This window comes from the organism of the source record quoted next, unplaced genomic scaffold (genome assembly GCF_019419815.1).
Source record: "Pyrus x bretschneideri cultivar Hongxiangsu unplaced genomic scaffold, Pyrus_bretschneideri_v1 Contig45, whole genome shotgun sequence".
In the NCBI taxonomy this organism is placed as follows: Eukaryota; Viridiplantae; Streptophyta; class Magnoliopsida; order Rosales; family Rosaceae; genus Pyrus; species Pyrus x bretschneideri.
In genome coordinates, this window is record NW_025999779.1 from 933,258 (window position 1) to 1,005,346 (window position 72,089).

Consider the following 72,089-nt stretch of genomic DNA (forward strand, 5'->3'; position numbering starts at 1 on the left):
AAGGAAGCGAGAATGTAGTGGCTGACCATTTAAGCCGAATGATCCACGAGGATCATGAACATGCCGTACCTATCCCTGAAACTTTTCCCGATGAGCAGCTGCTATCCATTGAGGTAAGTGAACCATGGTATGCAGATTTAGTGAATTACTTGGTGGCTAAACAATTTCCAAATGAGCTCAATAGGCACCAACGTGACAAACTTAGGCATGATGCACGGTTTTATGTATGGGATGATCCGTACTTATGGAAATTTTGTCCCGATCAGATTATACGTCGTTGTGTGCATGATTCTGAATGTCATTCAATTTTGAGTTTTTGTCATACATATGCATGTGGAGGGCACTTTGGCACACAACGCACGGCCCTTAAAGTGTTACAATGTGGATTTTATTGGCCTAGTATTTTTAAGGATGCTAGAACGTTTTGCCTAACATGTGATAAATGCCAAAGAATGGGTGGTATTAATGCAAGAGACCAAATGCCGCAGGTTTCTATCCTAAATGTTGAAATTTTTGATGTTTGGGGTATTGACTTTATGGGTCCATTTCCATCATCTTATGGTTTCACTTATATCTTGCTAGCCGTTGATTATGTTTCTAAATGGGTGGAAGCAAAAGCCACCCGTACTAATGATTCTAAGGTGGTTGCAGATTTCGTGAAAACTAACATTTTTGCTAGGTTTGGAATGCCGAGAGTAATCATAAGTGATGGAGGGTCTGATTTTTGCAACCGGACCATTGAGGCATTATTGAGGAAATACAGTGTCAACCATAGGGTTTCTACACCTTACCATCCTCAAACAAATGGCCAAGCCGAGGTTTCCAACCGAGAGATCAAGCAAATCCTAGAAAAGACCGTTGGGCCAACAAGAAAGGATTGGAGTTTACGGTTAGATGATGCACTTTGGGCGTATCGTACGGCATACAAAACCCCCATTGGGATGTCCCCTTTTCGACTTGTCTATGGCAAGGCGTGCCATCTTCCCGTGGAGTTGGAGCATAAAGCTCTTTGGGCCGTCAAGAAATTCAACATGCACTTAGATGAAGCGGGAAGCCATAGGAAATTCCAATTGAATGAGCTTGATGAAATACGGCACGAGGCGTACGAGAATGCAAGCATTTACAAGCAAAAGACCAAAGCTTTCCATGACAACATGATCCGTGGGAAATCCTTCTCCATTGGGCAGAAAGTGCTATTGTTCAATTCCCGTTTACGTTTGTTTCCCGGTAAGTTACGTTCTAAGTGGATTGGACCGTTTGTTATTACTAATATTTTTGTTCATGGTGCAGTCCAAATCCAGAGCTTGAAAACGGGACAGGAATTTAAGGTGAACGGGCATCGTTTGAAGGCCTATTATGAGAACTTTGTGGAGCACACCGTGGATGACACCCCCTTGGGTACCGTGGGCTCCAATTTGGAGTAAATGGATTCTTCGTCCGGCTGCAAGACGTAAAAGAAAGCGCTACTTGGGAGGCAACCCAATACAGTGAATAAAGCTTGTTTATTGATTTCCGAGTGATTACAAAAAAAAAAAAAAAAAAAAAAAAAAAAAAAACATGGCAGAAAGATGGAGTCTTCACAAAGGTTGTGTACTTGAGGCCCCACTACGTGGCAACACTCTCGGAACAGGAGGTATCGGAACAGGAGGTATCAGAGCAGGAGGTATCGGAGTGGAAGGCATCGGAGCGGGAGGCACCGAAGATAGATCATTCAAGGCCCCAAACCTTGGTGGAACGCTGGATGACCCAGGAAAGAGGTGCCTCTGGAAGAAAGCTGCAAACCGTTGACGGTCATCAAGCTCATCAAGCTTCTTCTTCATGCCTGTTGAATAATTGTTGGCAAGCACGTGCAAACTTCGGTTCTCGTACTTAAGCTGTTTGATCTCCTGCTTAAGACTCTCCACCTCCGCCATCAAGGATTCAACCTGTCGGGAGCGAGCAAGAAGGCGTTGGCCCATGTTGGACACAGAGCTAGTGCACTGAACACTCAGAGCCAGGGATTCTTGAACGGCCAACTCATCGGACCGTCCTGAAAGCAGTTGACTGTCTTTGGGAGTGAGGAGGTTCCGAGCCACTATTGTAGCCGTTGTGGGATCCGTCATCACAGAGTCCTCATCTGTAAGAGGGCCATGGGAAGATAAGAAAGACGGGCACCATACCTTACCCTGACGAGACGCGACCGGATCACTGCTTAGACTCAAATCTAAGCAAAGGTTCAATGGGTTGGATGAGCTAGCCATTGTTCACGAAGTTAAAAGAGAAGGGGTGGACGGAATAGATTTTCAAAAGGGCCGGAGACGAGTTTCAAGAATGGAAAATCTTCAGAGTGTGTAAGTTGGCGGTGATCGATAGCTCTATAAAAAGCCAAGGCAACGTGTCCACCAATTCAAAAAGCCTCGGCTTTTCAGAAATCGCGTTCAACACGTGGAGGCCATCATCGCAACTACACGTCTTTAGCCGACAAGCGCAAAGTTCGGCGACGCTTTATCTGCTTTTCAGAAAACGCGTGCAGCTTTATCGAAGAGGCGTCTTCAAAGATCGAAGAGTCGTCACTATTCCAAAAAGCCGGATTTGCGGGATCAAAATGTTTGTCGACAACGGAAAAAGAACAGTATCACCACTTGCTATTGAATTCCCTATATATGTCGACCTTCATTTTTTTTGGCAAGACAGAACTGAAGAAAATGCCCAACTCTTTTTCACCTCTGAGGGCGCACTCCCAGCAAAGCCTTTCGAAATACTCCATTCTTTCTTCTTCCCCAAAGATGTTACCAGATGCCTGGAGTACAGATGACCCAGGAGGAAACAGCACCACAAATACATGTGCTGATTCATTCACCGCTTCTTCAAAAGCAAAGGTATCTCATATCATCAAGGGCAAAAGCAAAGGTATCTCATATCATGCTCTTTCCCTGTCTTTTCCTTTGTCCTTGATATTACTTGCATGGCAAAGTGAAAGAAGCAATCAGCCGGCACTTGGAGTCTATCTGGACTCTATTCCCTGGTTGCTTACCTAGCTTTGCTGAGCTATCCTCTAACCCTCTTCAATACGAATTGGAGAGATTGAACAAAGAAACAGATAAAAGGAGGAAGCTCAGACCTTCGGGGGAGACCAAAGGAAGCCTACTACCCAGTTCAAGAGTAGCACAAAGGAAAATCAACGATGGGAGTAGCGCAGTTTAAGAGTAAGCCTGTAGAATCACTCAAGATGAAGCCTCACTGCAATCACCAAGGAGAAGATGGAATTTACACTCCATAACCAGATTTGCATCTCTAAAACTCTTCTCTTTGTTAGATACATTCTGCCATGTTTAGTATGTTTAGTTGCTGTTTTAAATGTTTTCTTTTGTTTGGTGTGTTTTAAGCTTAAAACATTGAGGACAATGTTTGATTTAAGTGTGGGGGGGTAACTAAGTATGTTGATGCAAATTTGTTGGATTTTATCACCCATAACTTCAAGTGTTGTTCCTTGCTGTTTTAAAATGTTTTTAAACTGTTTTAGTGTGTTTTGACTTAAAAATTCGAAAATCCCATAAAAATTTGAAAAATTGTTTTGAAAAACCCAAAAAGAGTTGTTTTAAAGTTGTTTTTGTGTGTTTGTGTCGTAGGGTACCTTCCAACGCAATGATGAGGATTTGGTTTTTAATTGCATGATGGTTAAAGAAAGTTACAAACATGGAAGGACGTTTGATATACTCTTTGGTTTATGCTTGGTTGTCGTTATAGTTTACGAATTCACATGTAATCACAAATGATAAAAATTAGTTTTTGTAACATGCTTGAAGGAATGAACTTAAACAAACGCTACATCCCTGTGAGACTTGAGCTGAAACGTTATTTGGAGAGTTAACATCTGTGCATTAATGTTTTCTAAAGTCGTTGCATGATTTCATTATTCTTTGCTTGGTTACTACTTAGAAGGCGTTTCATCACTTAGTTCCAAATGCTAGAACTCATGCCCATTTCATTCAAAGCATGTCATTGATTTGCATAACACATATTCAAGATGAAGTTGTGTAGTGAACACCATAGCCAAATTGCCATATTTGCCTTTTCATTTGTTTTGTAGGATTTAACCCCGTTGAGTCTTGTGTAGCCTATGTTATTTGTTAACCCACATTCTCCTCGCCTAGCCTAGATTAGGACCATCCGTACCCTTGTTCTTGAAGCATAGTAAGCATGAATGAATTCCCTTTGATTAATGTGTTGCAGGAAATAAGTGTGGGGGAAGGATTATGGATGTGAGTTTTTGTGCCATAGGCACGGTTAAAAAAAAAAAAAAAAAAAAAAAAAAAAAAAAAAAAAAAGAAAAGAAAAAATGAAAAAGAGTTCCAAAGTATTGTTGAAGTAAGGGCCCAAAACAATGAATTAGGCCCTAAGAGTTGTTTGAATCTTCCCCATTTGTCTAAAAGTTGATTTCTGCATTCTAAGGGAATTCTAGGACTTAATTTCAATACTTTGCTTGCTATTGCTTAAAGAACTTTTTGTTTATCCCTACCTTTCGTTGTTAGCCAATACCCCAGGCCCCGTTACAACCCTTGACTTCTATCTTGAGTGTTGTGCATTTCAATTGTGGAGTTTGAATTTGGTATGAGCATATGGTGTCACTGGTTCTCGCATCTAAGTAGTAGCATTCCATTCATGAGATCATATCTAAACACGTTTAATTACTCCAGAAATTGTGATTCTTTGTTATAACATATGTGAGTACTAGTCTTTCATGTTTATATCAATCTTCTCACATATAACTAGTGTAGGGTGTGTAGTCAGAAAATCTGAGTGAAAATTGAGTGCATAACTAGTAAGGAATTGAGGGAGTTCTCTAAGGCATGTTACTACATTCAAAATATGTTTTAATTGATTAAATGCGAATTAGTGAATGGTGACTATGATTAAGTATGTGCTTAAGGGGAAGTAAGACTAAAAGCTATGTGAGTAATGATTTTTGACATGTCATGTTTCATTGGAAATCCCTGAGGCAAACGTTGGAAGGTTTAGGTTATGTTTTCTTTGTTTTGTTTCGTTTTGTTTACTTTAGTTGTTTTGTTTTGCTCGAGGACTAGCAAAAGTTAAGTGTGGGGGAATTTGATAGGAGCATATTTATGCGCCTTAGTTAGCTAGTTCTTATGCATTTTTGTTATGTTTTCTTCGTTAAAGTAGTCTTTTAAGCTACTTTCATGTGTTTTCAGGTTTAAAGGACATATTACATGAAATGATGCAATTTGGAGCTTTTGGAGCAAAACTGAGCTGGAATGTGGTGTATGCAAATGGAGCACGAGGAATGGACGTGGTTGAAGGTCAAAGGAGTTCAAGAAATGAAGAAATGAAAGTGAAGAGCAAAGAAGTCGGAATTGGCAACCAAAGTTTCTAAAGTTGGAAGTTTCTATTCTTGGAGGTTTCCATTGTCGTGAGTTTCTATTCTTGGCTTTGGGCTTTTAGATGACTTAAACCCTAACTCCTTGTGGACCCTAAGCCTATGCCGCACCTAAACCCTAATCTTAGCCCACTTAATCAGCCGCACCTTTTTCATAAACCCAAAACTAAACCCTAAGCCGTGGCCCCCCCATTTGATTATGCACCCTAATTCCTCTCCAAAACCGTGCAGCCACCATCACAGATTATTCCCCATTAATTCCCTCAATTTCCCATCAATCCGTGCATTTTATTCACACCCTAATTCCTCCTTATTAACCCTAACACTAATCAACCACCATCCCATTTTTAATTCTTATTCCCTAAGCCATTATCTCCCATTTCCTCTCCATAATCCGTGCAATTCCACTAACCCTAAATAAAATATTCTAAGCCATTCATTCCATTACCTTTCATCCCATTATTCCTTCCCACTAAACCATGCATCCACCATTCCATTTCCATCCGCACTATCCCATTTAATTTCCCACTAAACCGTGCATTTGATGCACCATAAGTCCCACCATCCACACCTTTTCCCTTCCACCAAATACCTTAAACAATCATCCATTCACATCTCTAATCCTCCTATAAATACCCATTCATTCCATTCACCAAATCATCTCATTTTCCATTGCAATACACAAACACTTCCCCTTCCATTTCTGTGCAGTTTTTCTCCTCCATTGCAGCCACTATCCAACCACTTCCCATCCCTCAAAAACACTTCATACAATCACACAACCTATCCTTAAACCTTGTGCTACAACAACGAGGAAGAGAAGAGTGCCTAAACGTTCATACAATTCAAGTTTTGAGTTGTTGGAATGTTTAGGTGTTTCTTTGATTTCAAAGTTTCATTTTAATTCTCTTTGTTTTGTACGTATAAGGAATGGAAGAGAAGAGTGCTTAAACGTTCATACAATTCAAGTTTTGAGTTGTTGGAATGTTTAGGTGTTTCTTTGATTTCAAAGTTATGAGGAACTAAACCCCCTTTAGCTAGGGGGTGATTCGAAACTATGTTTATATTTGCAATATGAATTGATTAACTTTCGTTGGAATTTCATAAGTTGTGGATTCAATTTGTTTAACCGTTTGATTGATAACTTATTTATGAATGTTTATTAAGAATGTGCGCTTAATTTTCATGCATAAATATGACGCTAGAATATAAGTGAATTTCACCTAATCGTTATGAACTTATATTCACAAGTAGTGGAGGTTGCTTATAAACAATTGCGTTAAATGAATTCTTGGCATGAGTTTCATGCTCATCATAGTAACGAATGCCTCGTCAACACTTATAGTTTTCATAATGCTTAATGATCTTTGATTGTATCTTTATTGTGCTGTTCACGTAAAGGACTTTTGGAGAATGTTGTGAATTGCGTTGCGCAAACCCATCCAATTCATTAACTTAAGGAAAACTTGACGGTTAATTTAAGCGGACCTAATTAATCCGGAGTGTTGAGTTTCATAATTTATCGAAAGACCAACTGAGAATCAATCTTGTATGCAAGTATAACATGTGTGGAGAAGAACCCCTTAGCTAGCCTTCATTCCATTCATTCCATCACAAATTCATATTTACATTCCGCTTAGTTTATTAACTTGTTTTGATATTTCAATTTTCGTCAAATCAAAACTTTTCCCCCCCCCCTTTACTTTCTTGTTCTTTAGTGCTTAGAATCTATTTAGTTTATGTTTTAAAGTATTTTGAATTAAGCCATAATCTTAAATTCGTCCAAAATTAGTTTTGAGTCTTTTGGTTTGTCTTAATGTTTTAAATTTTAGTTTTGCATTCTTTGAGTCTAGTTTAGTGTTTTATATTGTTTTTACGTTCTTAAGTCAATTTAGAAGGTTTTAGCAAGCCCTCCTAATCCCCGGTCTAGAACGATCCCTCACTTATCCATTCTACTACAATTGTCAAACGAGGGTTTAATTTGAGTGTCAAGTAAATCTCGCATCAACGCTTAAACAATGATGCAGATCAATCAAGCAGATAAGATTCGGAAAGAAAACTGCACATCTGTTGCCAGCAATGCTCATGGGGAGAAGTATAGGAAACCAAAGCCTACAAATCTGAAGCCTTTTAGGTTTAGAACTGATGTATGTGAAACCTGTTGCGACCAATTTCTTTTATAAGTATTAATAGCGTTGATGCTTAATATGATATATTTTGGGTTTTTTTTTAGGAAAGAGGGATGTTTAAGGAAGCAACTTTGGAGGAAAAAGCTCATGCACCATTGAAGGAGATCACATTAGTCATGACTCCAGGAGCAAAGTCAACAAGCAAACATCGGAATGTAATACAGGTATATTTGGGAGCTACAAGTGCTTTGTGTGTGGTTTGAATCTGAACATTTACATTGTGCATCACCGTCATATAGGCAAATTTGTTATATGTGATGATGTATTTATGCATGACTGAAATGGATGGTCTAATTTTATACAATTTATAATTTTGGGTTTATCTAATTTTCTGCTTTTTTTTTTTTGTGATTTATTTGATGAAAGTTTCAATCTTCAAGTACATTTTTCATATATGTACTCATCAAATTTCACGACTACTGATCCTCTGGTTTTTTGGGTTACAAATTAAATTTTGGGGTTGTTTAAATTTGTTTAATGTGGTCCAAGATTAATCGATTTGATGTTCTATGTTCTTTGTAGGCAAAACATTGGAGCAGTTGGTCATATTTAGAAGAGCAAACGAGGATGGAGTTCTTGGTGTTGCATGAAGTTGATGCGCATTAGATGGACATCCATCCCGTCTCCAATGGAAGAAATTTGATGTCACCATCTTCAGCTTTCCTCATGTAGGCCATTACTCTTGGCTAAGTGAAAAGTACTCGGACCTTATTGAGTAGCTCACTAATTATTCATTTCAATTAATTGCTGATTAGGATATTATGTGTAAATAGGATTGTAAATATGTTATACATATAATTTTCAATCCCACAGCAACGCGCGGGTACCATTGCTAGTAACAATCTATAATCCTAATATGACACAACAACGTGTGGTCTAATATCTAAGTGAATAGAGTGTTGGGTTTCTAGCTATACTTCCTGGGTTGGAAACTCCCCCCTATCCTTAATTATAATAGTTTTGAACCAACCACCACCGCGCCCCCCCCCTTCTTTTTTTTCCCCTTACTAATAATAATTCTTTTTTTTTAAAGGGCCCAACATGTGTATTGAAGTACAATCTTAATATCTTAAGCTTCCAGCATGCGTATAACCCTAATATCCTAATACAGTACACATAATCCTAAAATCTCTCTTCTTAGTTTGTCTCTCTGCCATTATTTCCTTGTTGCATGATATCTTGGATTATATTGGATGTGTCATTATTAAAAGTAGGGTGGATAACAGCTCAGCTGCTGTTGGTGTTTAGCTGTTGATTTCGGTCCTCCATCATCTATTGTTTTATCCATTGCTTTCGGCCCTTCTTCACTGTAAAGCTAAAGTTAGATAATAGATTAAGATTAGTGGGATTGGAGGTCATCATTATGTTGGCTTAGCTGCCATGGTTCATCATTATGTTGGCTTAGCTGCCATGGTCCTCCTTTCTTCTTCACGTTTTTCTTCTCCCATATATGTTGCATCGTGTAATGGTTTCAGATAAAAAATATACATCAAACATTCATCATGGTATCAGAGCGGGCATCATCCTAAGCCAGTTCTGTATATCGAACCTGCTGTGTTTATTTTTCAAAAACAATGGCAGATGGAAGTATCATTGCTTCTTTATCTGGAAGTGCTTCTGAAATGGATATCAATCCAAACCAAAGACTCAGTTCAGTATTATTGAATGAGTTTAATTATTTGCCATGGGCAAGGGCTGTTAGTCTTGCTCTCGGTGGAAGATCCAAACTCGGTTTCATCAATGGCAGTCAACCTGCACCAGATGCTTCTTCTCCAGAATATGGAAGGTGGCTATGTAAGGATCAACTGGTCATGTCATGGTTGTTAAATTCTATGGAAAGGAATATTGCTGAAATCTTCAGCTATTCCGAGTCGTCACTCATCCTTTGGACCACCGTGAAGGAGATGTATGGAAATCAAAACAATGCAGCTCGCATCTTTCAACTCAAGAAGGATATCTCCAACATACAGCAAGAAGGTAAAAGCTTTGTTCAACATCTTGGTTATTTGAGAAGCATATGGAATGAGTTAGATGTGTACAGACCTCACACAACTGATCTCTCTGTGCTCCTTAAAAGAACTGAAGAAGATAAAATTTTTCAATTATTGTCTAGCTTGAGCTCAGAATATGAGGATTTGAGAAGTCACATTCTCATGAACTCGGAGCTACCATCCTTCACTAGTATCTGTGCAACTATCCAACGTGAGGAAGTAAGGAGAAAAGTCATGAACAATGGTATAAAAACCAACGTGACAGAAGCTAGGGCTTACCTGACAAATGAAAAAAGATATAAAGGAAAAAACCCTCATTTAAAGTGCCTACATTGTGACAACATCGGGCATGTGAGAGACAAGTGCTGGATCCTACATCCAGAACTCAAACCTGACTTCATGAAGGATAAATCCGCACCAAAGACAAGTCGAGCACACCCTCGTGCCAACACTGCAACATCTTCATCTATCAACAATGTTGATACCTATCAATAGTTCACTGCAAATCCTGCCATCCTTTTAAATGAGTTCGCAGCGTATCTCCAACAAAAGAAGGGAAAAGAGGATGGATCGGTTGATCATGAAGATGGAAGTACTACTGCATTGATGGGCAAATTTGCAGGTTTTTTAGCTGATGCTGATTATGTACCTCAGACAGACTTGAAAGGTATCGTAACTGCTTTCCAAACTGCTCTTAAAATAAATGAGTTACATGATTTTTGGGTTGTAGATTCTGGTGCCACAGACCATATGACTAATCAAATGTCAAAGTTACATAGATTTGAGAAACTACATAATCCTTCACATGTATCTGTTGCTAATGGTGAAGGTGCTAGGATTGTAGGAAAGGGAAAAATCCACCTGATATCTGATCAAATAGAGTCTATGGCCCTATATGTCCCATCATTTCCATTTCAACTTCTCTTAGTGGGAAGAATCACAAATTCCTTAAATTGTTTGGCCATTTTTTCACCAAAAACTGTCATTTTTCAAGATTGTATAACCAAGAGGACGATTGGTGAGGGGTTTTACCTTGATGGTCTCTATTACATATCAAAAAGCTCTTCCTGTGGGTTCCATGCCAAGTCAAAGTCCATCCATACCTCCATTCAAGCTTCCACCTTGTGGCACCAACGACTAGCTCATCTATCTCAACCTATCTTATCCACCTTATTTCCTGACTTAGGCAAAGAATCAACCCACTGTGAAACTTGTCATTTGTCAAAGGCAACAAGACTACCTCTAGGGTCTTCGATGTCTAGAGTTTCTCATCTTTTTGAGCTTGTACACTCTGATATATGGGGACCAACAAATGAATCTTTTGATGGTTATAAATATTTCATAACTTTTGTTGATGATTATTCAAGAGCCACCTGGTTATATTCGTTAAAATCAAAAAGTGAGGTGATGGAAGTGTTTAAGGACTTTCACAACCTTGTCAAAAATCATTTTTCTTCTCAAATCAAAACCCTAAGGTCTGATAATGGCACAGAATACATGTCCCAAGTCATGACTCAATATTTGAGCAACAATGGCATCATACATCAAACTAGCTGTGTTGGCATACCCCAACAAAATGGTGTTGCCGAGAGAAAAAACCGAGATCTCCTTGAAAAAACTAGGGCATTGATGTTACAAATGAATGTACCAAAACGTTTTTGGTCTCAAAGCGTCATGACAGCAGCTTACCTGATCAACAGATTACCTAGTAGGGTTTTGGGGTTCAAATCCCCAATGGAGATAGTCAAGAACAGAAAGGCGGACTTGTCTCACCTTAAAGTCTTTGGATGCATCTGTTTTGTTCATGTTCAGTCATTACATTGAGACAAACTTGATCCTAGGGCAACTAAATGCATTTTCCTTGGCTACTCGTCCACACAAAAAGGGTATAAGTGTTATAATCCACAACTTAAGAGATTAATTGTTTCAAAGGATGTTCAATTTCATGAAACTAACTCTTATTACAGTAAGTCTCTGGATAGTACAAGTCAGGGGGAGATTATCTTGGACATGTTTCCACTGCCAAGGACTGAGATACTCAACAATGCGGGAGATCAAACTCACACAATGGATCTTGTGGCTCCAAATCAACCGGATTCATATGACGACAGCAACATGCCTGTAGAAGATGAAATTCTACGTAGTATTGGTCCTGAAGAACCTTCAGAAGAGTCTCTTCCTACCATACCTCGACGAAATCCAACTCGTGAAAGGCACCCACCAGCAAGACTGCAAGACTTTGTTACGTACAAGCTCAAGCACCCCTTATCCAACTACTGTTCTTATCAAAAGTTGTCACCTAATTACACTGCCTATTTGAGTAATATATCTGCGCATGAAGAGCCTCAATCATTTCAAGAAGCTAACCAATCCCAAGTGTGGCAGCAAGCAATGCAGGATGAACTGCATGCACTCGATCAACATAAAACCTGGAGCATTGTGCCACTGCCCAAAGGAAAGAAGATAGTAGGTTGCAGGTGGATATACAAGATTAAATTCAACTCGGATGGGTCTATTGAAAGACACAAGGCACGATTAGTGGCCTGTGGCTTCACTCAAACATTTGATGTGGATTACAAGGAAACCTTTGCCCCCGTTGCAAAGATGAACACATTGCGCGTACTCTTGTCTGTGGCTGTCAACAAAGGATGGCCTATGTATCAAATGGATGTAAAAAACGCCTTCTTACATGGTGAGCTTGAAGAAGACGTCTACATGAGATTACCACCGGGTCACTCTCAAAGTCATAAACAGGATGTTGTGTGTAAACTGCACAAATCAATTTATGGTCTTAAACAATCACCAAGAGCCTGGTATGCTAAGCTCAGTTCAGTCCTTATCAGTGTTGGTTTTGGAAGAAGCAATGCAGACTCCTCTTTATTTGTACGCTCAGGCACCGCTGGTACATTGGTTGTTCTTGTGTATGTTGATGACTTAATCATCACCGGAGATAACCCTGAAGAAATCAAAGAACTCAAGCACTCCCTTCAGCAATGCTTTGCAATAAAAGATCTTGGTGTTCTGAGATACTTCCTTGGCATCGAAATGGCTACATCTCACAAGGGCTTCTTCCTTAACCAGCGCAAATATGTTCTGGATCTCCTTAAGGAAGCAAACATGAGTGATGCTAAACCGGTCCCTACACCTCTTGACATTAAACTTAAGGTCAGCTTGGAGGGTCAATCTCTTCCAAACATAAGTTATTATCAGCGGTTGGTTGGTAAGTTGATATACCTAACCATCACAAGGCCCGACATTACCTATGCTGTCAGTATTGTTAGCCAATTTATGCACTCTCCCACGATGGAGCACTTTAACCTAGTCAAAAGGATACTTCGGTATCTAAAAGGTTCTGTGGGACGTGGTATAATCATGAAGAAAAATGCAAGCACTCAAATTACAGGTTATTGTGATGCAGATTGGGCTGGCAATTCCATTGATCGTAAGTCTACAACGGGATTTTGCACATTTGTGGGAGGCAACCTTGTCTCATGGAAAAGCAAAAAACAAACTGTCGTTGCAAGATCCAGTGCTGAGGCAGAATATCGGGCAATGGCATCTACTGCGTGTGAACTAATCTAGCTCAAAGGTTTACTGTGTGACTTAGGTGTTTTCAATCATCAATCCATGTCCCTTTTTCTGTGACAATCAGGCTGCAATGCACATTGCTTCCAACCCAGTTTTTCATGAGAGAACCAAGCACATTGAAGTTGATTGTCACTATGTTCGTACACAAGTTCAATCTCAGGTTATCCAAACGCATTTTGTAAGGAGCTCGGATCAACTTGCGGACCTATTCACAAAATCATTGGCCTCTCATCAGTTTCAGCTTCTTCTTGGCAAGCTTGGATCTATCAACCTTTTGGATCCAGCTTGAGGGGGAGTATTAGATGTGTCATTATTAAAAGTAGGGTGGATAACAGCTCAGCTGCTGTTGGTGTTTAGCTGTTGCTTTCGGTCCTCCATCATCTATTGTTTTATCCATTGCTTTCGGCCCTTCTTCACTGTAAAGCTAAAGTTAGATAAAAGATTAAGATTAGTGGGATTGGAGGTCATCATTATGTTGGCTTAGCTGCCATGGTTCATCATTATGTTGGCTTAGCTGCCATGGTCCTCCTTTCTTCTTCACGTTTTTCTTCTCCCATATATGTTGCATCGTGTAATGGTTTCAGATAAAAAATATACATCAAACATTCATCAGATTAGCAGTGTAATGTTCAGGTGAGAAGATCCCCCTTCCTCTACTGCTCTCCTTGCCATCTCTCCCAACTCTCTGGCTCTCTCTCTTCTTGCTTCGCTTTCTTCTCCGTCCATCAACTTCTCTACGGCCACCTTCACATTTTCCTTTTTCACAAACACCCCAATCTTCTCCTCCTCTCCCCACTTCATTGGGTTTTCAATCCCTACTCTCACTGCAATTTTCAGAATCTGTTCAACAAGTTTCTCATTGAGAAACTGATCTCCGAAAAGTGGCCATGTGATCAAGGGCAGGCCGGCGCATATCCCTTCCAATGCTGAATTCCATCCAGAGTGTGTTAATAACCCTCCAATGGCAGGGTGTGACAATATGAGTGTTTGCAGAGCCCAACCCCAAATCAACAGGCTCCTGTCTTTGGTCCTCTCCTCAAATCCGCTTTCTGTAATCCATGTCTTCAATTCCTCTGTTTGGTTGCAGCCCCTTACAACCCAAATGAAGGGCTTATTCGATGCCTCTAACCCCAACCCAAGTTCCATCAGTTGTTCAGACACAAGGTTACACAAACTTCCAAGGCAAGCATAAACTACAGAACCTGATTCACGACAATCAAGCCAATCCGAGCAGTGATGTGCATCAATTGCAGCCTTGTTACCTCTTTGTGCCTTATCCAAGTCATCTTTGTTGCACAGCGAAACGGGGCCAATGCACCAGACTTTATCCTTTCTTGCCTTTTTGTATGCTTTAACATATGCTGGTTCTAATTCCTCGAAACTATTCACGATCATCCCGTATGACGCCATCTCAGCTGCTACCATATGATCATTATATTCTTTCACGTTTTGTGTCACTGCCCCAGCTGGAAGCTGAGCTTTTGTCATCACTATTCGATCTGGCATCTCAGGCAGAACAATGTACTCCGAGTCAGAAGTTACATTTTCAAGAATATTGGATACGTTCAAATTATGAATGACCAAGAAAGACAAGCAACATGTTCCGCCGAAAGATAGCCTTGGAATGTGAAACTTGCTAGCAATGTGAATTGTCCATGGAAGACACATGTCAGAGATTATGCAATTTGGCTTGGGGGTCATCTCTTCGAACACTTGCTCCACTTGCGGTTGAAGCAGGGCAGTGGCAGCAAAGAAGGTCATTGCCAAGCCGTATGAAGGTAGCATGTCAACGTTCTCGCAACCTTCTGGCAATCCAGCTTCTTCAGACGGGAATTTCAGTTGAATTAACCGGATAAGAAGCCCGGAATCGATGGCGCGAGTAATAACTGTTTGATAACGGGCTGCGTTGCGAGGGGTAGTGAGTACGGTGATAATGATGCCTTGCTGAGCCAAAAGTCTAGCAATGTCGATCATCGGGATCATGTGGCCTTGAGCCATGAAAGGAAACAAAACAAAGTGAATCTGCTGGTTTTCTTTATGAGAATCCATGGAAATTGAACAAATAACAACGCTGGGAATTAAGGCGAGGTCGATGACTAGTAATACATAGAACATTACTGAGGTTTATCCGATCAGATTTTAATGGCTGAGACTTGATTAAAGTTTAGTGGACAACGATAGATTCTTTAGCTTTCACTGTCCTCCCATCCCTCTATCTGCAACTTATTTGGCATTTCTGGAGTTACGTGCATAACTTGCTTCTGAATTATTATTCTAGTTGAAATTGACCTTTAATGTATTTTTTTTATTTATAAATTAATCCCTTGAACCATTTCAAATCAATTAATTAACATCTTGCCATTAGATTACGGAATCAATTCCGTCAAATTCAAGGGCAAATTAATCATCTCATCATTAATTGTTACTTGTTAGCTATAACCACCAATAAAATTTCGACACATGAATACAAAATAATTCAAAAATATATAGCATAATGAGAAAACTTAAAAAACCAAACGTTTACAGAGCGGGCCATCTCGCATTGTCGTTACACATTATTTGTTTTCACATATCATAATTACATTATTGATTATAGTTGACAAGTAAGAATTGATAAAGGAAAGACTAATTTTCCTGTAAATTTGACGAAATAGTGGATGGAATCTACCGACAAGGGGTCAATTAACTTATTTCAAATAGTTCAAGGAGTTAATTTACCAAAAAAGAATTTAGGCGATCAATTTCAACTGGAATAATAATAGTTCAAGGGGTCAAATGACGGTTTACCCGCTAGAATGGGACACAGACACTTACATGAAATAGATTCTTGGTGCAGTAGCCCTTGGATATAATGGGACGATTTGTATTTTAAGATGCTCATCGGGTACCAAATAGAAGGAGGCCTCTCATGCGTGTGTGTGAGTAATACCATCGTGGCCATGTTTATAGGGTATCACCAATAGTGTAGACAAATTAATGAATAGGTAAACTCATTTTGATTGGCTTTGTGAACAAAGAATTTGATCCAACAATAGCCAAATGCCTCTCTCCATCAAAGTAATAATCAAAAGAAAGAATGACCAAGTCAATTGCTATCATGTGTAAGAAGCGGATGGATCTTGTGGATGTCTTGTTATTTGCTATCATTGACTTTGAAATATTCTAAAGCATAATATACATTACATACGCAATGACACTCAACCCTAGACTGGGTTTGGTTTCTATCAACCCTTTACGAAATGTGTGGTCATTTAAGTATTCAACAAGTCTTTTACAATTTACTTAAAAAGAATAAAATGATAAATGAAAGTTATCTATTTTCTGTCTTAATGAGAGTCGTGACCTAGGCAAGTTCCTAGGCAGGTCTGGACGGATTAGTAGGTGCCTAAGTAAGTCTACGCCCCCATTCTTAATTTTCAAATGCCTAGGGATTAATCCCAGCGATGCTAGCCGCCTAGCGCCTAGATGGGGCTTAGGCTGTGGTAGACGGGAATTTTTAGAACAATGAATGAAATATAGTGCCTTTACTAGAAAGAAAGAGACCAGTACGTAGGTCACTACAAACCAATGAAAAGGAAACAACGATGATATGAAAAATGTTGCCTTTAACTCGTCCAGTTCACTTGCCCACACATATGATTAAAGGATGGGTTTTTAAATACTAGTGAAGAAAGTTGAGGTTCTACAATAATGTCAACTGACAATATGTAGAGTAGCTTATCACTTATAAGCAAATGCAAGATCCCTTCCTTTCCCGATGCGAGCTCTTGCATGTGCTTATTAGTAATTGAGCTATTCTATATATAGCCAAATGATTTTATGATGAAACGCCAACTTTCTTCATGGTCAGAGTAGGTTGTTGCACGTGTGAAGCTCAATGGCCACGTATACTCCACGTCATCCATTTTGTGTGTTTTCACGTGTTTGACTTGAAAATTAACAACACTTGCGGGGGCATGTTGAGAGTATTGGGGAAACAAAGACCTTTGCATATGCTTATCAGTAGTTGGACTACTTCTCATATTGCCAATTGGTACTATGGTGGAACCCAACTTTCTTCTTAGTATCAGGGCAAGTTATCCCATGTATGAAGCCTAACGGCAATACGTTCTCCACGTCATCCTATTTGTGTTGTCCACATGTTTGGCCTAAAAATTCACCAAATATGATGTGGCATGTTGAGAGTTTGAATTCCACATCAGAAAAAGAGGGAACATTGCATATGCCTAAGTCATTTGGGTACTACTCATACTGCCAATAAGTTTTATGATGAAACCCCAACTTCCTTAAAAAAACTTAACCACTGTAGACACAAATAGGTTGATCAAAAACTCACTTTTTACTAATGGAACCTTAAATCGATTATTTGAAGGTTCAAATGAGTTACGACTTCATATTATTTTCTTTCTTCATTTTCAATATATCTGATAGGTCTCTATAAAAACGTGAATATATTTCGGTGGATACCTGCTGAAAAAGTTTCACCAGTTATCTTTTACGTACTCTTACGTTAGACGGAGAGTACTGAAAATATGCACAGCTTTTATGGCTGCCGCTGAAACCTTGTATTCTTTCGGGAGGCGCTTGATAAATCTTATATATCGTTTCGACAGATACCTGTTGAAACATTCTGTGAAGTGTATAGGATGTCGAGTGTGTGACGGTAATTTAGGTAAGGAAAGCAGGTGTATTAATTGTTTCTGAAGCATAAATCTGCAGAGAGAAAAAGAAAAGAAAACTAATTTTGCAACAAATGACGTGTTTACGGTACATGAGATAAGAAGCTCTTTCAGTTGAGACGGAGCAGCAAGTCTCTTATCTTCTTCTCTCCTTAGTTTGTCTGTCTGCCATTACTGCCTCGTTGCATGATATCTTGGATAAGCTGTGTAACGTTGACGTGAGACGATCCTCCTTCTACTGCTCTCTTTGCCATCTCTCCAAACTCTCTGGCTCTCTCTCTTCTCCCTTCACTTTCTTCTCCATCCATCACCTCCTCTATCGCTTTTGTTACATTTTCCCTTTTCACCAGCACGCCAATCTTCTCTTCCTCTCCCCACTTTACGGGATACTCCACCCCAACGCTCGCCGCAATTTTAAGAACCTGCACAACTAGTTTTTCATTAAGGAACTGGTCCCCAAACAGTGGCCATGTGATCAAGGGCAGCCCGGCACATATCCCTTCCAATGTCGAGTTCCATCCACAATGCGTTAAAAACCCCCCAACTGCACGGTGTGACAATATGAGTGTTTGCGGAGCCCATCCCCGAATAAAGAGGCTCCTTCCTTTCGTTCTTTCTTCGAATCCACTCTCGGAAATCCACTTCTCCAACGCTTCTGATTGACTGCATCCCCTTACAACCCAAATGAACGGTTTGTTCGATGCCTCTAAGGCCAGTCCAAGCTCTATCAATTGTTCACACACAAGATTGCATAAACTTCCAAGGCAAGCATAAACTACAGAACTTGGTTCCCAAGAATCAAGCCACTTCAAGCAGTGCTGTTCATCAATGGAGGCCTTGTTACCCCTCTGCACCTTGTCCAAGTCATCTTTGTTGCACAGTGAAGCTGGGCCAATGCACCAGACTTTTGCCGTCTTCTTGTACGCTTCAATATATGCTGGCTCCAACTCTTCGAAAGTATTCAGGATTATCCCAAATCTTTCCAATTCAGCTGCAGCAATTTTGTCAAAAAACCCGGACATACTTGGAGTCCCGCTTGGCAGCTGAGCTTTCGTGGCCTCAATTCGATCAGGCAAGTCAGGCACAACAAAGTACTCCGTTTCAGAGCTTAAATTCTCAAGAACTTTCGACGCCTGAATTTTGTTCATGCAAAGGAGACAAAATGTGCTGAATCCACAGAAAGATATCCTTGGAATGTTAAACTTGTGGGCAATTTTCACTGTCCACGGAAAACACATATCGGAGAATATGCAGCTTGGCTCGGGGGTTAGCTTTTCGAACAACTTCTCTGCTGGCTGTTGCAACAGACCCGTTGCAAAATAGAACTGCGCCGCCAATTCATACGAAGGAAGCAGGTCCATGTTCTCACACCCAGCAGGAAACCCCGCTTCTTCGCATGGAAATTCTAGTAGGGCTACCCTCATTTGGAGCCCCGACTGCAGAGCACGAGTCACAACGTCTTGAAATCGCGCAGCATTGTGCGGCGTAGTGACGATGGTGATGATGATGCCTCTTTGCGCCAAGATTCTGGCGATGTCGATCATCGGTATCATGTGGCCTTGGGCCATGAAAGGAAACATGACAAAGTGAAGCTGGGGCTCTCCGGACGCCATGGTATTGGGAAGAAAATTGGATAGACAGATTATCACATACGAAGCAGGAGGTTCTCTTGTTACTCAGGGATATAGCATCTCTCTCATGCTATCGGACAATGATGCAATTTGCTACTGCTGACGTGAGAGCTTACAAAACTTATTGGCGTCATTATCCAAACATTTCACTCTACTCAGTTATGTGGACTCTGTTAAACCACTTCACACAACTTGCTTTCTAGAGCTAGCTTATGGGACCAAATGGAGTCACGCGGGTGAATAAAACTGACAATTCAATATCAAAAGATGGAGAGGCAGGAAATATTACATATTACGACGCAAGCAGGACTCCGAACCAATCAGCACACTAATATTCAGAATTGCCTCAAAACAAGAAACCATGAAACATCTCAAACCACACCTCCTTTGTGTTCAAGTTACAAATCGTTTGCCTAAAACCTGTAAAACCAATAGTACGTGAAAACCACACGAATTTACAATCTCCGAGATGAAGTTTTGAGTGCAACCGAATAATGTTACATCTATAACACACAAAATACACAAGCGACCCGAGGTAAATGTTTGATTTACAAAGATACAACACAATTGACATGATTTACAACAATTCGAGAAATTTATGGCCCCGGTAACCCTACATATTGAAGGTCAATGCTGAATTTCACAATTCTCCTACGCTGCTTTGTTCTGCATCTTGCAATGGGAATTCCATTTCACAGTCATCAAAGATAGGGATATCTTTCCTTTCACACAGATGAAGATGATCAATTTAATTTCTCCTTTATAGCTTGCTACTTCATTCTAGACTGAAAAATCATGGCCCTTTCGTATTGAGTGACTTGAGTCCGTACGATCAACTCGAGCTGATTTCCATGAGGATGACTTTGAGAATTTTAATAATAAACCCAGAGCAGAAGAGCACGTAGCTCTCACGACTGCATCTGCTGACTTACTCATTTTTCCTACTAGCGTTTCGAATACCTAGATTTAGACATGAATTTTTGTGAGTATACCATGTTACTCTTAGTTATGGGCCATGACATAAAAAGATAGAACTCGTGTCTAAAAATTACCTGCGCATAATATTGATTCAAGATGTGCTGATCATTGGACAGAGATAGCATACAGCTGGAGAAGTATATAGCATTAGCCTGAATTATCGGCCATGGTGCATCGAAAGCCTGTGATATCAAGAATGTAAGTCAAGTCATTTGGGTACCCGTATTGTGAAAAGAAGAAAGGGGTGGTGTAACCATCTGAATTGCAAAGATTATACCCATAAAATCATAGGGCTTTCATACCATAGTTATGAGGCCTACCACTATTAATGATAGGAAAAACACTAAATTTACTAGCCATTTAGCATAGCAACCAAAAAAAGAAAAAAAAATTGTATTGAAAATGAAGGTTTTCCAGTCGGGAACCTGTATTGTAGATGCCATGTAAGTATCAAGTCTTAAGGGATGATGCTGAACAAATTGCTTTGTGAGGTCTCTGACAAAACCCTCGTAGTCAGTTCTGAAAAGAGAAAAGTTGGTGTGACTTCATCTATCGCCATATAAGGGCTACTGTCATAATCATCTCATAAATTCAGTCCTCTGATAATATGTCAAGACATACCGATGATCATGATTGAAAGAATGCATGTTGAACAAGGGAAGGAGTCCATCCATTTCCAGTAATGGGGCAATTTGTTTCAGAGTAGTCTGTTCACCAGTTCAGAAAAACAAGTTAAAATTGTCTCCATGCATCTTCATGCACACGAGAAGTAATAACGGTAAGCAATTACCCGGCAAGCCTGTCTCACACTAACGTCATCGTCATGCAAATGCAGAACCAAGCGTGGGATTACGGTATGTACCTGGACATAGTATTACATTTTATAACTATATGAGCTTTTAAATGAAAACCTCTGTCAAGTTTCCATGTTATTCAGATATAAAGAATTAAGTGGTAAAAAGTTCTGAACAAAACTGTGCAACAAGTTACTTTCTGAAATAAACAGCCAAAAGAACAAATGAGAATGATAATCTCAATAATTTCTACGCTCATACGTCAGTTCTTCAAAAAGAAAGAAAGTTCTTCCTAAGATCAGAACAAGTAATAGACCTGCTCGAGAAATGCCTCATGTTGTGGACCAATTCCATAGTTACTTAGTGCTCCAAAAGCAGCAAAAGCATCAGCTCGCATCTTCGTATTTGTACATATCTGTTCCATACATGTTGTAATTAGTCAATGTGTCAGCACAATAAAATGAAGTACGCTACAAGCAACATGTAAGATGCCATCTGATTTCCAAATAATGTCTGATATTACATGGATATCCTTTGGCTGACACTTTTTCCTAAAATGACTTCCAGGATGAAAGGGAAGGCATACATTGTTCAGTCCACCAATTTTTCTGTTCTTCGACAAACTTCAAATTTTCCATGCTCTTAATTCTTTTTAAATCTATACTTACAATATTTTACTGACAGTCTAATACCAAAATTAGTAAAGTAACTTTGAGAAGAGATGCTCCTATTAACTGCAATCATAACTCAATTAATTTGGAAACATTTAATCAAATGTAAATTGCAATCAAGATATGGCAATGAAAGTCGAAACCACATTTAATCAGATGTAATCCTTGAATGACCAAATCAAAAATGAAAGAGGCAGCAAGAACCAAGAAAATAATTTGTGAACCAACATACTGAGAGTGAAGTACTGCACCTGAAGATTTCGAAGCCGCAGAGAAAGACTAAGCAAAATGGGATCCACAGCGTCCTTGGGTGACGACTCAAGCATCTATTATATTAAAAAATGAGTGCTCAATATTGAATTAATACTACAGATTAATGATTACCAAGGAAAAAAAGTGATCTAAGGAAAATTCTTAATATTTATATAACACACATGCTAATATTATACCCATCAAAAGAAAAGGAGGGAAGAATTCACCGTGAGCAAGCAAGAAACTGCAGTTAATTGCACCGATTCATCGGAATCATCTAGCAAAGCTAATGTTACACCCAGAACTTGAGCTGTGTACTGCAACATCTGCATAGATGGTATCTGCAACTCAAAAGTTCAAAATGTCAATTCCTCCAGAATCATAGAATGAAAGATGAAGAGAGAAAAATGAAATAAGATTTAAAACACGCAGTAGGCATACAATTCATTGTAAAGGACAGAGAAATAATGACACCAATTTCAGGCAGGCAGACAAACAAAGCCAGGCTTGAGAATGGACATGTAATTACAGGATATCGTCCAAAGACCAATAAAGCTATTTAGACGCACGAAACTGACACACTAGTTGACACTCTCTAATAGAAGTGTCTTAATAACATTACTCAACTCAACCAAATAATACTCTCTTCTCTTAAGGCCTAGCTCCTCTAGCTTGAGACTGATAGAACCAAAAGATGTGATAGCAAGAACATACTAATTAGTGAAAAGTAAGACATTATTCATTTTTGGATAAGGTAACCGCTTCATTTTTGAATTGAATAAATCAAAGGAGAATCAAGGGACAAATATAACATGGTGTGTAAAAGGATAAAACGCATGTGTGGAAATCATTTCCCACTAGAGAATTATGGAGGTCAGCTTCCCAGAAAAAAGCTGAAGAAATATAAAAGAAAACTAAATAGGAACATGCACAGAAAAACTCCAACACTCATTCCAAGCACTTTCGCAAAAGATTCACTTAACCTGTACTAGTCCTCTCAAACACAAGCGCCTAACTGTTGGAGATTCATCTGAAACATGTCGACACAATACCTCCACAATCTGCTCCAATAGGGATCCAAACCCATCACTGCATTATCAAGAATATTAACTAATAAGAATTTGGAATCAAAGGTTAACAAAATTATTCAACTAATAACACAAAAATGCATGAGTTAACAGTGTATTAAAAGCGTGAGGCATGGGCGAGGTGTCCGAGGGATAGCATGGCCTAGGCGTGAGGCGAAGCCTCACAGGACCTAAATTTTTTAATACATACACTGAGCGTACACATATGTTATATTAAAAAAAAGAAGATTATTAATCAATAATCACCTTGAGTACACAAATATTATAAATATATATACCCACACACACACACACACACACACACACACACACACACACACACACACAGAGACAGACAGACAGACAGACAGACACACACACACACACACACACACATATACATATATATATAATAGAGGATGAAAAGCACAATGAGCACACATATAACAATGCACGCAGACAACACACACATCCATTATATAAAAAAATAAAATCAGAAAAAAGGCAGAGAGACAATAGTGCAAGGAAGAGATATGAGGTAGTTAAAATCCTACCCAAAATTTGGGTTTGGGAGTTAAAAAAAAAAAAAAAGAAAAAAAAAAAAGCCAAACAGAGACGCCTGGACGCCCTGAGGCACGCCTCCGCCACCTAGGTGGCTCCGGCAACGCCTTCCGCCAACTCCCTCAAAACAGAGGCGGCACGCCAGCCTCAAAGGCCACCTAGGCGCGCCCTGAAGCGAGCCTTTTAAAACATTGATTAACAATGAGCACAAAACAAGTTAAAATGCTTGCAAAGAACTAAGATCCCAAGTACACAAGAAACTGAAGGAAATAGAGTAAACAGTGGTTACTATGCACATATTATTTGGGTACATACTTTATTAATTGTATCCTTTTCTATCAAATGAGTAAACATGGACAGGAACAACGATACGGACCGAGATAATTACCAAGATGAACAGAAAAGTAACAAATTGCTGAGAATAATGACATGATGGAAACAGAGTTTGCAACAAGAAGATCCCATGATATAGACATGCCATGGGAATAACAAAATTTTAATGTAACCAACAAAATGTAAAGTGTCTTTGTTGATATCCAACGCATACCTGTAGCGGACAAACTCTGACAGTGCAGCAGCTGCAGCTTCCCTTTGGTATCTTTGGTGTCGATTTAATGATTTACTTAAAAGTACACATACGCTTTGAACCTTTAAATAAAAAAGGCAGTATCCATCAAAAAAGAAAATGAAACCACAAGCCTTAATTTCCATGGACCATAAAAAACAGATTATGATATTTACAACACAGAATCACTTACCATATAAAGCTCAATGCCTCGTACTTAAATGCAAGCTACCTTTTTCAACAAATTCGCAAAATGTGATAAGCTTAAACAAATTGGAATTTTATTAATCTCGGTTTCTCGAATGATGATCTTTAAAAGAAGACTTCGGATGGTATTTTTTAGTGGAGTGAGCCCAAACGAGCGATTAGCACCATATTAACTTACTAACCAGTTAGCGCTTGAGCACTCATTGTACGACATACATATACATATATATGGGTTAGGATCCAAGGACACACACTGTTAACACCCATAGAGTCCACTTTGTAATGTATTTCAACGATCTGCCCGCCTATATTTTAGTCAATGTTTTAAAGAGCGAAGCCAAAGCGTTTCATGAATAGCCTCGCCTAGGCGATAGCCTCATGGTACCTAATACTTTGCAAAACAATCAAGCAAGCATGCCAAGCAATCAAATATTTGATTAAATTATTATTTCTCTAATTCACATCATAAAGTCATAATATAAAATTAGCATGAATTTTATATAACCCTTACCCAAAATGACGTCATTTTGGGTTTGGGAGGTTTCTTTTAAAACAAAATCGAACGCCCAGGTTGCCTAGGTGCCTAGGCAACAACCTAGGCATTTAGGCTAGTCTATAGCCCAACCGCTGGGCAGAGGTGTTTTTTTCACAGCCCCGCCCCCAAAAATCTGCCTAGGTGACTCTTAAAACTAGCTTTTTAAAACTTTGGTTTTAGTACATCATTATTAGATCATCCTTGCAAAAAAATTAGACAAATTTGAAACCATAAAGACATTCATTTGTAGTAAAGGAAATGGACAAATACAGTTCTACAAAGAAACTCTAAATTTAATCAACGGTCATATGGTGCATTTGGGTGATATTTGGTAGACATTATCTTTGAGGTAAGACATAAAAGATAGACGGTTGGATTGTTGAAATACATTATGGTGTGGGCCCAACAAAAATGTTTGTCAAAATGTGTGTCAAAAGCGTGTGTCCCCAGATCTTAATACACACACACACACACACACACACACACCTTAACTAATAAGCTCAAATATAGTTCCCTGTACAAAATATATTGTGAAAAATGATACACAGTCTTAAATCAAACCAATTACCTCTTTTGGTCTTTTTATCGAGACGCAACATGCTATCTCTCCAATAAGATTGATCCACCTCTCATTTTCATTTTGCTCCCCATCTCTGGCCAAAATCTATAGAAAGAATATCTAAATCACATTCCCTCCATGTTGCAAGATACAACTAAGGAATTCATAGATCAAAGAACTAATATAATTCCGTCTTTATGTGCTTTTCTACCTTTCCCATCTCAAGATCTCCAACACATTCACAGAACGCTTGGAATGCAGTTAAAAGAGCCCTGCAAGAGCATGAAAAATGGGACAAGTTTTTACAACATTTAACAACATTTAAACCTTACATGTGCTTGAAACTTACACGTGTGTGAGCATTTATATAGACGGCAATGTTCTTTCTATCAGACAGTATGATGTGACGTTAGCATCAAACTGCCAGTTAGAGGTAATATTGTAATTGCAGGTATCAACTTAATAACCATCTGGCAGCCTAATATATCATCGTCTCTTAGTATATAACTATATATAGCAGAAATTTTAGTCTAACAGACTATAAATTTGGACTATTGACTGAGGAGTGATGGGAGAAAGTTCATGTATGGTTTTCACATGGGCTTTGGTTTCAGCAAATTTTAAAAATTCATCTTTTTGAGTTATTTGTCTTGATTGGAAAGTTGCTATTAGTTAAAATTGTTTATGGACACTTCATAGCTGTTTCATTTTAGAAGGATTTATTTGCATTTTCACTGTTTTTTTGCATTGTTTTGACTTTGTGGACATCTTGTTCACTTGTGTAGTTGTCATGCAATGAAATCTCAGTTCTTTCTCAAAAATAAACAAGGAAAATTCTTGCATGCATCTGGAAAGACAAAATTATCAATAAACAAAAACTGTACTAGATCCTGACCGTAACGGATCATGTTGACCATGGCTAGCTAGACCATGACAACTTCCCAATTGGAGAGTAAGTTCAGCAAGAACAGAAGCATAGTTTTGTTGCACAGCTTTTTTTCCTATTTTACCACCACCTCTGCAACAAGTATGGAACATGTCAAAGTTGTCTAACATTAACAAATACTACTGAAATTTGATAATCAAAGCTGATTTCTGAAACCTGAAAAATGCAGTTACAGCAATAATAGCAGCTTGCAGAATGTCATCCTCCATTTGACCGTCAACTAAATGGCTAGGATTCTCTTCACCTTTAAGGATGGGATACTGATCAAGGACAGATATGACGTGCTCCAGGAACAAAGACGAAAGAACTGTATGCTGGGAAAATGCCTACAGAAAAAAGGCAAAATAATAAACATTAAAAAAATTTAGAAGATGACTGAATAAATTATGATCAAACTGAATAAATTAAATGAAGAAGATAATACTGACATACACAATAGAAACTCAAACATTGCATTGACAATATATATGTGCACATTGTATGGATACAATCACACATGAAAGAGAGGAGGAGGAGGAGGAAGTGGTGGTGGTGGATGTATCGAAAGGTTGTAAAATTTATTGTGTTTTCTTGCCACTCATAGAATCAACCTAATAGATGAAAATTAGCATTCAGGGGCCAGATTAAGATGGAAGTTTTTTCTTTCTTACTAAACAAGCAAGACATGAGACATTTTCAAGAATTATAGAACTCAATGTCTACGGTGTCACTGGCTCCTGTGGCCCAATTCTATTTCATTAGTGAATCTCGGTCTCTAACACATGTTTGATCAACCAATTAGAACCAGAAGCAACAGAATCAATATAACCATTTGAACTTGTAATATTTGAGCAAACAAAGAATTCATGACACATAAAAATCTTCTAAATGGACTTACATAAAATGCATCCTGCATTGGCCAGCCACCGCGTAGCCTAGATATATCTTTTGTTACTATGTCCCTTCCAGATGTAGCTAAAACTTCGTTGAAGACAACTTTCGAACTAGTGCTCTCAGCTAGAGAAGAAATCTTCTGACAGTTAAGGATTACTTGACAGAGGAGCCTAAAAAGAAACAAAATTATGCAGTTCGGATTATTGAAACACATTGCAACCCAGTAGTGCTGCATAAAAACAGGTATCTTTATAAGAAGAGTGCATATAATATGGGTAAAAGGATACAGCAGCAAGAGTTTCCTGGCGTAAATGCTTCTCAATCACATGGGCCGTAGCCATCAGCAGAGCTTGAGTTGTCCTATAACAGACAAACACACACATATATTCTCTAACAGGGTTACCAAACAAAAAACCTATTTCTTTACCAAAAGAAAGCAAGAAAAGCTCATTGCATTTTTCCCTTTTTCAAAATCTGTTACTGATTTAAAATTTCATTATTAGCCAAACCTTGAAACATCAGTTTCACTCAGCTCAGTTCCCCTTCTTGTGACAAACTCAATTACAGCTTGAATGGCCCCCTCCGCTGATTGCTTGATCTTATCGCATACAGCTGCTGTGCAACCATGCAGGGTGGCTACTAGCTGCAAGATGAAACTGTTGTGTTGTAGTATCGGTTTCAACTTTGGAAAAACAATAAAAAAAATGAACTTACCTCACTCTTTGTTAGTAATATACAGACAGAGGAAATAATTCTGTTGAAAACCTCAGATGGATCTATAGAAGCATCCTGGGTACAAAAAGAAAACCAAAGATCATCCTAGTGTTACATTTCCACCCATGACTCCAAACAAAAGATATGATAAAAGCAAAGTAGAGAATATTAAAAAAACAAAAATATGTATGAAAAGAATTGGCAATGAACCTACACTCCTCAAAATAGCTATGACATCCTCAAGTGATGATAAAGCCCTGTAGGATATTTCTATGTCCACGCCGTAGCTAGTAGTTGATGGCCGTGGAAGTGAAAGCGCAATGCTAAAAAGTTGATCAAGAATCTACAAAGACACAGAGAGAGAGAGAGAGAGAGAGAGAGAGAGAGAGAGAGTTCAGTCATAGAAAGTAATATTAAGAGATCCAAATGCATTTTAGTCTTCCAGATAACTATTTCAGAGACTTGTCCAACTTACCTGAGCGGACGTTTTTCTAACTTCCGAGTTAGTGTCTGCACAACGTGGAAGATACATAATGACCCTGTCTCCCAATGACAATGCATCACGACTTGGCAATACAAATGCAGCTGGACGTTAAACGAAATAATAAGAATAAGGATAGGTCAAATAAAAACTAAAAGGAAAGCTGTGTCGGGCGTTTTTACATGGTAAGTTGGAAAAGTTCCTATGCAAATTATGGTCAATTTGCTTGCTGTGCGTGCAACTTCCTTGGCAGCCCAGGGCACAATTTGCAGTGGTGCAAACTGTCCGAAACTTGAGAAGTATCTCATGTACTGCAAGACAACCTCTTCGCCTTTGACAATCCACAGGTGAAGAAACATACTGATCAATTTGTCTCAAGATATGGGTCAACTGCTCTGCTCGACTTCTCCCATCTTCTCCACTAAATTGTCATATGATAACAATCAGAAGCGGTATGGTATGTAAATAAAAGCAAATATATATGGAATATATGAACCCATGCAATTTTTAAATTGTAAGCTCACCATTATATTCCTAATACATGAAAAGTAGCACATATAACTTCATCATCATTATACCTTAAATCAGTAATGGAACACATATAACTCATAGGATCTAGAGAATATGCACATTATAGTGATGTTTGCATACAAAATATATTCTTTGGTCAATGATGCATAAGATACATTACGCATAGGTTTTAGGGATGGACAATTTAAATTATCAGATGTGTGAATTTGATATGCTCAACACGACCCCATGAGTACAGTGGAACTAGAGAAGCATCTATAAGAATTACTTCAGATGGAATGGAGCACATATGGCCACATTGAATTTGAACCTGAGACATACATGAATTTCCCACTTTAAAGTGTCCAACCCAAGTGTTTTAAAAAACTAGCCTCGGGGTGCGCTTAGGCGCCCTTGGAGGCAGGGCTGCTGGGTTTTCGCCTCTGTTTTGTGAGGGTAGGGGTAAGGTGGCGTCGGGGAGTGCCCATGCATTCAGTTGGGCCTTTTTTTTCCTTCCAATTCCAGGTCTATTTCTGCCTTTCCTCTGTTTCTCCCATTCCTCTGTGTGCCGTTCTAGTTTCAAGGAAGAAGAAAGAGAGAAAGTTTCTCCCTCCAAATCCTAGTGGCAAAGTCTAACTCTAACTCTTTTATTTTTTTTGTTTTTTTTATTAATTATTGCCCATTCAGATTCTGCCATCTAGCATTTTGATTAGCCAAGATTTATTTCTCTTGAAATTTCCTATAACTACTCCACTCAGCCATTATTTCCCTTAAATTCCCTATAATAATTGCTCCACTCAATCTTTATTTCATTTTAAATTCCCTATAATAGCTCCACTCAGCCCTTATTTCCTTTTGAATTGCCTATAATTGCAACATTCTGCCTTTATTTCCTTTCAAACTCCCTAGAATTGTGGCCAGTCAGCCTTATTTCTCTTGAAGTTCACTATAATTGCTTACAAGAAAATAAATACTTACAACATTTTAAGACTATATGACATAATTTCCAAGTACAACTACGCTTAGTAATGAAGAAGAACATATCATATTTGGCTTAGTTATATTTATATTTGTTTTGCAAAATATTATACTATATATATAATTATATATGCAATATATATTAAGTTATTTAGGTCCCATGAGGGTTCGCCTCACGCCTCACACCTAGGCGGGGCTATTCATGGAACGCCTTGCCTACGCCTCCGCCTTTTAATACATTGCCCAACCAACTAACAATGAATGAAGAGGTTTTCATATTTGGATAAATGAATGAAGAGGTTATAAATCTATTTATGGAAATGCAAGGCTTAGAATTTCATGACGGAATAATTTCAAATTCTCAACCTCTATCAAAGTGGAATCTCACCAATATCCAAAATTATTAGAAATCCAGAGATAGCATTTGGTTACTTTCATAGAAAAAGAAACAATAAAAAATTTAAAAGCACAGCAGTCAAGCAAGAGTTGGGAAAGGATGACAGATTAATGTGCACTCCCAAGAAGCATATATCATGTTATTTAAGATAAATGCTACAAGAAATGCATATATCATGTTATGTAATGTACCTTGTAAGAAGAATTGCACACAAGAGAGTGATAAGGTTGTTGATAAGAGGATTGATAACATCCACTGGATCATTTGGTAAAGCAAAGAACCCTAAGGTGGCCTGTCAAAATTATCACAATCAACAAGATGTATTAGCCACCAACCAAGAATTGGGTTTACCAAAATAACAAGTGCGTCAGAATAATATAAACTGCAAACCTTTAAAACATGGTTTCTGGTTTCAATTGTTAGTTTTGGCTCTACGGAGACCAACGTAGTACAGGCACTTAAAGCACGAGCCTGTAGAAATTCAAGAAGAGAAAAATTGAGAAAGTTACAACGTAAGTTAATCATTACCTTTAGGCTGTGTTTGTTTCAAAATTATGTTCCACGAACTATAGTTGGGAAACAAAATATATTGGAGAAAGTTTTCCCCTCATATTTAATTTTGATATCACATTGATTAGATTTCTTGACAGTTTCTAAAGGGAAATAATTGAAATAATTGTATAACGATTTAATTGAAATTTTAAGTTTCTGAAAACTTGGCTTCATAGCTCTTAAAATTTTATATTTATGGTTGTAGCCTTATAGGGAACATATTTTTCGGGAATCAATTGCCAGGATTTTCCTAGTTGTCAGATAAATTTTGTGGGTCAAACGCAAAGAAAATTGTGTTTTCCCAGAAATTACTTCTTTTTTTTTTCCCCCAAAGTTTTCTCTCTTTTGGAAAAACAAACACAAGCTCATTGCATACCACGGATACAACCAATACTGTATATTACTAACTTGTGTGTGCAGAAATTCAAGAGTAGAATCGGAGAAGCTTTCACTATCATCTCGGCCCATCAGAGTTAATATATAGTCAAGCATTTGGTCCCTTCTTTTTAATGGAAAGGATGAGCCATTTTCTGCAGCATTAATGACAGCGCGACCTGAAATATCAACAATAAGCTTCTGTTAAAGATGCATTGTACTAACAGTTGCATACCATCTAAATCATTAGGCATAGAACATATGTGTCCAGCAACAGATTTTTCAGCTTATGATAAACTATAATAAATAGCAATATCTCGCATTATTTTGGCCAATATCAAAGCCTTTTCCTAACATAAACATGTGTACACTACACCATCACCCAATGTATTGATAAATTATATCACTATCAGCAATATCTACCATATCACCACCTACGTCTTTTAGAGAGTTTAAGTTAGACTCTCCAGCATATATGTGTCCTTTAGCATGTACAATTACACTAAACCTCAAATCATTCTATATCCCAACTTTCCTAAGATTCGACAAATATCTTAGGTACATACGAACAAACAGGCAATTCATTGAAAGCAATCTGGCTAGATGGGTTAAACATTCCGGAATCAACCCTATAAGAACCACATGAACAAGAACCAACCACACCAAATGGCCTCAAACCCTATGGAAACACACATGAAAGAACAAAATTTCATGTGCCGATCAAAAAGAAAAAATTAATTCAAGAGAAACCTTACTCTTAGCAAGATGTATCCCAATTCAAGAGAAACAAGCTTAGGTGAATTTTTTTCCTTTGAGCAAAGTTTTACTTGGTGTCTTTTTATCACTGATAATGGTAAAAAGAAGAAACAGAGAAACAAGTGCTGGGGATAACTCTGGGAGTTCAAACTTAAAAAGAAAAACATGGAAATAAACCAAATTCATAAATGAAGTTCATGCAAGTTTTGCAAAACAATTTTCAAAGTAATTATAAAAATAACACCAGATTTCATACAAACCTAGTAAATCAATAGCAGTAATAACTGCCTGCTTTGCAGTGGGATGTCGCACATGAAGAAGCCGAGAGAGCATATTAGTCCCCTGCAAGAGAAATAAGTAATCAATCTTTTATTGCAGAAATTCTACAAAACTCACTAACACACTTGGCCATATTCAATTCATCGTGAGGTCAGAATTCAAACCAATGCAAACATCTAGACTTTTAAGGAATACTCACTTTAACATTAAACCACCAAAATCATTTGTCAAACCTCAATAACTCAGATTTGTATGATCTTCCTCTCATGTTATTGACTCTTACTGTACTGTATTCATACCTTCCGAGGAAGAAATTTGAACCCAGCGAGAGAGAGAGAGAAGTTGGTACAAAGACAAACTTTGGAAAGACCTTTAAAATGCTTTGAATTTTTCTCAAAAAACAAATGCTTAATAGTAACTGGTCTAAGAAGTTATAAATTCAAAGAGAAAAACAGGATACCTCTTAAACATATTAAGTAAAAGGCATTAGACATTAATTTTAATTACACAAATACAATATCTGACAGTGGCAGATTACTATGTAAAAGCTCACTAAAAGGAATCTGAAATCAAAAGGTCATCACTAATTGCTTGCTCAAAAATCCATGTCATGGGACCACATGACTTTATTTCTGGTATAATGTGTGAGACTACAGTTTGAATATGTTGTAATAAAATTCAGGCCATTAGACCACATGACTTTATTTCTAGTATGAATCAACAATACTCAAACTGGATTGTGCTAAAGAGCTATTCTTAGCCAAGTAAACGCATATGAATGAATGGGTAACCAGTTTCACCAACATCTCTAATTAGAAACAATGAAAAATGAAGGGGTAAGCTTATGTGGAGCACAAAGAGGATATCTCTATTTTTTAATTTACATTTTGTTTTCATATCATTAGCAGTTTCGCAATATAAGTTCCCAGAATATAAAGAAAAGAGAAAAACATAATCTTGTTCTTTCTTGGTAGTCAGAGGGGCTAAGAAAAGGACGAGGTATCATACAACAAGTGCGTCTATTCTGGCTTCAATAACCGTTGATGGAGCATATTTTGCAGCATATCCATACATTAGAGCCAAAGCAGCATGTATATCATCAGATTCTTCTGTTTTGAAATCATCAGAGAAAAAAGATAGGAATCTGCAATATACGAAGCAATGTTTATGTCATAAACCATAAGAAATATATATATTTTACAGATCCACCTAAAAAGTAAACAGTGAATTGGAACTCAGAAATAAAAAGAACCAGAGGGGGGAGAACCTAGAATCCACAAATTGCATCCAGCATAATATTTAAAGTACCAAAATCTTTAAAACAAAGACAGCAATGTTTCTGGGGCGGGAGAAGAGAGAGAATCATACAGAGAATCTAACAACGTAAACTCAATAAAATAAATGCATCAATGTATAGAATTGAAGAAGACTGGTAAGAACCTTCGGAAGATACTATCCCCAACATTATCCAAAATGCCTTTCAGCTTTTCCAGGACAGTGTCCAAGTGGGATGCTGCAACCTGGAAGGAGAGAGGCCAAAAGTAATGAATCACAAACCCCATAAAGATGGAAGAGCAGAAAATAAAACCACGAAAAGTAAGATACCAATCCCATGGCTTTTGCCAGACCAAGCCTATTGGTTGGATTTGTGATGTTAGCTTGTGTATACATCCAATCTATCTTATGACGGACATAAGCCCTGTCATTAACTTTTTGAAGAAACACGCCAAAGCAGCTGCAATAAAAAAAATTACAATTACATATTGAGCACCTCTCAAATCAAAGGTTTCAAGATAGCTTCTTGAGTTGAAGGATGGCCACAAAAGGCCCTAAGATTGGTGTACATGGAAATTCCAATAAATATAGAACCAAAATGATAACTGCTGGCCAAATTTAAGCTTACATTATGAGTTAAAAGCTGTTTTATACTAATACATGAACTAAGGCATCACAATGCACCTCAGTTAGATTTCTGCTTCAGCATTTTTGAGGATCATTTTGCTAGGAAGTTAACGTGGGTAGTGTCAAATGCTAGGGACACTTGTACCCGTCACAATTGCCCAATCTCAATTTGGGTAGTATTGAACTACAAGGGAGACGGGAACGCCATATGCTCAAATGAAACAAAGTGCAACAATAGTACAATACACTTATGTAATAGATAGTTTTCACAAACAAAAAGGGAAACTGGGGTCTTCTACTCGATAAACCTTCATCAGTAGCCCTAAACAAAGCCAAATTACCAATGTGGTGGTGCACAGTAATTTAGAGCATTCAAACTGATAATAGAACAGTAAAAGATAAGAAACAAATAAAAAATATGTCAGAATCTAACTAAAACCAAAATGAATGATAAACCAAGTATTACAATGTGAAGCCAACGTAAATATCAACTTCAACAAATCAAGATTCCAACCCATTCAGCATCAGAAGATGACAGCACAACACCCAAAATCCAAATTACTGTACTTTCCGTTTGCCAATTATTTGCAAACAACCCAACGGATTACTTTTGCAGATAAGAAACAAAATTTCATTAAAACCAAAATATTAAAAAGCTTAGTGTACAAGATGTCCACTACAAACAACACAATCGAGGAAACTCAATCTACCAAAAATAGTTCACACACCCAACGAGTATTAAGCCAGTAAAAGACCTGTCATTGCTAATTTGCTAACATTGGAAAGAAGATCTCCTTTGGGAGCATAATAATACAATATGAATCTAAACATGCTTTGGAATATCAACATTGGTTTAAAAGCAATAATACCGATGAAGAAGTGCTGAGTGTTCATCATCAGATGTATAAAGTTCATATTGTTGGGTAATAGCATTCCCAAGGGATCTCATCCAGTCAGCATCTTGAATCACATCCAAAGATTCTGCAAAAAACTGCCAGACAAAACAAAGAGATGCATCAATCTTATTGTCAGTGAGGACATTTGTTTCAGCTGCCTTTTATATTATTTTTCACAATACTAACGAACGTGTTTAGACAGACACAGTTTAGAAAACAAATTTCTGAAACCGTTCATAATTTTTCTTGTTCATTTGGAATATAGCTCTGAAATTCAATGGCCAAGAATTAGAAATTCATGTTTGAAGAAGCAATTAGAGTATGCTTCCATTGAACTAATTGATTAGCAGTGGAATCATGAGTTGATATTTCCATCATCCCCAAAGCCAACACGAGTCCTTTACCTAAAAAACAATAGGAATGTTGCTGAAGAAAGGAACAGATATCACTGAGTTCCACAGTTGAACTGAACTTACATTGATTATCATGTCGTCCCAAGTTTCTTGATAAGAAGGATCCTGCTTTAAATCTTCTGTGTCACTAACATATGCCTTTAATTTTGGAATCTAGAGCTTACCAAAGAAAAAAATTAATTAGACTATATTACTAGCCATTTTATTTTTCTTGTACTTGAGTCAAGAGAATACAACAACGAAAATTAAACACTTTAGAGTGAAACGTTTTACCAATTATTTTGACAGGAAACAAAAATTTGAAAATCTTAACAAAAACAGGAAAGAGAAGTCTATCACGAATATAACAGAAACGCCTCCACCTCCAACAGAAAAAGTACAAAAGCAAAAAAAATCATGAAACAAACTAAAAAGGGAACAGGGAACTCTGCGAAAGAAGTTGCGTAAGACAAATCATATCATAATCTGGTAGTGCTTTTTCTTTTGTTTCTTAAAGTAAAACATTTTGTAGCATGGCTATTTAATAAACCAATTAAGTTTTGAAGATATGAATTTACTTATAGCCCAATTATAAAATATTCCAGCTCTAACAAGCTCTAGCTTAAGTACTGAAATTTTTAGCTGCATAATGATATACCTCATCTTGCCAAAACAAGGTGATATTTTTTGGAAAGAGAGGCGCCAGATGACAAAGAACCTGCAATGCAATACATGAAAACAAATATTTCGTCATTGAGGATTACAAACTATCTCAGAATAAGATGAATAATCCCCAGATCATAAGCAATATCATTTGTTTAATATTTTGTTTCTTTGAAAAGAAAGAGAACAAACAATATAATGAAATTCCTCCACTTCCAAACCTTCTAATTTTATTTAAGAAAATCATAATCAACAGCATAAGTACAGCTCATTTCCAGGCTAAAACCACTCTAAAAGGGAATAAGATATGCATACTGTCAAAATCTGACTCGCCCGCTGCTCCCTTGCTAAAGGATCATGCAAAAGCACCACCAAACGAACAAAAAGCTCCTTAAAACACAATTAAAACAAGGGTTTCTGGATCAATTTTTTGTACTGCACAAGGAAAAGTCTAAAGCTAGATTTAGAAGGAATTCTACCTCTGGATTTGGCAAATCAGCACGAGCCTTGCACTCAGAGAGCATGATATCACTATTAGATGCTCTATGCCTGCACAATTCTGAGATGCATCTGCAAACCTGTAGCAAGCAGCCAATGTTCAATTCATTGGGACGAATTATACAAAATGCATTCAATAAATCACAAGTCCACCAGAGAAAAGAAGGAAAAAAAAAAAAAAAAAAAAAAGCAAAACTGCATTTTAAATAAAACAGCTAAAATTTGGGTATGTAATATAACTTCCCTAAGCAAAAGGGATGTATAATAATATAAGGATGTAAAGGATGTCCTACCATAGCAACTGCACCAGTATAAGCCTGGGGAATAATCATCTTTAACAGAAAAGGCCAAAGTATATGCTGCAGACAAAAATATGTCAAACAATTTTTTCTAATTTACGTACGTGTACACAAAAATCCCTTTAAAAGCATAAAAAATGTACATTTGTCAATTTGGCATACCTCCATTTCAGGGATCGTAAAAGTCAGCAGAAGAAGGCCCTTTTCACAGATTGCCCTCAACTCTGTCGGACAAATTGGCCCAATCTTCACCTTAAGAACAAGAAGCTAGTATTAATGTTTAAAGCATCTGGGAGGCAATAAAAATTACTTTTGTGGAATCTCCCCCCACAAACATTAAGATTTCATCAACTTTAAAATCAAAATATAAATTTCTTTTGTTGTAGTTAAGTAAGATCAGTAGCAGCATTAGAACTTCCAAATAAATAAAATCAGATACGAACCTCTGATCTCTTGTATTGGAAAGGTATATAGGGGTTGCCTGATGCATCCTTCGACCTCTCAAAATCACTTCTATCCTTATCTGTTAAAGAACAGTGACGCACAAGATATTCTACAAACAGCTCCCCGGATGGACCAATTAAGTAACAATGAGAAGCCATAACGACTATCAACTACACCAAAGAAAATGCAATCCAACATTAGGACATAGGAAAAGCAAGAGTGTTCTACTGAATGTTTAGAAGAAAATAGAAAACAGAGAAAGGTGCCTAAGGGTTAAGAACTATAAGTTCATACGACATACCTCTGAAAGCGCCTTTCGGACACCTAAATTTTGCTCATCTATCAAGAACTGTACAGCTTCAACAAGAAAAGGCCGTTTACTGTGCCAAGCTTCAGACAACCTTCAAATAAAATCATAAGAATGTTAGATCATGTAAGAGAATCAAAATATTAATTACCAACAAAAGGTCAAAAAACCTTGGTAAGAGATGTTTTAGAACACATAGTGCACCAAACGTCAAAGGTTCTTCCTTCAATCTGCATTTCTAGTAGCAAAAAATAAAAAAGAAAAGAGACTATTATATTTTGAAAACTAATACATAAAATCAACACCAGCTCCACGTTTACTCTAGATAAACACTTAGTAGTAAGAAGAAACATGATGGAAAGGATACGTACATTTATAAGGAAGACAAATAAATCCTCAGGGTATATCAAGCCAACTGTCAGGAAGCAACGCTGAACTTCGTTGTAAGTCTGCCCAGAATGGAAACAACTCAAACATTGAGAAAAAGTAAAATACCAAATTAACAATTGATTGCTGAAACGGTTAGCCATCAACATCTGCAAACAACTACAGAATCTCTATGGACAAAGTCCATGAAGTAAAAGGCAGGAACTTGTGTTATTTGAACAAAAAATAAGGAACACATTTTAACCTTCAGTCCAACTGAGAAATCTGAGTGTTCTTTGTTGTCATTATTGATGCAAACCACCGGCAGGAGTGTTGATAAAATAATTGTAAGCTCCTGAAAACCACCATGAGTACAAAACAACACAATATAAACAATACTAGCATCGGAAAGAATATTAGTAGTATTCCAAAAGTAACTAATATTAGTAGTATTCTGAAAGTAACTAAAGCTAATTTGGCCTATGGTGAATAATATGGCCATACTGATGGCCTCACTTTACTACAACACATTAGGTGTTTCATTCCTTTAAAATTGGTCACAAGGTTGAACAGGAAAAAAACGCAGCAGTTCTTCAAGATTAAAACCATCAACAAGCTCAACTTTTCTGTGCAAGAACAATATCTAAAAACTTCAGCACCAACAAACTAAATAAGAAAAAAAAGAACATAATATGTTTTTCATTACCTCAAAATCAAGTAAAGGAGGACCACTTTCTGACAGTAAAGAAGCATTTAAGAGATTGTGAAGACTGCATGTTGCCAAAAAGGTAATATCTTGATCTCTTTTATACCTGGTCGACGGGATAAAGAAAAAGCTACAAACGTTACTGACGTGTAAAAAATTTAGTGAAGGTGTGTATATCCATGTATGCCTTTGAAAATATACAAGTGCAATACAGGTTTAGGAACTATATCATCAAAGACTTGTCTACAAAACATTTATTTATAGTGCAGGAGCAGGAAGTACAGTTTCATGATAAATCAATCTTACAATTCCAATATTGTGGGGACAAGTCTGGGTAAAGCCGCCTTTAATTGTGCCCGGTTAATAAGGCCAACCATCTGTCCTAATGCATCTACAGATGACATGCGAACCTATTCAAGAAAGAGTTTATTAAATTTATAGAAACCAGATTCCAATGCCATTAGTTCTCATGTCTATAAAAACGAAAAAGTGTAAAGTATCATACATCCAGCAAGAGAGAGAGAGAGAGAGAGAGAGAGAGAGAGAGAGAGAGAGAGAGAGAGAATCAGAAACAAGGGATACACGACACTCACTACGTAGGAGTGTTACACTCTACCTAAGCATACAGTTGGGAAGAAAAAAATATACCTTTGGTAAAACTCTTCACAAATTTATGGCCAACTAAGCATAGATACATGATTCATCTTAAAGAAAATAGAAAGCAATTAAAACAATGAGGCACCATTAGAGTGAAATAAGAAAGAAGACTAAAATGTGTTTCCCAAAATGAAGTATTTGACTGAGTTTAACTTTATAGTAATAACAACTACCAAGATGTAGTTGCAATTAAAGGTTGTGGGAAAACAAAATCACCATGGAAAATAGAAATTACAATAAGAAATAGAAACAACAATATTTTTCAAACCTTTAGATCTCGTGAAGCAGCCCAAACTTTCAATAAAAGCTCAAAAACAGAATTCAGAAATGACCTGCAGTAAATGATATTCATTCATTAAGACAAGAAGTATAAAATAGGCATAGGAATAAGAAAATAACCAGGACTGAAGAAACTGTAATGCTAAGAACAACTGATAGTTTATCTCACATGATGTCACCATCCAAAGGTGAATGCGAAGGGATATCCAGGCTATACTGCCAAACAGCCTGACACCAGCACTTAATAGCTGAAAAGAACAGGAAGATGGTAAACATCGTTAGCAAACTTATTGAGTAAATTAGTATAGTATATTTTATTGAACCTGTGTCAAACAATAAGCGGGGAGAGAGAGAGAGAGAGAGAGAGAGAGAGAGAGAGAGAGAGAGAGAGAGAGACAGACAGACAGACAGAGACAGAGACAGAGACAGAGAGGTAAAAATATGTGCCTAATTGCAAGTATTTTAAAAGATCTTGGGCATCTCTATCCATTGCCAATTGGTTTTTGGTTGAATACTCTAATCCTATCATGGAAGTGTGGTAATTAACAGGTGACGAATGGCCAGAATTTCTCTATAAGGTTGGAGACACCATTAATACAAACTTCCATAACCTTCTCAAGTCACTCTGAAATGTCAAATGAACAAATGTGTTAAGGGTTTGATTAGGTTAATTAATGTGGCAGCCAACACACAAACCTATTTTCTTTTGTTCTTGATTTTAGATGAAAGAATGACATGGAACCAGTGTTTAAAGTTTGTAAGTTATACAGTGTGTTTTGATACAAACTTTCTTATGCAACTTTGACCGTGTTTACTACAGCATTTAACAAATAGTTCCGCAGTCTACCAAATACTCAAGACCTATTTACACCAATTTCACTTCACAATATTAGAAGCAAAGATCAATTGAACAAGAAGGGAAAGTGGTCAATAACAATTCAGCATACCATTAGCAAAAATAGGCCGATGGGCATCTCGTACATTTCCAAGAATAGGTAGAACCCGTGAAAGCACACCTTTCAATCGTGGGGTGAACTGCAATGCTTCAATAAGATTAAAGCAAAAAAGGTATGGCACATTTTAGTTTAATCCAAAATATAAAACCAAGTAACATATGGGATCCCAAGGTGGAAGAGAAGCACAAAGAAAGGAAAGTTTAATACTAACCATCAGCATGGGCAAAGTCTGCTAGTATCTGAACCATAGCTGGTAAAGCTGAGTTTGGCCCAGGCAAATGAAGAAAAATTTCTTCCATCATCTGCCAAATCAAGAAAAGAAAAGAAAAGGCCAAGTAAAAGAAGACTTAATGAAGAATCTCACGGGGAACTGGGAAGGAGCGAGGTAGGGAGGACAGGTAGAAGGAGAGGTAGTGTGTATGTGAAATCATAGTATAAGTGAAAATCGTCCATTTCTGCTAAAGATTGGGGTTGGCCCAACATACCACAATCCAAAGAAAAGGGATGTGATCAGTCAAACAGAAATATATGCTAATAAAATATTACATTATCAGCTTTAGGCAGAATTACTGAATGCTTCTCAATTATTTAAAAAATGGAAAAAGCCTGACAAAGCCCCAGCTTAAACAATAAATAATACTGTAGATTTGGTTGATGCAAGAACTTTCTAAGAATATTGAGATAGCTTGCCCTAAACAGTAAACATCCAGGATCATTTAAGTCTGGGAAGACAATTATATTCCAAATGCAGAGGCAGTCAGCCCTAACTAAGCCTCTTGTTATTTCTTTGCAAGGTTATTTTCTCATTAAAAAAACTGCCGAGCAAACAGCAAAAAGTATCCATATAAACCATTTTTACCATTTTATAGCCAAAATTGAAATTTTTACAAAAAATAATTGCTAAATCCGTATCATAGCATTCCAGTGTTAGATTTCAGTTACTTTGGTGAGTGACAACCAAGATTATGGACAAGCCATTTTTTCCGTTGTACAATCTAAGCCTCAAAGTGGGCTTTGTAGATAAGTACCTTGGCAGTCAAGTCATCCATGATATTTCTGATTAAAACAAAATGTCACATCTCACAGGCGCTTGAAAGAAAAAAAAAGAGAATACTACTATTTTTCAGTTCATCCTAAGAGGTGTTGTATTAAAAAAAGAAAGATAATCAGTTCAAAGATGTAAATGAAAACGTAAACTATGTTGTAAAACTACAAAACTTACTAGGTCTGGCAAATGTCTGCCGATTGAAACAAGAACAGCTGACGCAGCTCTTTGCCAGTCCGCATTGAGCTCCTAAATCAAAGAGAACAATTCAATCATGCAAGTAGTTCTACTATGAGATCAACAAAGCATCATCAGGACGAAGAACACAAAAGTACCTTCGAGGATATGATTTCGGCCGTTGCAATCTTAGCAAGCTTAGCCATGAAAGGAGGGTCGACATCATCCTTGTCCAAGGCTCGAACACCATATGCCATTACTTGGAAAACCCCAGCCATGTTACCAAAACGCTGAAACAAACATACAAAAGAAACCGAACAAAAACCCAAATCTCACTACACATTCAAATTGATAAAAATATAAAAACAAACCATAACAAATGCAATTCCAAAATAATAGACACAAAGGACTGAACTTTACCCGACGCCCTCCTCGCGAAATGGCCGAACAACAATCAAGCACTAGAAGAGGGTTTCTGCAAAATATCAATTGCAGTTCAATATATATCAGTGTACACATATAAACTCAACATATAAATATATATATATAGAGAAAGAGAGAGAGAGAGAGAGAGAGAGAGAGAGAGTACAGAGTAGCAACGTCCTTGAGGGAGGCAATGGAGGCCTCCCTGACGATGGGAGATTCATCAGCGAGTAACGAAACCAAAACTTGAACAGCCTCTGAGATCAGAGCTCACCAAACAGTCAAAATTACAATATCAGAGAGTCTCAATTCGGAGAAAAATTAAATAAAATATCAAAATTTAATATTTGATTGTTCAATTGGCAACTGAAAGTACCTGGAGCGGGAATTGAACTTCCAGAGCTCGAAGACGCCATTGAAGAACCAGAAGAAGAAGGGGAAAAAACAGGGATGGATGTTCGAGAAGAATACACACACAGTTTTAAGAGCCTGCGGCAATTTTATTTCCCCCACAAATTTTTCAACGGTAAACGGTAAATTGTTTTGCCGCACCAGATCTAAACTCCAGTCGGTGACACTTTTCGTTACGTGAAAAGGAAGCTGTGGGCTTTTATTTACTCAATCGTCGACGTAAACGAGCCCAATGGTATATGTGTGTATCACAAACGAGGCCCACATTGCAAATTGAATCCAACTCGGAGCTGATTTTCACATGCTCTTTTTCTTTTTTTTTACGTTTTTATTTTTTATTTTTGGTTCATTGGAGCCTTATAATTTGGAATGCTACTGTTTTAAGGACGTGGTCATTGTATTCTGTGGGACAAGCCATAAGCATCGTACTGTGACGTAAACTTGTTTTAAGAACAAAATGTGGAAAATTTACCTGATCAACCAATTCAGGTGTTTCTAACCCAATTCTCTTAACATTGTTTATTATTGTTTGAAGCAGTGCCGAATACATGGCAGTACAAGTAGGGGCGGCTGCTCCTTTGGCCTTTGGAAAACCCCATGAAGAGCAAGGAATCCACCTCTCTGAACCGACACGGAAGGTATTCGACGAAATGCTACGACGAAATTCAAGTCTATTGTCAATGTTGTGCTGCGTTGCTGCACTGCGCTTTGCAAGCTTGCGGCCAATGTTTCAACCTGTGGTGGAGGTGCTTCAATGGATTATTGGTTATCACAACCAAGATAATTTAGATGAAGCAAATAGGTTATTCAACGAACTACAAACTTTTGGTTTGTGTTTCATCTTTTTTTTATGAGATTTATATTGGAAATTACAATTGAATTATAACAAGAATTACAAAAGAAAGACCGAGACGTTGTGAAAGCAATGGTGTTAGTGGAATGCAAACAAAGACTACAATCCTTAAAAGATGGTACAACGAGGGGTACAACTTCCGGGTACATATCGGGCTATGGTTGGCGAGACCACCGCGAAGGCTGGGACCCCTATTGGATCTTGGTGGAGATTGGATCTTGATGGAGAGAGGCTAACTACAATGTTCCTGACTGATGGACCCAATTCTGCGCAAGGTTGAATGAAATGACCTGCGAGGACAAAGACAAAGGATGGCGAAGCTGAGCCCGGGGAGTGTCGGTTAATCAGATCTGCTACTATGCTTTTACAATGATTTAGCAGCTTGATTTAATCTTTCTGTTATGTTTTGTTTACGGTGGATGATGATTTCGGTCACATTGATAACCGATAAGTTCAACGGCTGGATCAGACAACCCATCTCATCGCCGGATGGGTTCCACTATAAGTCCTTGGGGCGAAAACTAGAGAAACGATGCGATTATACCACAAGTTCAGGAAGCTAAATAGAAACTTTCACATGATCTTTGCTGAATTTGTTAATTTATAGAAATTACTATATCTTCGTATCAACTAAATATTATCTTTGTTAAATTTTAGGAGCATTGTAACCACCCTAATCATTTACATCCTTCCAAATTCAAGTTAACTGAAATAACCGCAAGGTTGCAAAATAGACATGCCTAAATTCTAGAACCATATAAATCCTTGCAGCACAAGAATCTACAGCAAACCAAATTATTAGTTGCAAAATAAAAATTTCTACACACCGATACCCAAATAGATATGGCATATGAAGTGCCCTTGCAGGCCCTTTTAGGGTTAGCGACATTGATTTTTCTTCCTCTGGTGGCTGATGTTGTCCATGCAAGCACTGCATGGAGACTTGCAGCTAAATTATCGGAGGACGATGGACATGACATTCATACGGTTGGCCGCACCCACAACCGGCCAAGGTTCGGCGGTGGCCCTTGGAAGCATGCTCATGCCACATTCTATGAAGGCGGCCCGGGAACCTTTGGTATGAATTAATGCTACTTCTATATTGTACATTAACAAGCTTCTAGGATTCAATGACCATCTTCCGGTGAAATTAAAAAAAAAAAAAAAAAGAAACCTTGTTTAAAGGGATCGATTATATACCAACTAGGTCTTACCTAGTGGTTTTTTTTTCTCTTCTTACCAGTCAATGTTTTAAAAAACTAGCATTGATTAGCCTAGATGACTTTTTGGGCGACTATATAAAGAAACACCTATATACGTCAATCAGGAATGGGCTATAAACTAACTTAGGCGTTGGGAGACAGCGCCTAAGTACTTGAGGTGTTTTTAAAGCGCCACCTAGGTGTTTGATTTTTTAATTTATTTTAAAACAACCCAAACCCAAATCGAAATCGTTTTTGGGCACGGCTTTTATAAACTAAAACTCTTCTATCTTCTCCCACCTTTCTTTACTTCAAAATTTCAAGTCTCAAGCCAACGGTGCCAACCTCCAATCTCACCCGGCAACCTTCCACAAGTTCACAACAAATTTGTAATTTTAAATTTAAGGTTAGAGTTTCTCACCTACATTGAGGTTTATGAAAAATTAATAATTTATGCTCCTACCTAGGATAGGTAATCCATGAAGGGCTTGCCTTCACCTTCATCTTTTAAAACATTGTTCCCAATTTTAGAAAACATTTATAAGTTTGAATCCCACTTCCTATTGATGATAAATTAAAATTTAGAGAGAAATTTCAATCACAACATCTAGGTTCTCAAATAACAGGCATGAGACCACATTTCAAATCGCGGCCATATTTCAGCCAAAACGCAAAGTTAGACAAGCATTTATATTTACAACTCGATCCCAATTTGAGTATGTATTAAAGATGGGGAGTTTTAACGAAAAATGTACTGTACTGTTCACTTTAACAAAAAACCACATTTTTACACTAAAAAGTCAATCCTGATACTATTCATTTTACCCTTTATTTTGTCTTTATAATTAATACTCAAAATTTTCAAGCTCTTTTTATTAGTTTTCCTTTAAAGATGTGATCAGTTGCTTGTAGTGAGCTTTAAGAATAACAGATGTAAATATTTTCCATATTCGAAGCAAGTTGGATTCTGTAATTTTGCTTTTGATCCAGTCGCCGTCAAAAGGATCTTGTATTTTATGCAGACAGTAGAGATCAAGAATGGAACTTGCAGAGTTCAAATTCTTGCCTTCCAAAAATTCACGATGTCAATTTCATACGAGCCGTGGGACGCTCCTAGGACATATTATTTACGATCCAATCACATCATTATCACACGAACTAGTCATTTTTTTTTTTTTTCATCTCACTTGGTTGTTTTGAAATAAATTAGAACAAGATAGTAGTATTTTGATGATGACTACGTGCAGGAGGAGCTTGTGGTTATGAGGATGTGATAAAAGAAGGGTATGGCCTGGACACAGCAGCGTTGAGCGAGGCTTTATTCAACAAAGGGCTGTCTTGTGGAGCATGCTATGAAATCAAATGCGTCGACAACCCTCAGTGGTGCAAGCCAGGACAGCCAACTCTTGCCGTCACGGCAACCAACAACTGCCCCCCCAATTGGAACCAGCCAAGTGACAATGGAGGGTGGTGCAACCCTCCTCGTGAGCATTTTGATATAGCCAAACCTTCGTTCATCAAAATTGCCGAGTACAAGGCCGGCATTGTTCCGGTCATGTACCGCAGGGTTCCATGCCTGAAGACAGGAGGAATTAAATTCACAATAACTGGGAATCCATATTTCAACCAAGTGTTGGTGTGGAATGTGGGAGGAGCCGGAGATGTGACCGGAATGCAAGTGAAGGGCAGCAAGAAGCTCATATGGACAACGATGAAGCAGCTATGGGGTCAGAAGTGGGAAACTGACGCCAAGATGATTGGCGAGTCATTGACCTTCCGAGTCAGAGCGAGTGATGGTAGATACTCAACCTCATGGCATGTTGCTCCAAGCAATTGGCAGTTTGGCCAAACCTTCGTAGGCAAGAATTTCAGGTAGACATAAACTTGTAAATAATGTTAATGTTTGATTTATGGGAAGTGATTTTCACACACCCTCCCTCTTTAGCTTTCCACACATTTTTCTTTATTTATAGTCATTAAATTGAATAAATCAAACAAAATCAACATCCATAATTAAACAGAAGTGTGTAAGAAGCTAAAGACGATGTGTGAAAATCATTTTCCTTATTTTTTATTATGTAAAATTATAAATATTTGCTTTGTCGGAGATTTACCTTTCATCGTGTAAAAGAGATTGAAATGTTCCATGTGTATATATATGTATATATATATATATATATATTTTTTTTTTTTTACAAACTGTTCCATGTAAAGTATAATTCACCTATTGTTTTATATGGTCAACATTTCCTTCAATCTTGGCAAATTTGTGGTTTCGTGTTATAATATTTCTGATAGCGAGGTTTTTATATCCACATTAGTTTTCGGCAAAAGTTTCGTCATAACGGATGTGTGCAGTGAAATCCAAGATTTCATAGAGAGGAAAAGACAAAATTTCAAATTAAAATTGGTCTTGTGACATGGCAAAAGAAATGTGGAAACAATAATGTTACTCTTTCCATCAAATTATCATAATATAACATGTGATGTGTCCAGGGCACGTTAAAACCCTAACATCTTACACCACATTGTCATTACACTTAAAACCTAACCTCTTACACCACATTATTTTAAAAAATAACATTATTACCATCAAACTTTCTTGTAATATGTGTCAATTAATTTTTTAAAAGTTATAATCAAACTTTATTTTTCTCTACACCATTGATGCTATTCTTACCTCAAACTTTCATGTAATACACTCATTAATTTATAAAATATATATATTATTTATTCTTCTAGACACACGTTATTCTTGGAGAACAAAATGATCACCCCCACATACCACTTAAAACCCTAACCTCTTACACCACATTGCCATTACCACCACCACTACACCACAATCGCACATTCATCACCACCACTATTATACTTGTCACCAGTACCACCATAACCACAACTCCCACTACATCCTTGTCGATGTTGCCATCATCACAACCATAAACACAACTGTCATCACAACCACAATCGCTGCCATCGTTGTTGTCGTTGCCCTTACCACTATTGTTACCTCTGTAGCCTAGCCACCACACCCTTTTATTGGCACCATCATCACAACCATTGTTCTTGCCACCGTTGGCGTAGTCAGCGCCCACACTATCATGTTTATTTTTGTCATTATACACAATTGAATCACTTTTATATTAAAATTTGCCAAATCTTTTTCAGTGTTGTAAAACGTGGTCTAAGCAGCACCTAGACGCTGGGTGTCGGGCCGTCGCCGCGATTATTTCAAAAATGTTCAGTAAATCGACAAGGGTATTAGGCAGTGCCTAGGCGGGCTTGGCGGCCTAAGGGCTGAGCTAAGCAGCCTTTGCGGCGGTTCTGTTAAAATATTTCGTTTCACTACACCGCGAGGGTAACAAAAGAGAAATTGAGAGAGTGTGAGGGAAGAGTAAACGTGAGAGAGATACATAGAAGGAATCAAAATAACAATGCAATTGTAGGAAAAAAACGAAAATTTTGATCTGGAAGCCCATATTTCTTCGCCGAAGAGGATTTCTTCGCTGTGCTTGAGGAAATTGATTGAACTCATGATTAGGTTTTGGAAAATTATACAGAGCAAGAAGATGGAAATTAGGTGGAAAGATGGGGAATCAGGCGGAGCAATCGAAGAAGAATGGAAGGGAAAGGAAATGAGAAACTTAATTAGGTGGAGAAGATGGGAATTGGGCGGAGCAAACAAAGAAGAATGGAAGGGTGAGGAAACAAGAAACCCCAAAATAAGGGCCTTACCAATTTCCAATGTGTCAAAAGTCACTGCCTTCTGTCAAAAGCCATCCCCTCTGTCAGATTGATTTCCAAGGTGTCAAACGCACTAGGCTTATGAATTATATTTAAAAAAGTTACCTACTCCGTTATTAAACAAATATATTATATATTATTATCTACTCTCTTTTTTCAAATTATGTACTTAAAATTCTTTACATTACCTATATATATGTATATCTCTTCCTTTTTTAAAAAATAACGTGTTACATTACCTATATATGTTTACTGTTTTTTAAATATTGAACCTGTTGGATGGATGTACTTTGTGTATTCTTCTACTTCTATTTTGCATTTTATCATTCTTCTATTATTCATACAAATATAGTTTTTTAAGTGTAAATAAGCATTTATTTAGAAGATATATAATAAATTTACATAAATCCGACTAGGCAGCCTAGGCACCTAGGAACTAGGCCCCTACCCACCGCCCTACTAGCATCTAGCGTTTTTTAGAACCTTCGAACTTGAAGCCATAATACAAAATTGTTCGGACTATAAACCAAAATATGAATAAGTTGGGACTCTAACCCAAAACATGAATAAGTTGGGATTCTAACCCAAAACATGAATAAGTTGGGACTCTAACCCTAAATAATAGTTGAGTTTGAAATTTAACGTACGTCATGACAATATTGTATACGGTCGTACGAGTAAGACGCTAGATGTGAGTACATGCCTACGAAGTAGTGTATAAGATCATAATCCAAAACGATTACCAAATACATGATCATGCCTAGTAGTGAAAGCAGTATCTCAAAGAATCGTTTTTATAAAAATTCATCAGCTAAATCATATTTCCAACAATAAACCAAGTATAGGAATGATCATAATCATATTTAAAGTCATTTATATAGATATGTATATAATGAAAACCATTTTTGAAATCAAATTTCCACTCACCTCCAGCTAGCTCTCGCTTGATAGCCTGGTCTTTACCAATCTTGGTTAACTTTGTAGCTAGATTGAATCATAATAATATCAAGTCCTGAATTCGGAGACCTGATGCACCATTTAATTTTATTTAATCTTATGGCTGCATCTAATTTTCGAGTTAAACTGCTTACGCACTTTATGAACGGATCAAGCCGATTGTAGCTCATCGTCTATAACAGAATTTCAACGTAAGCTACTTGCGTTATTCCCGAAACGAAATGAAATGACAATGGGAAGAATCTGCCCTTTTTCTTTGCACTTCCTTTCCGTTATCGTAAAGCATCTGCATACGCTCAATTCCCACATAGAAGTTCATATTTTCAAAATCCAGAAAAACAATAAATCTGCCAACTATTTAAAATTAACCAACAACTTCCAAAGTCACTTGACAAAAATCACAGCCAAGGTAAATAATTCTTAAAATTAACGGGTTTAGGGCTTTTCTCCGATTTTTATCTCAACGTCTTCAATCCACACTACACCTTAGCTGGTCTAGCCTGCGACTTCCTCTGCGTTTTCACTACGAATAAAGGTCTCTCACATACAAGTCAAAATTCGAATTAAAAGGCTTGACTCTCAAACTTTTCAATAAGAAAAAGCGAAACTTGGAATTTGGAATATCCACTTAGATATTCTGGAAGCCCATCAAGAGAGGAGTAATTTTCCCTCGAGTCGAGACCCAAATTAAGCAAGATTGGCCGGATTAGGCAAAAAATAGCCGGGAACCATCGAATTTCAAGGCTCCAATCTATGCGTACGCTTTGTTTTAACGTGTAGGTGTGATGCCAAATCTAAGAGGGCTCCGATATGAATCAGAGAGCCTCTGATGTTGTGTTATTTCATTGTACAGCCTAAACCCAATCCCTCCATCTAAAACACATACCAGTAGACAATAGATAAAATACACAAAAAAAGAAAGTGATGTCTGCCAGGAAATTAGAAGGATAACCAGGAAAAAAAAAAAACCCAAGATAAATAGAAAAAAGATAAGGAGTTACAAACCGTTTCCGGTAAGAACAACTCCTACAAATTTGGTTCCCTTATAGGTTAATTTTATAAAAAAAACTAACGAAAAGTCCAAAAAAACTTGCCTTTTAATGAAAAACTATTTTTAAAGGTATAATGAATAGTATCAGAAAAAGGTATAAATGTAGTTTTTCATTAAAAGTGAATGGTAACGGGAGTGTTTTGTTAAACCTCCCTTATTTTATAGCCTAATCCAACACATCCTCTTCTCCGTCTCAAAATTCAAAAATCAAAACGCATAAATAGATGCACCCTAGTCAATTGATCATTAATCAAAGATATAAAATGGCTGCACGAATGAATTAAATTACACTCTTTGTTCTCGCCTCAAACAGTGCCCAAAAGTTCACATCATCCCTATCATCGTCTGTATCCCTATCTACGTGCTGGGAATCCTGGTTTTCCACGACCAACATAATTTGACTCCCGTAGAGCCCTGTTAACGACTCGACTCTTCCACCGTGTGCAAACTCAACTCGAGTGGCTCCGAGTTAACCGCCACGTGGGACATGACGCTCGTCGCGGTGAACCCTAATCGCGTGCTTGCCATCTCCTTCGACAGCCTGCAAGTCACCATCTCGTACAAAACGGACACCGGCGAGAAAGGCAGAGACGTCTTGCTCACAACGAAGCCGGTGCCTCCTCCTCCTTCGCCTTTAGATACAGAAACCTCGACCGCTCACAGCTTCAAGATCGAAACGGTGACCGCCTATGTAGTCGATTACGTGGCCAATCAAATCTCCGAAGGGAGAGCTCGTGGATCGGTGAAATTCGTGTTCGGCATGCTAGGTTATTATAGGTACGTCAACACTTCGCGGTGGTATTTGACTAGGCGTAGGTTAGAGTTTGGGGTGTTCTGTTGCTGGGTCGAGTTCGGGTTTTCACCGGGTAATTGGACCGGGACATTGACAACGATGGATGAGTCGAGGGCGGATGATCCGATATCAGTCCATTTCAAGTAGAGATGTGGTTATAACTTATGTTGGTTGCCGTACATTTTGTTAATTAGGGTTTTTTTTCTTTGTTTCTTTCCCTTGTTTATTTATTCTTAAAAAATATGCAGTTAATCCTTGCTTGATTCGTAATGAAAATTATGGTGAAATTGTTCGTGTTTACCTATATCACAGTTTTTTTCCTTAATGTACCTCTATATTAAGCCGTTACCGATCATTTCACCGTCCTTTACCAATCGTTTCGCCGTTCGTTACCAATCGTTTACCATTACCGATTGTAGAAATTCCTTTGTCCCACATCGGCTAGAGGGAAGGAGAAAAAAGCAATTTAAAAAGAATTACTTTACTCTAACTAAGACCGAGGCTTGTTGTGATAAAATCCCACATTTGGCTGATTGGCCAGGTGGTAAAGTGGGGACAATATCGCTGTTGTTAGATTGGGCCCTCAGTCCGTTGACCTGAAAAATTCTACACTGATTGTTTTTGTTCGCGGTGACCGATCGTTTTTGTTTTGCATCATTTTCGTTTTGCCCACCAAGAGTTTATGCAACGGGTATTTTTTGCTATACTCCCTAAAACTCGATTTAATCTCATTTGAGCTTTTGAAAAAAAAATTTCACCCCTTTACACCTTGTAATTCTTCCTTTGGAGAATAGAAAACTTCCTCGACAAGTTCAAGGTTGGTTATATACATCCAATCCTCACATGCATTTTCTCAAACCAAGAGAAAGAAAAGTGAGAGAATGAGAGCACTCTTTTTTATAGTGAAGATTACTCATCCTTAGAGTTAAAAGATTGAGTTTTAGTTTTCAATGAGAGAAGACTAAACACCACCACCAAAACTGGCCACCAGCCTCCTCTTGAGCAAGAGTGCTCTAGCTTATCACTCTTACTCATCATCGATCCATACCTTAATTTTAAGATGGATTACAGCGGTTTGATCCTCATGAAGATGTGTACGTGGGCAATCTACTCATCCAATTGTTAGATACGGCCAACAAATATTCAAAGGGTGTTTGACACACCCTAACCCGATTAGCAGTCAAACAAGATGTGCCAGCCATCACAAAAGTAGTGACGAAGCCATAGGTAAAGATTAAAAACTGTGTGACAATTAGAACCAAGGAGCTCAATTTATTAAAACAACTAAAATTATCTTGCAAGGAAAGTCAAACTACAAATAACCTCCCCCTGGAGACTCTGTAAGGTTTTTCTCTTTTATTACATGTCACATGAGTTAAGTGCATATAGTCAGGGGCGGATCTATTGAGGGACCTGGGTGGTCTCGGGACCACCCAGAAGCTCAGATAATTGGCTGTGAGGACTTCCAAGGGCCACCCAAGTTTGGGCAGTAGTGGAGTGGAAAAGCAGCGGCTGCACAAATATTCTGGCTTTCTGCCAAACTAGAAGAAGAGAAAAAGAAGACTATTTACTTTTTAAATGGCATCTTAGGTCATGACGTCACGTTGAGTATTAAGTAAAATGGTGAGTATTGATGTATTGTTTGAGAACACCATCCTAGGTCATGTTGGAGGCTGAGAGCCTCACCATTTTTTATTAAAACCAAAAAAAAAAAAAAAGAAAAGAAAAACACATAACAAAAAAAAAACACAAAACAAAAAGAGTTCAATTTTCAAACAATTCCACTCCATCCAAATTAACTCCCTAGTCCCTAATCCCTGTTCCCTAATATTCCCACCCCACCCAACCGAAGGCTACCATCTCTTCTCCGTTCTCTTCTTCAGCCTTCACATACATTTTATGATTAACTTGATATATATTCATTCAATGCATTTAAGAAGTGACTTTTCTCAATTGTAAGGGATTAGTGATCTTACTAAAAAAGGGTAAAAAAAGGGTTGCATCAAATTGTTGTCTATATTAAGATTAAGAATAAAAGGTTGTCATTGATCGTTTAATGTTTCAATGTTATTTTCATCTAATTTTTTTATCTTTATATTATGACCACCCGATGTTAAAATCATGGATCCGCCACTGCATATAGCAGTAGTAAATCTAACAATATTCGCAATAGTGATGTTTAACTATAACCGTAAGTTCGGTTATTTATTAGTACAATTAGATAAACATTTATTTGGTGAAGTGTGAGTGGACCATAAACATTTTTCTAGTAAAAAAATTTCAATTGACTAACCCCCATTTTTGAAAACTCATAGTTTAAAACTACATAATTGTTTCTACCATAATATAGAAAATACAGTCGGTCATAAATAAAAAATCATACCTGATAATAGTGGCAAATCTAGGATTGAACCTTAGGGGCCTCAGTGTTAAATACAAATGTTCTCTATAAGAACAGAGTGCGAGTACGCAAAAAAAAAAAAAAAAAAATCAGTTTATTCGCTGAAGCATTTCATCGAACACTTGATTGGCTTGTTGTCATCAGCTAAACTATGTTGCACACATGTCAACATATATTGGCATATGCCAAAGCAATCTAATGAGTGATATATATAAAGAGAATTTATCGAGTGCTACTGAAGCAACCTGTCAAGATTTGCCTAATATGCATTACATTAAACATTTAGTAAGAACAAAAGAGATATGTACCAAACATTTGGTCTCTATTCCCATCCACCCTTGTCTGAGGAACTGCAATACATTACTAGCATCTACTAGTGCAAATACATGCACATGTCTCTACAGGGTGTCTACTCGTGTATCTAGCATTTACTAGAAATATTAAAACATTTAATTATCCTACGTTGTAGATAGATCTATACTCAATAAATGACAACCATTTGGTGAAAATAAATCACAATATAAATATAAATCAATTAAGTGTCATGTACTCATCATGATTTCAAATCTAGTCTCGTTCAAGACCTTACCAAAAACATGCAAGTTTAACAAAATATGTTCATCAAAACATTTGGAAAGGGATCCAGTCACAGAAACTTGGATCGTTCTTCCACAACATGTGCCTTCCTTTCGTTATGATTAGTTGAGCTTGCACCTTTAATATTACCTTTAGTCACTTTACTAAACAAATAAGGTTTTTCTAAGTGTAAACTCGTTTATTTCCTCCGATTTGTGAAAATGTAGTACCTCACATGATTCGGGACATGGAAGGACATTAGGGTAGGTCTTGAGTCCCCACACACCGACGTACGGATGTCATGCACAGTCACACGCCACCTTGTCGCCAGTGAACGCATCGCCGTTGTCGTCGCTGTCGCTTGGGAATGTGCCATTAGGTTTCAATGTGATACATCTTTATTTTTCCATTTTCCTTGTTATGCAGGAAGGATGATCAGCACATGAACATCTTAATATGGCTTCCCCTTACTATTTCTTTTACAAACCCGACATACCAAAAATGGCATTTCGCACACATGATGGACATTTTGAATTCTTAGTGATGCCTTTGGAGCTCTGCAATGCCCCTTCCACATTTCAAACCATAATGAATTCCATCTTCAAGCCTTTTCTACGTAAATTTGTTCTAGTCTTTTTTTTTTTTTTTATGATATACTCATCTTCAGTCCGGATTTATATATGCACCTGAAACATTTTACCTCTGTGTTTGATGTTCTACGATATCACGGCTTGAAGGTCAAAGCCTCTAAGTGCTCTGGGCAATCTATGGTGGCATGCCGCATACCTCGACCATATCATCTTGAATACCTATTGGGTTCCACGAATACAGCACAGATGCCTTGTCTAGGTGACATGAGTGTTTGGTTCTTATGGGTCTTTCCCAGCCTATTTTTTTTGCAGTAAATCTAAGATCTAAGCAGAATATGCAAAGAATACAGAGGCTTCTTCGATTCTTCAAGCCTTACAAAATAATCGGCCTACTCGCTTTTATTTTTCTCTTCACATGGATATTTTATATTACAAAGATGGCATATATGTTGCAGCTTCTCTCCTTTTCGTTATAGTATCTTGGAGGACTTCCACTGTGTTCCCACTGTCATAAACTCGGGGCTCCTTCACACCTACAAACGATTTGTTGAAATTTCAATTGGCCATGTTTAAGGAAGGAAGTTAAGTCCTTTGTTGCTAGCTGTGATACATGCCAGCGAACAAGTTACGGAACTATTAAACCACAGAGTTTGGTTCAGCCACTTCCAATTCCATCTAAAATATGGATAGACATTGTTATGGATTTTATCGAATGCCTTCCCTCTGCACAGGGACGCAATGCAATATTGGTTGTAGTCGATCACCTCTCCGAGTATGCGCATTTCATACTCGTCAAACATCCATATTCTGCGGCTAAGGTGGCTGAAGTTTTTCTTTGTGAGGCGTTCCACCTTCGTGGCATGCCCGCAACAATTGTAAGTTACCGTGACCCCATCTTCATTAGTAACTTCTAGGAATCCTTCTTCAAGTTGCACGATTCTTAGCTCTGTCACAACTTGGCCTACCACCCTCAGTTCGATGGCCAAACGGAGGTATTGAATGGAACGTTGGAACATTACCTGCGTAGCTTGGTCGGTGATAAACCAAAGTCTTGGGTTAAATGGTTTTCGTGGGCTGAATGGTGGTACAATATTACCTTTCATTCGGCCACCCAAATGACTCCCTTTGAAGCTGTCTATTGTTACCCTCCACTGCGAGTCACGTCTTATATAATTACCTGGTTCACCAATTCACCTTGTGAATGTTGTGCCAAAAATTGGTATGTTTTAAATTTATACTCTCAAGCGCACAAATCTATTGAAATATAAAGGAGTATAAGTACGTGGTCGAATCCACAGAGATTTATTAAAATGATGGAAAACCTAATCAAACCCAAATTAACTTAATACTAACTTAGTTGTAGAAAAGTAGTTGTGTTGAGCAAGCTAATCATGTGAATATGAAATTAGTGAAGAAAATAAATGAGAAAATTAACCAAGGTATCGGCCACTCCCATTAATCCATAAATTCCTAATTATTTATCTAACAATTCCTAGCTCATAAAGTAGCATTAATCATATTAAATTCTTCTTCGCTTAAAGATATAAATTTGAAGCATCACATGTAAACTAATCATTGAACTACATAAGATCAAAGCATGCTAAGCATCCTATGTGAAGAATAATATTTGAATGATACATGATCAAAGTTTGATAAGAATTACAAAACCAAGCATGGTTCAATGAAGTTTGGCTTCAAAACTATCAAGAATGCATGACATTAAAAATGAAAAGAACAAAAACTTCGTTTAAAGTTGAAGCAAGAATCATAGGCATTAATAAGATCATCAAGGGAATTGAAGAGCTAACGGAAACGAAACTTATTTCATAATGGTTGTTTCCTCCTTAACTAGGGTTAAGGAGTTTAGCCACTCATAGTAACAAAATACATAAACTAAAGTGTTTGTAAGACATGGGAAAAGAGATAAAACAAAGGACAAACTGAAATAGAATGGCAACTATTTGGAAGTCCAAGTATTGCAACTATTTGGCAGCTACAACTTGCTTGTAGTGGGTGAATTTTTTCCTCCTTTTCTTTTACTTCCATCACTTCTTGTCTTCACGCATGATGAATTCCACCTCCTTCTACCATTTCTTCAACAACCACTGCAGGTTTATTACTCTCCCTCGTTGCTCCCAACTCTTCTTTCATCCATACAGGCTAGAAATCCAACTTATGCATTTATTGGGCAAGCACACAGAACGCTACAGTGAATAGATTATCCCCAAATATGGATATGTTACATTAGACACAATTTGGAGAAACTTTCATGAAAAAGTCGTTTTCATTTGAGCACTTTCAGTTGACATTTGAGCCCTACAAAGATCATGAGCTGCGAATCTGAGCATCTGTCGGTGTGGGATGCACTGGGAATGCTACAGAACTTAGATTGGCGCCAATTTTGAGTATGTTGGAGTAGACATAATCTGAACCAACTTCCATGGATAAGTCATCTATATCCGAGCGATCTACATTGACGGTTCGAGGCCTGGGAGTTGACTGATGAACAGGAGCTGCTAATTCCCGCTTGCTGCCACAACTTGCATGCAGCCATGCATGTATCAATTACCTAAAATGAAAAGCACCTTCTAGGAATCTGATATCAGAGCTTACAAGTGTGAATGAGAAGAAAGAGAAGTTTATTTATGCTTGACATAAAATAAGACAAACTATCTTAAATTAACTGAACAGAGGACTAAAAATTCTAAACTTAGTTGAAGATGTGACATAAAAATGTGCTCATCAGGGGACACCACCCTTCGTGACTGTGATGCCTTTCTCCGTCACCTTTGTGAGAACCTGCAGATTGCTCAAGACAGAATGCGCCACTATGCTAGAAATACTTGACATAAAATAAGACAAACTAACTTAAATTAACTAAACAGAGGACTAAAATGTGACATAAAATGTGCTCATCGGTGGACACCACCCTACGTGACCGTGATGCCTTGCTCCGTCACCTTTGTGAGAACCTGTAGATTGCTCAAGATAGAATGCGCCACTATGCTAGAAATACTTGACATAAAATAAGACGAACTAACTTAAATTAACTAAACAAAGGACTAAAAAGTCTAAACTTAGTAGTTGAAGATGTGACATAAAATGTGCTCATCAGTGGACTGTAATGCATTGCTCAGCCACCTTCGTGAGAACCTGCAGATTGCTCAAGACAGAATGCGGCACTATGCTAGAAAATTTTTTTGAGCGAGAATTCACAGTTGGCGATTGGGTCTTCCTACTCTTACAACTATCGCCAATCCTCTATCAGTCACACCAACTGCCCCAAACTTGCACCCACTTATTATGGTCCTTACAAAGTCCTTGCTCGTGTGAGGAAAGTAGCCTATACTTTGGATTTGCCTCCAGAATCTTGCATTCACCCCACCTTTCGTGTCTCTCTTCTTAAGCCTAAGTTGGGCTCTCATGTGGTTCCTTCCTCTGTGCTTCCACCCATGTTAGACACGGGACTTTCCGCTTGGACACTGGAAATTTTTTTGCAGCGTGGGATGTTCGAACGCGGCAACCATGCGGTCACTCGCTGACTTCAACGCTTGAGGACAAGCTTCTTCTTAGGGGGGAGGATTGTTAGGACCTTGACTTAACGTTTAACGAGGTTTAGTGTTTCCGTTTACTTTTTCTTCTTTGATGTCCGTAACTTTGTGGTCTCTTGGGCAGGTATGCTCTAGATGACTTGGCTCTGGAGCCCATGTATATCTCAGTTTGTGGCAGAATGGCAATAAAATGGCATCTGGTGCATCTTCCTGCAATTTTGCTTTTAAAGCACCGATTCCAAATAGGTACTCCGACTCCCTCGTTGACGCTCTCATTCACTGAAACAATTTTGCACCTTATCTAGTGCGAAGAGTGAAGAAGAAAATGTGTTTGCAGATTTAACTGGGAAAAAGCTACTGGTTGCGATAGAAACGGATCCACAAGGAACATTTTAAATATGATTTTTGGATGGGTGATCCAAGAAATGATTTCAACAATTACAAAATAAATTTGGAAACAACGTAAGAACTAAGCACAAGGATGCAAACAAGCAACTTAATATACGACTATATTTGTAACGAAAACTTATATTCAATCTCTGAGCTTAGTGTCTTCGTGTTTGCTCTCCTATCTCTGTTCTGGTACGGTACAAACCAGCTCACCACTAGATGGGTTCCACCGTTAAGTTCTTGTTTAATCTCAGCCATTACTCTTAATCTAACGATTGAATTCTTGTGTTTAAAGTTGTCTAAAATATGGTGCCACAGATCATTCCCGATCAATGGTTGAAATTAGACACAAGTTTATGCTTCTCTGTCATATCTGTCAATATTCCAACATTTCTGGATAAAGAGAGCACAACATTGTCCATCAGGTTGAAGAATTATATATATATATATATATATATATATATATCAACTATTCTTCTAAGCAGCCCGTAATAAGGACTTAAAATGAGAATCATAGAGCCAATGCTCTTAAAATATAATAAGATTTTTGTATCTGACAAAGGAGTTTAATCCATTACATTACTATAAAGAAGGGCATCAGGAGGCTAAACCTATTTCTGCTATATAATCCATGAGCCCTAATTCAAACATTCTTGTTTCTTTTCAGTGGAACCCAAACAACACCCAAAAACAGATTGTGTAAGACTAACATTTAAGCAAAACCTCAGTAGAACTTGGATGGATCCATGAAACTTTAGCATAAGTATAAAACAATTTTTTTATTTTTTATTTTTTATAAACAAAAGGAACCCACGATCCATCACATAACCCATTTTTACAAACACACATACAAAGAAGGATATTTGGGTTCCACAAGCAGAAAATAAGATAGATTCCGTTCCGTATTCATAACTTGGAATTGGAATCACACGAGTACGCAAGCACACATACATAACCCTGAGCACTGCACAGCAGACAGAACATGGTTTTGTTTTGGCTTATTGTTGTTCTTCTTTTAATTTTGAATTACCAATACACACAAAAAATCAGTCACGACTTAAGCTAGAGTTTCAGTTCTTCATTCAGATACGGAATCACAAGAACAGATTACACAGGATACCAACACATACCCTGCAAGTCACATTATTTCTAGAACTATAACAAAACATTCTGAAAGTGAACTAAATTAAACCATATTATTTTTGGAACCACAATAAAGTTACACATTTTTATGAAAGTTGAACAAAAATAACTCACACTATTTCTAGAATGGAACAAAATAAACACTATTTCTAGAACTATAACAAAATAAAATAACCGCACTAGTTTTAAACTCAACCAAAATAACCCACACTATTTCTAGAACTACCATAAATAACTCATACTATTTCTAAAACTGAACCAAGATAACCCACACTAGAAACAAAATAAACATTATTTCTAGAAATACAACAAAATAACTCACACTATTTTTTAAATTAAATTAAGTAATCATACTATTTTTAGAATTGCCACAGAATTACACACTTTTTATGAAATAATCAGAAGAAAAAAAAATATAATTCGATGTAAAATTCTAGCTCCATCCCTATAGATATTTGAATCTTATGAAGCAAGGTTCGATAAAAACAACAGTATGTAACAAAAAAAAGATGAATTAATATTTCAAAATTGACAGTACGAGGATAATGTTACAAAGATAACCATAAAATTAACTTGTAACTTGTACTAGTGGTGCTCAGTCCTTTTTTTCTTTTAGCCTCAGTCCAACCCAAAAGGGAGCCTTCCCTAGGGCGGTCCCAAAGAAGACAAATGGCATAATGAAGGGTACCCGCATGGGCACATCAATTTTTAGGCCGACTTTCCAATAGTAAAAAAAAGTGGAAACAAATAAGCCCATGCCCACGTGGGCATATAAATGGGTTAATTCCTCCTATTTTTTCATTTCTCTCCCTCTCCATATTCTCTCTAAAGTGGGAAATTGACAAAAACCAAGAGAGCAAAGACCTGTAGCTGAGCAAACTCCTGGTTGATATAGTCATGCATCTGGAGCTTTCCTTTGAAGATCTTGAGAGCCTAAGGGCAGTACTTGTACTGACTGGAGTGGGGGCGACTTTTGGAGGTGGAGAATCGGCTAAGACATTCAAGGAAATGAGGGGTATGGCTGCAGAGGAAAAGGCAGTGGACGCCATCGCCGTCGATCTCTGGTGGCTGCGGGAGCGCTTGAAATTGACGTTCCCTAATTTTTAGGTTTTTAGTAGTACAAAATTTTGATTGGGTGAATTCCAAACATTGAGCAAGGCAATAATGAGTTTTTCTCCTCTCTCTCATCTCTCTCTCTCTCTCTCTCTCAGTTTTCCCTTTTCTCGTAAAAGTGTGAATCCATATGGGTTCTTCTTTGAAGGCGTAATTTGTTCCTATAAAGATTAATCCATATGCGATGTTGATTTAGAGGGTTGTGGGGGAGGGGGACAAGGAGGAGGAGAAGAAGAGGAGAATGAGGGGAAGTGAAGAAGAAAGTCTGGTACAATAAGAGTTTGGTGAGGAAGGAGAAGATCCCATTTTTTCATCGAACTCATTGTGTTACATGACATACACATGATATGCTCACATATCTGAGCCAACCCAAAAACTCAGAGCTCATAACTCTATCTTTGAAATAAAAGAATGAAGTAATCACTTGTGAGATTTTACATTTTATATGTGGGTATTTTTGTCATTTCGCTTTTGACATGGCTCTTATTTCAATTATAAGATAAAAAAATGGGTCATTTTTGGCAATTTCCCTTTTTAGTTGTGTTGGACCACTTACTTTAGTGTGAGGAAGGTTTTAACTTTTATGTCCAATGACAAATTGGGCAGTTCACCGAAAAAAAAAAAAAAAAAAACAAAGACAAATTGGGAATTATCAAAATTTTTTTGTCCTTAATAGTAAAATGGCACAATTTTTGGTTGTTTTCATTAGTTTTCCAAAAGAAAAAGATTCATGAATATCAATCACAATACTCTAGACTTCGCAAAACTTTTCTATTTACTGTTTTAACCTGTTATCTTAATGAGTCATATCGCATCAATTTGTTATATTAATGTGTGAAATAATTTAAACTTGAATTTAATGAATTAAAAAAATGGGTGACACCACCCTATCCATGTCTTTTGTTAACCATTTATTTATTTATTAGCTAATGGAACTTGAAACTTTATGTAAAGGGCCAACTCCCAACAACAATCAACATGACCAAAAAATCTCGTGATAATTTTCTAATCATGTACTACAGAATAATAACTGTTTGAGATCTAAAGTTAGTGAGGGGCTCTTGAAACAAATTTAATGAAATAAGAATGTAACTACCACTAGATTGAACAAAAAAATCTATAAGTTGAAACAGATTGTAGTTTGTATATGAATTTAAAAAATAATTGCAAGTCTAAAAAAGTATAAATAAATATACAACTCAAAAGAACAAATGCTCAATCTATTTATCAAATATAGTTATAAGATAAATAGATGTATGTAGTCTAATATTCTAGTGGATAAGATGTTGGGTTTCTACTCATGTATCCTGAATTTGAAGCTTCTCAATCCTAAATTACTGTAATAGTTTCGAACTCGTCCCCTTTTCCTTAATAACAAAAAAAAGATAAATAGATTTTTAAACAAAATCAAGTGGCATTTTATTGTAGTGACTGAAAACAATCATACCTATGCATCTTATGTGGATTCAATCTGGATTGATTCCCCTCCACCATAACAACAAACTATTTCTCTCCTAAAGAAAAATTTCAATTTTTATTCTTCTGTTACAAAAATAAATGATAGTAATGATGGGTGGTTCGAAGCTTGAGATGTAGAAGAAGCATTTGGAGGAGACATTGATTTTGAACTTATACAAGGTTGAGGTTGAGCTTGTGTCAAGCCTACATTACAAACAAAGAAAACATATTGGTAGCAATTAAAACAAGAATTAAAGTTGAAACCGTTTATTATTGAATTGTTATATATATATATATAGGATCAAGGGACAAATATTTTAACAAACATTTTTACACTTCCTTGTAGTCTTTAGATTTTATAACATTCAACGGTCTAGATTAAAAGTGATGTGGAGAGTTTTAAACATTAAATGACTTGGATGATGATGTGCTAATAAAGAAAACACTAATCTAAATTAAAAATTAATATCTAATAGGATAAAATTGAAACAACCAATAATCAAACTTTGAACCTAGCTTAAAAAATAAAAAACATAAGAAAAACAAAAACATGAAAATACTGTAAGCTCCATCTCCCTCCCTGCAATGCCTTGGATGAAATCTCCTCTTTCATTTTGTGAAAAAATGAACCCTAATAAATAACTAAAAAGGAATGATTAAAAAAAAAAAAGGTGATACCAGGGATAGGATTAATACTCAATGGAAACGAAACTACTATAATAAAAAAAATTGAAAGCGCAGACGAATGAAATCAAGTTGTTTGTTTGATTCGAAAAGCTAAAAGAAGTAGAAAAATCATCAATGACCAAAATTGACAAAACTAAAAAGATTTTGTAAAACCTAATTTAATCACCCTACATATATGAACAATAATATACAAATTAGGGTTTTGTACGTTTTGCTTATGTAATGAAGATTCAAGAGACAAATAGATTGATTCGCTGTAGAAGGCATCAAAATTTCATATCAATCCTATGAAAGTCGCAGACCTCATCAGCAAAGAGGGAGATGGAGATTACAATACTTCGAATCAATGGAGTTCTACCTTCTTCTTGTTTGCACGCTTAAAACTAGGGTTTCTTCCTTGCGAAGGAAGTAGGTCAAGGTTCTCACACCCAGCACGCAACCCCGCTTTTTCGTTTGGAAATTCTAGTAGGGCTACCCTCATTTGGAGCCCCGACTGCACAGCACGAGTCACAACGTTTTGAAATCGCGCGGCATTGTGCGGCGTAGTGACGATGGTGATGATGATGCCTCTTTGCGCCAAGAGTCTGGCGATGTCGATCATCGGTATCATGTGGCCTTGGCCATGAAAGGAAACACGACAAAGTGAAGCTGGGGCTCTCCGGACGCCATGGCATTGGGAAGAAAATTGGATAGACAGATTATCATATATGAAGCAGGAGGTTCTCATGTTACTCAAGGGATATAGTATCTCTCTCTTGCTACTGGACAATGATGCAATTTGCTGCTGCTGATCCTAACATTTCTCTCTACTCAGTTATGTGGACTCTGTTAAACCACTTCACATAACTTGCTTCCAATTTCGTGCAGTCCAAGTGAACACAAAAAAACTACTCCTAACGACAAGAATGATGCAGTTGCGCGACATTTACGCGTAAGGAATTCAACACCCAATAGATTTACGAGAATGATGCAGTCGCGCGACATTTACGGGTAAGGAATCAACACCCAATAGATTTATGAGAATGAGGCAGTCGCACAACATTTACACGCAAAGCTTATGGGACCAAATGGAGTCCCGCGGGTGAAGAAAACTGACAATTCAATATCAATAGATGGAGAGGCAGGAAATATTACATATTATGGCCAAGCACGACTCCGAACCAATCAACGCACTAATATTCAGAATTGCCTCAAAACAAGAAACCATGAAACATCTCAAACCACATCTCCTTTGTGTTCAAGTTACAAATCGTTTGCCTAAAACCTCTAAAACTGATAGTATGTGAAAACCACACGAATTTACAATCTCCGAGATGACGTTTTGAGTGGAACAGAATAATGTTTCATCTATAACACCAAAATACACAAGCGACCCGAGGTAAATGTTTGATTTACAAAGATACAACACAATTGACATGATTTACAACAATTCGAGAAATTTATGGCCCCGGTAACCCTACAGATTGAAGGTCAATGCTGAATTTCACGATTCTCCTATGCTGCTTCGTTCTGCATCTTGCAATGGGACTTCCATTTCACAGTCATCAAAGATCGTAATGTGTTTCCTTGCACACAGGTGAAGATGATCAATTTAATTTCTCCTTTATGGCTTGCTACTTCATTCTAGACTGAAAAGTCATGGCCCTTTGGTATTGAGTGATTTGAGTCCGTACGATCAACTCGAGCTGATTTCCATGAGGATGACTTCGAGAATTTTAATAATAAACCCAGAGCAGAAGAGCACGTAGCTCTCGTGACTGCATCTGCTGACTTACTTATTTTTCCTACTAGCGTTTTGAATACCTAGATTTAGACATGAATTTTTGTGAGTATACCATGTTACTCTTGGTTATGATGGGCCATGATATAAAAAGATAGCACTCGTGTCTGAAACTTACCAGCGCATAATATTGATTCAAGATGTGCTGATCATCAGACAGAGATAGCGTACAGCTGGAGAAGTATATAGCATTAGCCTGAATTATCAGCCATGGTGCATCGAATGCCTGCCGTATCAAGAATGTAAGTCAAGTCATTTGAGTACCCATATTGTGAAAAGAATAAAAGGGTGGTATAACCATCTGAATTGCAAAGATTATACCCGTAAATGATAGGGCTTTCATACCATAGTTATGATGCTAAATTTACTAGCCATTTAGCATAGCAACCAAAAAAAGAAAAAAAAAATTGTATTGAAAATGAAGGTTTTCCAGTCGAAACCTGTATTGTGGAGGCACCCGGTGAACACCTTCAGTTTGGATAAACAGCATTGTCGCCGTAGAATCAGCCGACCAAGGAGCACCTTCAGTTTGGATAAACAGCACTGCGTCGAGGCCGACTAGTTGCCTATCCAAGTCTCGGCCGAAAAGGGTTTTCGAATCCTTGTTGGTAAAGGTCACCTTGTTAGCCCTCTTGGCGTAGCAAGGTGTTACGAGTTCGTTATTCGGCGTACTGGACGTTGAGTAATTTTATGATTGGGTACTCACAAGTGAGCTTCAGAGTTCGGCATTCTAACGGCCGAACTACATTCACCATCAAGACATACATCACCTTTGAGTACTTGTGTCCGTATAGTCTGGTGTCGATTCAACGTGCTTATACTCTCACGAATATAATCACAATGACTGAATCAGGCACCGACGATTTGTGAACTTCGCAGAATTAGCAGCCTTGTCTTCAGGCTCTAGAACCCAAAGACCGAGAGTGTTCCTTCCTCGGTAGTAGTCGCAAGGTAAAGAAGTCAACAATGCGCTCAACGCGACATTAACAAATTTTACTCCTTGGCCGAGCTCGGCCGACGAGTTGGCATGCCCCACATTTAACCGAAGAACGTAGTTAGCTTATTAGTTACTCGGCCTGCGCGCCATGTAGGTTTTTGTAACTTATAGGGTCAACATTTTGGCACGCCCAGTGGGACCCTTGTACATGACCATTGAGACACGGTCTGTAAAGAAGAAAACAATCATGGGAAAGTCAACAGTTGACTTACCAGTGCAAGGACTTGGGCAGGATTTGCACCCGGTGAAAAATCCGATCATTGTTGCGTCGCCCGAGGCCACAAGTGCGACACGCCGAGAGAATGAAGACTGTCTCGGTAGACAATCTCGCAACCCAGAAGTTCCTAACCACACAGCAGGCATGTTCGTTGAAGGAATATTGGAAGATTGCGACGACGATAGTGAGGAGGGTTCTGATCCACCAACTAGGTCGTTTCTTCGAAAACGACTCGATGAACAACATCGACAGGTCGAGTAGTCGATTGGTCAAAAGATGAATGATTTACTAGATGTAATACACAGTAACAACGACACACAGACCAGGATGCTTGAAATATTGGTTAGTAAAGCCTTTGAAGATAGCCAGGTCGGCCAACCTCGGCAGCTTTCTACAAATGTTCCAGTACAAGCCGGGAAAGGGTCCGCCTGGCCACAACCAATCAACTTCGAAAGAGGTGGACCGGGCAATAGATCTGACGGACCAAGCCAGGAAGAAGAAGTTGCTTCCGTCAACATGACCGAGGTCTAGCGAATGATCGACTCGGCCCTAAAGAAGGGACCGAAGTTTCCAAAATTCATCCATCCATACCCGGTTTATGTGGAAAAGTTTGAATACCCGCGAGGTTTCAAGATCCCTGATTTCAGTCTTTTCGTCGGAGAATCGTCTTTATCCTCATTAGAACATGTGGCTCGATTCACGGCGCAGTGTGGAGACGTCAATAGCGACTTCTACAAATTACGGCTGTTTAATTTTTCACTGACAGGCTCAGCTTTCGCTTGGTACATTAATCTCCCACCGAACTCCGTAGAGAGTTGGGAGGAATTGGTCGAGAAATTCCATGAACAATTTTATCGGCCGAGGATGGAAATGTCCGTATTATCATTGGCTAGGATGGCTCAAGCGTCCGACGAATCTCCAATGGAATATTTAACAAGGTTTAAGTCAGCCAGGAATTGGTGCTGAGTACCTCTCCTTGAAGTGGAATTCGTCAGGATCGCCCTAAATGGTTTGGATGTGGAATACAAAAAGAAGTTTCTGGGGGCGAATATTCGAGCTATGTACGAACTTGCTCAACATGTTGAGCAGTATGATTATTTGCTCCGAGAAGAGAAGATGTCAAAGTCACCATCCAGGGGAACGTTGTATAAGAATCCCACGGTTAGCTATGCATTGGCCGAAAGCGAGGATCCTCAGTATGCCAGTGTGGACGCGGCCGAGATAGTAATAGATAAACCTTACGTCTGCAAGGCGTTAGCTCAAGTTAGTTCCAAAGACACCAAGACCCATTCGGCCGTCGAAGAGATGAGTAAAACATCAAAAGTATACACTTTCGATATTACCAAGGCCGATGCAATTTTCGATCAATTATTGGTAGCAAAAATCATCAAACTTCGGCCGGGGCACACTATCCCTAAGGCCGACGAATTGAAGGGAAAGATATACTGCAAGTATCATAATTCTAATAAGCACGCAACCAATAATTGTGTTGTATTCCGAGACACGATTCAAAGTTGGATCGAGAAAGGAAAGTTAAAATTCTCGGAGAAGCAGATGGCGGTCGACGTCAATCTTTTCCCCTCAACAACAATTGGTATGGTAGAGGCTCATCTCCCTAAAAACAAAGGAAAAAGGAAGGCCAAATACGGCCCGGTGGAGCATGTACGTAAGCAGAATGGTCAGCCACGACTGAAGATTGATTTGTTTTCAAATGCACCACCGACAGAACGCTCGGGGCCAACCATCGATGAGTCTATAACGGGGTCAAGTTCTGAGGGAACTCATGAATCAATGGTTTTATTGTAAAACACCAGTCGAACCTGGGAAGAAGACATCTTCGACACCAACTTTAGGCCCACCATCCACGACCTCTACAACATCGCCAAGGGGATCTGGTAGTGGTCCACGACGCCAAGTGTTTGAGAGACTCGGCCCACAGTTCCGACCAAACGACCAGGCCCCGATCAGGCGGCGTCTTAACTTTGACGTACCTTTCTATAATGAGGATTATTACTCGCACAATGCCAACAGTTCGGGCTCACCAGCCGATCGGAAAACGTTCAAACCGCCAAGGACACCGGATCAACAATGGTACAGTTATAATTCTCCGACTGGCCTATATACGGCATTGTCCAAATCTCAAAAGCGTCGTCACCAACGAATAGATTGCATGGCTCGACGACGAGAAGCGCAGGCCAACACTGCCAGCCGGTGGCAACCAAAAGAGGCCGTGGAAAGCATTAACGATCGGCCAACCCCGACTATCATGACCGAGTTACTTGAAGGGAAAAAAGTAGCGGCTCCCGACGTTGAGACCACCATTGAAGAGTCTGAGAAACGTATCAAGCTTCTTCTCCGGCCTGGGGAGACGAGAGCTCGTCTCGAGCATTTTAGATAAGAGGCCGAAAGGAAACTTTCTCCGTTACCACCGCTCGAACCGTTCATCAAAATACGACGCAATTTACACCCTCCATTCCTCGGTGACTCCTTGGAGTACATGCGGGAGTTTCATAAGAAATATTCCGCCAATGACTTGTATGGACTACCCAAGATGTGTCAGGAAGCCCTCGACCTAGCACTAACTTGCTCTGATGCCGAGCAAATTATCCAGAAAACTTCCGACCCAGTAATAAAAGCTAGATTCCAACATATACGGGAGGCTCGGGTCCTCGGCTTTGAGGTCGATCTCTACACGGATATTGACACCGTCGAATTACCTTTTTCTCTCGAGGACCTTCAGCATTTGCGATATCATTTTGAAGTTTTCTCGGCTGTATCTCTTTTCGGCCTCACGACCAATGAGGAAAAAAGGGTGGCGCGATTGGATGCGTATCTAGACACGAGAAACGCCCGCATCGCCTACGAAGAGCGAGCCCGTAAAATACAGGGCCAGAATAAATCTTCGACAGTAAACCTGATCGAAGAAGACTGCCAGAATAAGATAGACTCGGTCAAAACGCCTCAGAAGCCGATTCATGCCAAGACACTTCAAAGTCAGATTAAGGATGATCCGACGACTGATACCATGGATACTTCTGTGGAAGACGACGATCACGATCCGATGGGTCACTCGGTCATCGAACATATGGAGATAAGTATGGTCCACGTCCTGCCAGCTAAGTTCCAACCAAGTACCTATCAGTCAAATTTCTTGGATGGGGACGTAGTTGCTGAAGAAGCAACACAAGTGGATTTCATCGCAAACGACGACGATGGGGAAGTCCGAAACAATGACAACCTTAAGGCAGCTTTGGCCGAACTATTTCCCCGTTCACCCTTGATTAATCTCCAACATCTAAAGCCGTTATACGTCACAGCTTATATTGAAGGATTTCCCATTTCTAAAGTGTTTATCGACTGTGGAGCCACTGTCAACATTATGCCGATGTCCGTCATGAAGGCCTTACGCCGTTCTGATAATGAGCTCATTCCGTCAGGTATAACTATGAGCAGCTTCATCGGCGACAAGTCTCAGACCAAAGGAGTGCTCCCATTGGAAGTCAGCATTGCCGGTCGTCACCACATGACGACATTCTTTATAATTGACTCTAAGATCGACTACAACGCATTACTCGGCCACGATTGGATCCACCAAACCAGTTGTATTCATTCGTCACTATACCAAGTCCTCATCTTTTGGGATGGCAAGTCGGTCGTAGTGCACCCAGCTGATAATCAGCCATTTGAAATCAACATGATTCAGGCTCGCTATTACGATGATCACGTTGGCTATATCACCCTCCAAGGTTTTAATGAGGATGGGCGGCCGACGAGAATTTCGGTACAGAAAGTTATTGAGGTTGGCGCCGAGACTGTCCAACAGGATTCGGCGAGACTTGGCTTGGCAGATTTACTCACCAATGCCGATGATTGACACCACCAAGCAAGAAAGGCGTAAGGCTGCGGTTTCATCAACAATGGAACATCTGCTGGCCCATTGGTATGCCATTGCCAAGCAACCAAATTCCGGCATCAACTTAATCGAATTTTTGGCCGAACCGGATAACGGCCCCGTTCTATCTTTTGATAAAGTTCCGGCTGCACCAGCCGAACTTGAAGACAGTCGACCCCAGGTTAAGGATCCATTGGAGGAAATCAATGTGGGCACAGCCAATGATCCTCGAACATTGTTTATCAGCGCGTTACTACCACCGTCTATGAAGGTTGAGCTCTGTAAGTTACTCCAGGAATTTAGAGATTGCTTCGCGTGGAACTATCATGAAATGCCAGGCCTTGATCGAAACCTTGTCGAACATGAGCTACGCATCAAGGACGGGTGTAAGCCGTTTCGCCAACCCCCACGCCAGTTTTCGACTGAAGTACAACTTGTCATCAAGGACGAATTAGTTTGGCTTTTAAAAGTCGGGTTTATTAGGACCGCTCGGTACGTCGAATGGTTGGCCAGTATCGTCCCGGTGTTAAAGAAAAATGGAGCCCTTCGCATTTGCATCGATTTTCGTAATCTAAATCTGGCCACTCCCAAGGATGAATACACAATGCCCATCTCAGACTTGCTAATTGATGCGGCAACTAATCATGAATTGCTATCCTTCATGGACGGCCATGCCGATTACAACCAGATCTTTATCCCTGAAGCCAACGTCCACAAGACGGCTTTCCGCTGCCCTGGAGCATTCGGTACTTATGAATGGGTAATCATGCCTTTTGGCCTGAAGAATGCCAGCGCCACATACCAACGAGCCATGAATACGATATTCCACGACTTAATCGGTACAATCGTCGAAGTTTATATCGATGATGTAGTGGTAAAATCTGAGCGCCGCCAAACGTACCTGGATGATCTGCGGCAAGCGTTCCTTTGCATGCGCAAAAATAATCTCAAAATGAACCCGGCCAAGTGTGCCTTTGGCGTTTCGGCCGGTAATTTCTTAGGGTTTTTAGTGCACCATCGTGGCATTGAAGTCGACAAAAATAAAGCCCGCGCAATCATTAGCGCCCCACCTCCGACAATAAAGAAACAGCTCCAGTCATTACTCGGGAAGATAAATTTCCTTCACCGCTTCATCGCCAATTCGGCCGGTAAGATGAAGCATTTTCTACGCTCCTCAAACTTAAGGATTCCGACAAGTTTGAATGGCGCGAAGAGCACCAAACGGCCTTTATGCAAATCAAGGTGGCCCTTTCCACACCACCCGTGTTAATTCCACCTTGTTGCGGCAAACCCCTTAAACTGTACATTTTGGCAACCGCTGAATCCATTGGTTGTCTCCTCGCGTAAGATAACAATGTAGGGCGTGAACAAGCTATCTTTTATCTCAGTCGTAATCTGAATTCGCCGGAGCTTAATTATTCACCTGTCGAAAAACTTTGCTTAGCGTTGTTTTTCGCCGCATCAAAACTTCGGCATTACATGCTACCATCTGTTACGCAGGTCATCGCCCAAACAGATGTGATTTGTTACATGCTCACTCGGCCCATCATCAAAGGCCGAATTGGGAAATTGACGCTCGCCTTGTCTGAGTTCAGCCTACAGTATGTACCCCAAAAAGTCGTCAAAGGGCAAGCTCTCGTCGACTTCTTGGCCCAACACCTTTCCCCTTATAGGTTTGGAGGGGGTGACGTCGACATCGGTTTAGTCATAACACGTGATAACCATTGGACTATGCATTTTGATGGTTCCAGTACTTCGACCTCGGCTGGTG

The 72,089-nt window shown here is 38.4% G+C and overlaps 4 protein-coding genes and 1 long non-coding RNA gene across 7 annotated transcripts; 2 read left to right on the plus strand and 3 right to left on the minus strand.

Moving 5' to 3' along the window:
* The first annotated feature begins 7,402 nt into the window (after nt 1–7,402).
* LOC125469758 lies at nt 7,403–8,242 on the plus strand. The gene is made up of 3 exons (XR_007251977.1): nt 7,403–7,521; nt 7,608–7,727; nt 8,086–8,242. It is a non-coding gene; the product is annotated as an uncharacterized LOC125469758 (long non-coding RNA).
* Nucleotides 8,243–8,552: 310 nt separating this feature from the next.
* Nucleotides 8,553–15,390, minus strand: LOC125469757 (UDP-glycosyltransferase 73C1-like). The gene is made up of 2 exons (XM_048567522.1): nt 13,756–15,390; nt 8,553–8,746 (listed from the first exon to the last, which is right to left on the minus strand). The coding sequence occupies exons 1-2, from the start codon at nt 15,255–15,257 to the stop codon at nt 8,701–8,703; spliced, it is 1,548 nt and encodes a 515-aa protein (XP_048423479.1). The 5' UTR covers nt 15,258–15,390; the 3' UTR covers nt 8,553–8,700.
* A 2,425-nt stretch (nt 15,391–17,815) lies between these two features.
* On the minus strand, nt 17,816–19,664 carry LOC125468118 (UDP-glycosyltransferase 73C11-like). The gene has a single exon (XM_009342793.3). It carries the CDS (start codon nt 19,432–19,434, stop codon nt 17,974–17,976), a length of 1,461 nt encoding a protein of 486 aa, XP_009341068.2. The 5' UTR covers nt 19,435–19,664; the 3' UTR covers nt 17,816–17,973.
* Nucleotides 19,665–19,793: 129 nt separating this feature from the next.
* LOC103933145 (protein SHOOT GRAVITROPISM 6) lies at nt 19,794–43,050 on the minus strand. 3 transcript variants are annotated; one of them, XM_048567636.1, is made up of 51 exons: nt 42,889–43,050; nt 42,679–42,769; nt 42,510–42,564; nt 42,248–42,379; nt 42,090–42,161; nt 41,079–41,169; nt 40,859–40,954; nt 40,081–40,159; nt 39,901–39,964; nt 39,282–39,385; nt 38,976–39,081; nt 38,535–38,624; nt 38,275–38,352; nt 38,074–38,141; nt 37,898–37,997; nt 37,596–37,766; nt 37,315–37,404; nt 37,147–37,212; nt 36,835–36,933; nt 36,671–36,745; nt 36,351–36,410; nt 35,777–35,866; nt 35,274–35,395; nt 34,108–34,237; nt 33,943–34,022; nt 33,511–33,646; nt 32,484–32,565; nt 31,501–31,646; nt 30,931–31,011; nt 30,732–30,832; nt 28,838–29,076; nt 28,650–28,759; nt 28,389–28,517; nt 28,175–28,249; nt 27,970–28,103; nt 27,748–27,820; nt 27,465–27,596; nt 26,744–26,913; nt 26,537–26,659; nt 25,853–25,913; nt 25,651–25,746; nt 24,323–24,423; nt 23,131–23,236; nt 22,375–22,488; nt 22,147–22,221; nt 21,541–21,639; nt 21,221–21,292; nt 21,052–21,137; nt 20,856–20,949; nt 20,505–20,612; nt 19,794–20,412 (listed from the first exon to the last, which is right to left on the minus strand). In XM_048567636.1, exons 1-51 carry the CDS (start codon nt 42,926–42,928, stop codon nt 20,233–20,235), a joined length of 5,172 nt encoding a protein of 1,723 aa, XP_048423593.1. In that variant the 5' UTR covers nt 42,929–43,050; the 3' UTR covers nt 19,794–20,232. The 3 variants fall into 3 exon arrangements, with proteins under 3 accessions (XP_048423593.1, XP_048423594.1, XP_048423595.1); XM_048567637.1 differs by lacking the exon at nt 37,147–37,212; XM_048567638.1 differs by lacking the exons at nt 19,794–20,412; nt 20,505–20,612; nt 20,856–20,949; ... (5 more) ...; nt 23,131–23,236; nt 24,323–24,423 and adding an exon at nt 24,435–24,603.
* Nucleotides 43,051–44,619: 1,569 nt separating this feature from the next.
* On the plus strand, nt 44,620–46,854 carry LOC125469793 (expansin-A3-like). The gene is made up of 2 exons (XM_048567639.1): nt 44,620–44,854; nt 46,226–46,854. The coding sequence occupies exons 1-2, from the start codon at nt 44,620–44,622 to the stop codon at nt 46,852–46,854; spliced, it is 864 nt and encodes a 287-aa protein (XP_048423596.1).
* The last annotated feature ends 25,235 nt before the right edge of the window (nt 46,855–72,089 follow it).

Excerpts from the sequence above, each read along its gene's own strand:
- LOC125469757 (XM_048567522.1), bottom strand. The coding sequence starts at position 15,257 with ATGTTCTATGTATTACTAGTCATCGACCTCGCCTTAATTCCCAGCGTT. Across the intron at positions 8,747-13,755 it reads CTGAACATTACACTGCTAAT|CCAAGATATCATGCAACAAG; the intron begins CTGATGAATGTT and ends ATCCAATATAAT.
- LOC125468118 (XM_009342793.3), bottom strand. The coding sequence starts at position 19,434 with ATGGCGTCCGGAGAGCCCCAGCTTCACTTTGTCATGTTTCCTTTCATG.
- LOC103933145 (XM_048567636.1), bottom strand. The coding sequence starts at position 42,928 with ATGGCGTCTTCGAGCTCTGGAAGTTCAATTCCCGCTCCAG. Across the intron at positions 41,170-42,089 it reads GCAGACATTTGCCAGACCTA|ATGATGGAAGAAATTTTTCT; the intron begins GTAAGTTTTGTA and ends TTGATTTGGCAG. Across the intron at positions 25,914-26,536 it reads GGTCAACATGATCCGTTACG|GGCTCTTTTAACTGCATTCC; the intron begins GTCAGGATCTAG and ends ATGCTCTTGCAG.
- LOC125469793 (XM_048567639.1), top strand. The coding sequence starts at position 44,620 with ATGGCATATGAAGTGCCCTTGCAGGCCCTTTTAGGGTTAGCGACATTG. Across the intron at positions 44,855-46,225 it reads AGGCGGCCCGGGAACCTTTG|GAGGAGCTTGTGGTTATGAG; the intron begins GTATGAATTAAT and ends GACTACGTGCAG.